General features: G+C 45.4%; 1 pseudogene; it reads left to right on the top strand.

The window, feature by feature from the left end:
- The first annotated feature begins 24,983 nt into the window (after positions 1–24,983).
- LOC148537752 (uncharacterized) lies at positions 24,984–62,121 on the top strand (annotated as a pseudogene).
- Positions 62,122–72,089: the final 9,968 nt, after the last annotated feature.

Genomic DNA, 72,089 nt, shown 5'->3' with positions numbered 1-72,089 from the left:
CTACTGTCACCATACTACTCTGCTACTGATATCTACTGTCACCATACTACTCTGCTACTGCAATATATTGTCACAATACTACTATGCTACTGCTAACTACTGTCACCCTATTACTCAGCTACTGCTATCTACTGTCACCATACTACTCTGCTACTGATATCTACTGTCACCATACGACTCTGCTACTTATATCTACAGTTATCATACGACTCTGCTACTGCTATCTACTGTCACCATAGTACTCTGCTACTGATATCTAAAGTCACCATATTACTCAGCTACTACTATCTACTGTTACCATATTACAAAGCTACTGCTATCTATCTACTGTCACCATACTACTCTGCTACTGATACCTACTGTCACCATACTACTCTGCTACTGCAATATATTGTCACAATACTACTATGCTACTGCTAACTACTGTCACCCTATTACTCTGCTACTGCTATCTACTGTCACCATACTACTCTGCTACTGATACCTACTGTCACCATACTACTCTGGTACTGCAATATATTGTCACAATACTACTATGCTACTGCTAACTACTGTCACCCTATTACTCTGCTACTGCTATCTACTGTCACCATACTACTCTGCTACTGATATCTACTGTCACCATACGACTCTGCTACTTATATCTACAGTTATCATACGACTCTGCTACTGCTATCTACTGTCACCATAGTACTCTGCTACTGCTATCTACTGTCACCATACTACTCTGCTACTGATATCTACTGTCACCATTCTACTCTGCTACTGCTATCTAAAGTCACCATATTACTCAGCTACTACTATCTACTGTCACCATATTACTATGCTACTGCTATCTATCTACTGTCACCATACTACTATGCTACTGATATCTACTGTCACCATAGTACTCTGATACTGATATCTAATTTCACCATATTACTCTGGTACTGCTATCTACTGTCACCATACTACTCTGCTACTGATACCTACGGTCACCATACTACTCTGCTACTGCAATATATTGTCACAATACTACTCTGCTACTGCTAACTACTGTCATCCTATTACTCAGCTACTGCTATCTACTGTCACCATACTACTCTGCTACTGATATCTACTGTCACCATACGACTCTGCTACTTATATCTACAGTTATCATACGACTCTGCTACTGCTATCTACTGTCACCATAGTACTCTGCTACTGCTATCTACTGTCACCATACTACTATACTACTGCTATATACTGTCACCATACTACTCTGCTACTGCTATCTAAAGTCACCATATTACTCAGCTACTACTATCTACTGTCACCATATTACTATGCTACTGCTATCTATCTACTGTTACCATACTACTATGCTACTGATATCTACTGTCACCATACTACTCTGCTACTGCTATCTAATGTCACCATACTACTCTGATACTGATATCTAATTTCACCATATTACTCTGGTACTGCTATCTACTGTCACCATACTACTCTGCTACTGATATGTACTGTCACCATACTACTCTGCTACTGCTATCTACTGTCACCATACTACTCTGCTACTGCTATCTACTGTCACCATATTACTCTGCTACTGCTATCTACTGTCACCATACTAATCTGCTACTGATATCTATCTACTCTCACCATACTACTCTGCTACTGAAATCTACTGTCACCATACTACTCTGCTACTGATATGTACTGTCACCATACTACTCTGCTACTGCTATCTAATGTCACAATACTACTCTGGTACTGATAGCTACAGTCACCATACTACTCTGCTACTGCTGTCTAATATCACCATACTACTCTGCTACTGCTATGTAATGTCACCATACTACTCTGCTACTGCTATCTACTGTCACCATACTACTCTGCTACTGCTATCTACTGTCACCATACTACTCTGCTACTGCTATCTAATGTCACCATACTACTCTGCTACTGCTATCTACTGTCACCATACTACTCTGCTACTGCTATCTAATGTCACCATATTACTCTGCTACTGCTATCTATCTACTCTCACCACACTGTTCTGCTATTGATATATCTACTGTCACCATACTACTCTGCTACTGCTATCTAATGTCACCATACTACTCTGGTACTGCTATCTACTGTCACCATATTACTCTGCTACTGATATCTACTGTCACCATACTACTCTGCTACTACTATCTAATGTCACCATACTACTCTGCTACTGATAGCTACAGTCACCATACTACTCTGCTACTGCTGTCTAATATCACCATACTACTCTGCTACTGCTATGTAATGTCACCATACTACTCTGCTACTGCTATCTACTGTCACCATACTACTCTGCTACTGCTATCTAATGTCACCATACTACTCTGCTACTGCTATCTACTGTCACCATACTACTCTGCTACTGCTATCTAATGTCACCATTAGGGGTGAGCGGGTTCGGATTTCTGAAATCCGAACCCCCCCGAGCCCCCCCGATCCGAGTCCGATCCGAGTTAGGCTCGACTTTTCCCGCCTGACTCGGATTCTGAAATCGAGGCAAAACGTCATCATCCCGCCTTCCGATTCTCGCGGGTTTTGGATCCTATATAAGGTACCCACGTCGGCGCCATTTTCTCACTCGGCTGTGGACAGTGAAGAGGGAGGGTGGGAGTTAGGGCTGTGTAGTGTAGTGTAGTGTAGTGCTGCTGTTGTCCACTACTTCAAAGTCCATAGGGGCTGGCTGTGTTGTGCTGTGCTGCTGTTGTTAATAGGGGCTGTGTCCACTACTTCAAAGTCCATAGGGGCTGGCTGGACTGTGTTGTGCAGTCAGTTCTCCATAGGGGCTGTGTCCACTCCAAAGTCCTGTGCAGTGTCCCAGTCCTAAAGAGGTGCTGTAGTGTTGTCCAGGGGGTGCTCTGTCCATCAGGGGTGCTCCCCCCAAGTGCTAAAAAAATAATATATTTTCTGTGTTTGTGAATTGTGTGCGCAGTAGCCGCACGTGCATCTACAAAGTAGTGCCAAGCGTGCGCCTGTGTCATAAGTAAAGGGCCGGCTGGCTTGACCGTTAAAGGGTGCTGTAACCCCCGAAAGTACACTCCAGTCCAAACCAAAAAAAAATTATTTTCTGTGTTTGTGAATTGTGTGCGCAGTAGCCGCACGTGCATCAACAAAGTAGTGCCAAGCGTGCGCCTGTGTCATAAGTAAAGGGCCGGCTGGCTTGACCGTTAAGGGTGCTGTAACCCCCGAAAGTACACTCCAGTCCAAACCAAAAAAAAAATTATTTTCTGTGTTTGTGAATTGTGTGCGCAGTAGCCGCACGTGCATCAACAAAGTAGTGCCAAGCGTGCGCCTGTGTCATAAGTAAAGGGCCGGCTGGCTTGACCGTTAAAGGGTTCTGTAACCCCCAAAGTACACTCCAAACCAAAAAAATATATATTTTCTGTGTTTGTGACTTGTGTGCACTGTGGCTGCACGTGCATCAACAAAGGAGCAGCGCCAAGCGTGCGCCTGTGTCCCATAAGTAAAGAGCCGGCTGGCTCATTTCTTAAAGGGTGGTGTAACCCACAAAGTGCACTACTCTCCAGCAAAAATAAAAAAATATTTTCTGTGTTTGTGTGCGCTTTAGCCGCACGTATATATATCAATATAACATAAATGGAGGACCAAACTTTCTCTGATAAAAATAAAATAGGGAAAGATCAAGAACCACTTCCTACTAGTGCTGTTGCTGCTGCTGGGAGTTGTTCATCATCCCAGAGAGGAAGTAGGAACATCACTACTTTTACTAAACAATTGACCCTCCAACAGTCCCTAGCGATGAGGATGAAGTACGACAGCAGTCATCCTGAAGCAAAACGTATAACTGAGGCCTTGACTGCTATGTTGGTGTTAGACGTGCGTCCGGTATCCGACATTAGTGCAGTGGGATTTAGACAATTGATGGAGGTAGTGTGTCCTCGGTTCCAAATCCCGTCTAGATTCCACCTGCATCCTCAAAGCAGCAGCGACAAGCGTGCGTCTGTCTGTTAAAGGGTGGTGACACCCTCAAAGTGTGCTACACAAACAATTAAAATATTGTTCTTTTTTTTTCTGTCTTTGTGAAATGTGTGGGCTGTAGCCGCACCTGCATCCTTAAAGCAGCAGCGACAAGCGTGCGTCTGTCTGTTAAAGGGTGGTGACACCCTCAAAGTGTGCTACACAAACAATAAAAATATTCTTCTTTTTTCTGTCTTTGTGAATTGTGTGGGCTGTAGCCGCACCTGCATCCTTAAAGCAGCAGCGACAAGCGTGCATCTGTCTGTTAAAGGGTGGTGACACCCTCAAAGTGTGCTACACAAACAATTAAAATATTGTTCTTTTTTCTGTCTTTGTGAATTGTGTGGGCTGTAGCCGCACTTGCATCCTCAAAGCAGCAGCGACAAGCGTGCGTCTGTCTGTTAGAGGGTGGTGTAACCCTCAAAGTGTGCTCCACAAACAATAAAAATATTCTTTTTTTTTTTCTGTCTTTGTGAATTGTGTGGGCTGTAGCCGCACTTGAATCCTCAAAGCAGCAGCGACAAGCGTGCGTCTGTCTGTTAAAGGATTACATCGGTGACAGCATCCAAGTAGGCATGTCAGACAGTCCGTACCTGTACTGGCAGGAAAAAGAAGCAATTTGGAGGTCCCTGTACAAACTGGCTCTATTTTACCTGAGTTGCCCCCCCTCCAGTGTGTACTCCGAAAGAGTGTTTAGTGCAGCCAGGAACCTTGTTAGCGAAAGGCGTAGGAGGTTGCTTCCACAAAATGTGGAGAAGATGATGTTCATAAAATGAATGATCAACTCTTCCAGGGAGACCAGCCTCCAGAACGTACAGAGGGACCTGTGGTTCCAGCAGGGACGAATTAATACTCTGTGAGGATGAGGATGTACATAACACTGAAGAGGGTGAGGAATCTGTGGATGAGGAGGATGAGGACGACTTCTTGCCTCCGTAGAGCCAGTTTGTGCAGGGACAGATTAATTGCCAGCTTGTTTTGTGGGGGCCCAAATGAACCAATCATTTCAGCCACAGTTGTGTGGCAGACCCTGGCGCTGAAATGATTGGTTTGTTAAAGTGTGCATGTCCTGTTTATACAACATAAGGGTGGGTGGGAGGGCCCAAGGACAATTCCATCTTGCACCTCTTTTTTTTCTTTGCATTATGTACAGTTTGGGGCCTAGTTTTTCAATGCCATCCTGTCTGCCACTGCAGTTTCACGCCTAGATGGGTCACGTGTTTGTGCCGCCCACTCGTGTCGCTTAGCATAGTCATCCAGCTACCTCGGTGCAACCTTTTGGACATAAAAACACTATTGTGAGGTGTGAGGTATTCAGAATAGACTGGAAATGAGTGGAAATTAAGGTTATTGAGGTTAATAATAGCATAGGAGCAGAAAAACCTACAAATTCTGTGATTTTAGCTGTTTTTATGCTTTTTTTCAAAAAAATACAGATCCAAAACACAAAACCCAGAACCCAAAACACGGAAGGGTGGTTTTGGCAAAACCAATCCAGATCCAAAACACGAAGAAAGATCCAGATCCAAAACCAAAACACAAAACACGAAAAGTGGTCGGTGCACACCCCTAGTCACCATATTACTCTGCTACTGCTATCTATCTACTCTCACCACACTGTTCTGCTATTGATATATCTACTGTCACCATACTACTCTGATACTGCTATCTAATGTCACCATACTACTCTGGTACTGCTATCTAATGTCACCATATTACTCTGCTACTGCTATCTATCTACTCTCACCACACTATTCTGCTATTGATATATCTACTGTCACCATATTACTCTGCTACTGATATCTACTGTCGCCGTTCTACTCTGGTACTGCTATCTACTGTCACCATATTACTCTGCTACTGATATCTACTGTCACCATACTACTCTGGTACTGCTATCTACTGTCACCATACTACTATGCTACTGCTATCTACTGTCACCATACTAATCTGCTACTGATATCTACTGTTACCATACTACTCTGCTACTGCCACTTAATGTCACCATACTACTCTGGTACTGCTATCTACTGTCACCATATTACTCTGCTACTACTATCTACTGTCACCACATTACTCTGCTACTGCTATCTATCTACACTCACCACACTACTCTGCTACTGATATCTACTGTCACCATACTACTCTGCTACTGATATCTACTGTCACCATAGTACTCTGCTACTTCTATCTAATGTCACCATACTACTCTGGTACTGTTATCTACTGTCACCATACTACTCTGCTACTGCTATCTAATTTCACCATATTACTCTGGTACTGCTATCTACTGTCACCATACTACTCTGCTTCTGCTATCTACTGTCACCATATTACTTTGCTACTGATATCTACTGTCACCATACTAATCTGATACTGAAATCTACCGTCACCATACTGCTACTGATATGTACTGTCACTATACTACTCTGCTACTGCTTTCTAATGTCACCATACTACTCTGGTACTGCTATCTACTGTCACCATATTACTCTGCTACTGATATCTACTGTCACCATACTACTCTGCTACTACTATCTAATGTCACCATACTACTCTGCTACTGATATCTACAGTCACCATACTACTCTGCTACTGCTGTCTACTGTCACCATACTACTCTGCTACTGCTATCTACTGTCACCATACTACTCTGCTACTGCTATCTAATGTCACCATACTACTCTGCTACTGCTATCTAATGTCACCATATTACTCTGCTACTGCTATCTATCTACTCTCACCACACTATTCTGCTGTTGATATATCTACTGTCACCATACTACTCTGCTACTGCTATCTAATGTCAACATATTACTCTGGTACTGCTATCTAATGTCAACATATTACTCTGCTACTGATATCTACTGTCACCATACTACTCTGCTACTACTATCTAATGTCACCATACTACTCTGCTACTGATATCTACAGTCACCATACTACTCTGCTACTGCTGTCTACTGTCACCATACTACTCTGCTACTGCTATCTACTGTCACCATACTACTCTGCTACTGCTATCTAATGTCACCATACTACTCTGCTACTGTTATCTAATGTCACCATATTACTCTGCTACTGCTATCTATCTACTCTCACCACACTATTCTGCTGTTGATATATTTACTGTCACCATACTACTCTGCTACTGCTGTATCTAATGTCACCATACTACTCTGGTACTGCTATCTAATGTCAACATATTACTCTGCTACTACAATCTATTGTCACCATATTACTCTGCTAATGCTATCTATCTACTCTCACCATACTTCTCTGCTACTGATATTTACTGTCACCATACTACTCTGCTACTGCTATCTATTGTCACCATTCTACTCTGCTACTGCTATCTAATGTCACCTCATTACTCTGCTACTGCTATCTACTGTCACCATACTACTCTGCTACTGATATCTACCATCACCATACTACTCTGCTACTACTATATAATGTCACCATACTACTCTGCCACTGATATCTAAAGTCACCATACTACTCTGCTACTGCTATCAACTGTCACCATACTACAATACTACTGCTATCTACTGTCACCATACTACTCTGCTACTGCTATCTACTGTCACCATACTACTCTGCTACTGCTATCTAATGTCACCATACTACTCTGGTACTGCTATCTACTGTCACCATATTACTCTGCTACTGCTATCTACTGTCACCATACTACTCTGCTACTGATATCTACAGTCAACATACTCTGCTACTGCTATCTACTGTCACCATACTACTCTACTACTGCTGTCTACAGTCACCATACTACTATGCTACTGCTATCTACTGTCACCATACTAATCTGCTAATGATATCTACTGTTACCATACTACTCTGCTACTGTCATTTAATGTCACCATACTACTCTGGTACTGATATCTACTGTCACCATATTACTCTGCTACTACTATCTACTGTCACAATATTACTCTGCTACTACTATCTACTGTCACCACATTACTCTGCTACTGATATCTACTGTCACCATACTACTCTGCTACTGATATCTACTTTCACCATATTACTCTGCTACTGATACTTAATGTCACCATACTACTCTGGTACTGCTATTTACTGTCACCATACTACTCTACTACTGCTGTCTAATTTCACCATATTACTCTGGTACTGCTATCTACTATCACCATACTACTCTGCTACTGCTATCTACAGTCACCATACTACTCTGCTACTGCTATCTAATGTCACCATATTACTCTGCTACTGCTATCTATCTACTCTCACCACACTATTCTGCTATTGATATCTACTGTCACCATACTACTCTGCTACTGATTTCAACTGCCTCCATACTACTCTGCTACTGATATCCCCTGCACCATACTACTCTGCTACTGCTAGCTACTGTAAACATACTACTCTGCTACTGCTATCTAATGTCACCATACTACTCTGCTACTGCTATCTAATGTCACCATACTACTCTGCTACTGCTATCTACTGTCACCATACTACTCTGCTACTGTAATCTAATGTCACCATATTACTCTGCTACTGCTATCTATCTACTCTCACCACACTGTTCTGCTATTGATATATCTACTGTCACCATACTACTCTGCTACTGCTATCTAATGTCACCATACTACTCTGGTACTGCTATCTACTGTCACCATATTACTCTGCTACTGATATCTACTGTCACCATACTACTCTGCTACTATTATCTAATGTCACCATACTACTCTGCTACTGATAGCTACAGTCACCATACTACTCTGCTACTGCTGTCTAATATCACCATACTACTCTGCTACTGCTATGTAATGTCACCATACTACTCTGCTACTGCTATCTACTGTCACCATACTACTCTGCTACTGCTATCTAATGTCACCATACTACTCTGCTACTGCTATCTACTGTCACTATACTACTCTGCTACTGCTATCTAATGTCACCATTAGGGGTGAGCGGGTTCGGATTTCTGAAATCCGAACCCCCCCGAGCCCCCCCGATCCGAGTCCGATCCGAGTCAGGCTCGACTTTTCCCGCCTGACTCGGATTCTGAAATCGAGGCAAAACGTCATCATCCCGCCTTCCGAGTCTCGCGGGTTTTGGATCCTATATAAGGTACCCACGTCGGCGCCATTTTCTCACTCGGCTGTGGACAGTGAAGAGGGAGGGTGGGAGTTAGGGCTGTGTAGTGTAGTGTAGTGTAGTGCTGCTGTTGTCCACTACTTCAAAGTCCATAGGGGCTGGCTGTGTTGTGCTGTGCTGCTGTTGTTAATAGGGGGCTGTGTCCACTACTTCAAAGTCCATAGGGGCTGGCTGGACTGTGTTGTGCAGTCAGTTCTCCATAGGGGCTGTGTCCACTCCAAAGTCCTGTGCAGTGTCCCAGTCCTAAAGAGGTGCTGTAGTGTTGTCCAGGGGGTGCTCTGTCCATCAGGGGTGCTCCCCCCAAGTGCTAAAAAAATAATATATTTTCTGTGTTTGTGAATTGTGTGCGCAGTAGCCGCACGTGCATCTACAAAGTAGTGCCAAGCGTGCGCCTGTGTCATAAGTAAAGGGCCGGCTGGCTTGACCGTTAAAGGGTGCTGTAACCCCCGAAAGTACACTCCAGTCCAAACCAAAAAAAAATTATTTTCTGTGTTTGTGAATTGTGTGCGCAGTAGCCGCACGTGCATCAACAAAGTAGTGCCAAGCGTGCGCCTGTGTCATAAGTAAAGGGCCGGCTGGCTTGACCGTTAAGGGTGCTGTAACCCCCGAAAGTACACTCCAGTCCAAACCAAAAAAAAATTATTTTCTGTGTTTGTGAATTGTGTGCGCAGTAGCCGCACGTGCATCAACAAAGTAGTGCCAAGCGTGCGCCTGTGTCATAAGTAAAGGGCCGGCTGGCTTGACCGTTAAGGGTGCTGTAACCCCCGAAAGTACACTCCAGTCCAAACCAAAAAAAAAATTATTTTCTGTGTTTGTGAATTGTGTGCGCAGTAGCCGCACGTGCATCAACAAAGTAGTGCCAAGCGTGCGCCTGTGTCATAAGTAAAGGGCCGGCTGGCTTGACCGTTAAGGGTGCTGTAACCCCTGAAAGTACACTCCAGTCCAAACCAAAAAAAAAAATTATTTTCTGTGTTTGTGAATTGTGTGCGCAGTAGCCGCACGTGCATCAACAAAGTAGTGCCAAGCGTGCGCCTGTGTCATAAGTAAAGGGCCGGCTGGCTTGACCGTTAAAGGGTTCTGTAACCCCCAAAGTACACTCCAAACCAAAAAAATATATATTTTCTGTGTTTGTGACTTGTGTGCACTGTGGCTGCACGTGCATCAACAAAGGAGCAGCGCCAAGCGTGCGCCTGTGTCCCATAAGTAAAGAGCCGGCTGGCTCATTTCTTAAAGGGTGGTGTAACCCACAAAGTGCACTACTCTCCAGCAAAAATAAAAAAATATTTTCTGTGTTTGTGTGCGCTTTAGCCGCACGTATATATATCAATATAACATAAATGGAGGACCAAACTTTCTCTGATAAAAATAAAATAGGGAAAGATCAAGAACCACTTCCTACTAGTGCTGTTGCTGCTGCTGGGAGTTGTTCATCATCCCAGAGAGGAAGTAGGAACATCACTACTTTTACTAAACAATTGACCCTCCAACAGTCCCTAGCGATGAGGATGAAGTACGACAGCAGTCATCCTGAAGCAAAACGTATAACTGAGGCCTTGACTGCTATGTTGGTGTTAGACGTGCGTCCGGTATCCGACATTAGTGCAGTGGGATTTAGACAATTGATGGAGGTAGTGTGTCCTCGGTTCCAAATCCCGTCTAGATTCCACCTGCATCCTCAAAGCAGCAGCGACAAGCGTGCGTCTGTCTGTTAAAGGGTGGTGACACCCTCAAAGTGTGCTACACAAACAATTAAAATATTGTTCTTTTTTTTTCTGTCTTTGTGAAATGTGTGGGCTGTAGCCGCACCTGCATCCTTAAAGCAGCAGCGACAAGCGTGCGTCTGTCTGTTAAAGGGTGGTGACACCCTCAAAGTGTGCTACACAAACAATAAAAATATTCTTCTTTTTTCTGTCTTTGTGAATTGTGTGGGCTGTAGCCGCACCTGCATCCTTAAAGCAGCAGCGACAAGCGTGCGTCTGTCTGTTAAAGGGTGGTGACACCCTCAAAGTGTGCTACACAAACAATTAAAATATTGTTCTTTTTTCTGTCTTTGTGAATTGTGTGGGCTGTAGCCGCACTTGCATCCTCAAAGCAGCAGCGACAAGCGTGCGTCTGTCTGTTAGAGGGTGGTGTAACCCTCAAAGTGTGCTCCACAAACAATAAAAATATTCTTTTTTTTTTTCTGTCTTTGTGAATTGTGTGGGCTGTAGCCGCACTTGAATCCTCAAAGCAGCAGCGACAAGCGTGCGTCTGTCTGTTAAAGGATTACATCGGTGACAGCATCCAAGTAGGCATGTCAGACAGTCCGTACCTGTACTGGCAGGAAAAAGAAGCAATTTGGAGGTCCCTGTACAAACTGGCTCTATTTTACCTGAGTTGCCCCCCCTCCAGTGTGTACTCCGAAAGAGTGTTTAGTGCAGCCGGGAACCTTGTTAGCGAAAGGCGTAGGAGGTTGCTTCCACAAAATGTGGAGAAGATGATGTTCATAAAATGAATGATCAACTCTTCCAGGGAGACCAGCCTCCAGAACGTACAGAGGGACCTGTGGTTCCAGCAGGGACGAATTAATACTCTGTGAGGATGAGGATGTACATAACACTGAAGAGGGTGAGGAATCTGTGGATGAGGAGGATGAGGACGACTTCTTGCCTCCGTAGAGCCAGTTTGTGCAGGGACAGATTAATTGCCAGCTTGTTTTGTGGGGGCCCAAACGAACCAATCATTTCAGCCACAGTTGTGTGGCAGACCCTAGCGCTGAAATGATTGGTTTGTTAAAGTGTGCATGTCCTGTTTATACAACATAAGGGTGGGTGGGAGGGCCCAAGGACAATTCCATCTTGCACCTCTTTTTTTTCTTTGCATTATGTACAGTTTGGGGCCTAGTTTTTCAATGCCATCCTGTCTGCCACTGCAGTTTCACGCCTAGATGGGTCACGTGTTTGTGCCGCCCACTCGTGTCGCTTAGCATAGTCATCCAGCTACCTCGGTGCAACCTTTTGGACATAAAAACACTATTGTGAGGTGTGAGGTATTCAGAATAGACTGGAAATGAGTGGAAATTAAGGTTATTGAGGTTAATAATAGCATAGGAGCAGAAAAACCTACAAATTCTGTGATTTTAGCTGTTTTTATGCTTTTTTTCAAAAAAATACAGATCCAAAACACAAAACCCAGAACCCAAAACACGGAAGGGTGGTTTTGGCAAAACCAATCCAGATCCAAAACACGAAGAAAGATCCAGATCCAAAACCAAAACACAAAACACGAAAAGTGGCCGGTGCACACCCCTAGTCACCATATTACTCTGCTACAGCTATCTATCTACTCTCACCACACTGTTCTGCTATTGATATATCTACTGTCACCATACTACTCTGCTACTGCTATCTAATGTCACCATACTACTCTGGTACTGCTATCTAATGTCACCATATTACTCTGCTACTGCTATCTATCTACTCTCACCACACTATTCTGCTATTGATATATCTACTGTCACCATATTACTCTGCTACTGATATCTACTGTCGCCGTTCTACTCTGGTACTGCTACCTACTGTCACCATATTACTCTGCTACTGATATCTACTGTCACCATACTACTCTGGTACTGCTATCTACTGTCACCATACTACTATGCTACTGCTATCTACTGTCACCATACTAATCTGCTACTGATATCTACTGTTACCATACTACTCTGCTACTGCCATTTAATGTCACCATACTACTCTGGTACTGCTATCTACTGTCACCATATTACTCTGCTACTACTATCTACTGTCACCACATTACTCTGCTACTGCTATCTATCTACACTCACCACACTACTCTGCTACTGATATCTACTGTCACCATACTACTCTGCTACTGATATCTACTGTCACCATAGTACTCTGCTACTTCTATCTAATGTCACCATACTACTCTGGTACTGTTATCTACTGTCACCATACTACTCTGCTACTGCTATCTAATTTCACCATATTACTCTGGTACTGCTATCTACTGTCACCATACTACTCTGCTTCTGCTATCTACTGTCACCATATTACTTTGCTACTGATATCTACTGTCACCATACTAATCTGATACTGAAATCTACTGTCACCATACTGCTACTGATATGTACTGTCACTATACTACTCTGCTACTGCTTTCTAATGTCACCATACTACTCTGGTACTGCTATCTACTGTCACCATATTACTCTGCTACTGATATCTACTGTCACCATACTACTCTGCTACTACTATCTAATGTCACCATACTACTCTGCTACTGATATCTACAGTCACCATACTACTCTGCTACTGCTGTCTACTGTCACCATACTACTCTGCTACTGCTATCTACTGTCACCATACTACTCTGCTACTGCTATCTAATGTCACCATACTACTCTGCTACTGCTATCTAATGTCACCATATTACTCTGCTACTGCTATCTATCTACTCTCACCACACTATTCTGCTGTTGATATATCTACTGTCACCATACTACTCTGCTACTGCTATCTAATGTCAACATATTACTCTGGTACTGCTATCTAATGTCAACATATTACTCTGCTACTGATATCTACTGTCACCATACTACTCTGCTACTACTATCTAATGTCACCATACTACTCTGCTACTGATATCTACAGTCACCATACTACTCTGCTACTGCTGTCTACTGTCACCATACTACTCTGCTACTGCTATCTACTGTCACCATACTACTCTGCTACTGCTATCTAATGTCACCATACTACTCTGCTACTGCTGTCTAATTTCACCATATTACTCTGGTACTGCTATCTACTATCACCATACTACTCTGCTACTGCTATCTACAGTCACCATACTACTCTGCTACTGCTATCTAATGTCACCATATTACTCTGCTACTGCTATCTATCTACTCTCACCACACTATTCTGCTATTGATATCTACTGTCACCATACTACTCTGCTACTGATTTCAACTGCCTCCATACTACTCTGCTACTGTTATCCTCTGCCACCATACTACTCTGCTACTGCTATCTACTGTCACCATTCTACTCAGCTACTGCTATCTACTGTCACCATACTACTCTGGTACTGCTATCTACTGTCACCATACTACTCTGCTACTGCTATCTAATGTCACCATTCTACTCTGGTACTGCTATCTACTGTCACCGTACTACTCTGCTACTGCTATCTACTGTCACCATATTACTTTGCTACTGCTATCTACTGTCACCATACTACTCTGCTACTTGCTTTCACATGCTACTCTGCTACTACTATCTAATGTCACCATACTACTCTACTACTGCTATCTACTGTCACCATACTACTCTGCTACTGCTATCTACTGTCACCACACCACTATACTACTGCGATCTACTGTCACCATACTACTCTGCTACTGATATCTACTGTCACCATACTACTCTGCTACTGCTATCTAATGTTACCATACTACTCTGGTACTGCCATCTACTGTCACCATATTACTCTGCTACTACAGTCTATTGTCACCATTTTGCTCTGCTACTGCTATCCCTCTTCTCTCACCATACTACTATGCTACTGATATCTACTGTCACCATACTACTATGCTACTGATATCTACTGTCACCATACTACTATGATACTGATATCTACTGTCACCATACTACTCTGCTACTGCTATCTACTGTCACCATACTACTCTGGTACTGCTATCTAATGTTACCATACTACTCTGGTACTGCTATCTACTGTCACCATATTACTCTGCTACTGATATCTACTGTCACCATACTACTCTGGTACTGCTATCTACTGTCACCATATTACTCTGCTACTGGTATCTAATGTCACCATACTACTCTGCTACTGATATCTACTGTCACCATACTACCATACTTGTCTACTTTTGAAAAAGCATTTCTGGGAGATTGTGAAGGTAGCACCTATGAGTGTGGCGGTAAAGTGGACCTGTACTGCTACATCTGAGAGTCGTGTCATAACATTGACTAACATCCAAATGTAAATGAGCCCAAAAGCAGTTAGTAAGATCTATCTGTTGATAAAAACTCAGAAACTTTTCAGAAAATGCATGTAGCCATAGGGATCATTGTGCCTTATAACCAATACAGGGAAATGATACTAATGCTGGGTATACATTGGCTGATATATTGGCCAGTCAATTGATCAGCCAATATATCTGCTGCCCGTCAGCCACTGTGTACAGACGATATGTTTGTGAAAAACATCATTTGCTGACATATCGCATTGGCTATGCTGCACAGCCGATTGACAGATATGTCTGCAGACATATCTGTCCTTCAGCAAGTGTGTACAGGAGGTCTGCAGACAGCCCATACATAGACAGCGGCAGCTGCAGGGAGGGGCACGGACATGCCCATGACCCACCCCCCAGCCAGTGGGACCCGCAGCTGCTTGCTAGATGATGACCGTTTAGTGTGTATGAACGACCATCATCTACAGATATATCTGTCAGGTGTGTACCCACCTTCATGATCCCAATTTAATTTTAATTACATCTGTTTTCCCTTTCATATAACAGCTTCACAATGGGGGTAAAGTGCAATGAGGGAGATTACTAGATTCTTTAGGCAGTCAGGGAGATAGCTACTATTTCAGGGACTCTCCCTGACAATCAGGGAGAGTTGGCAAGTATGCATTGCATACTAAACTACAGAAAAAAGAGGGATTTTCCCTCCAGCACACTGCAGCAATATCAGCAAAAATAATTGAATCCTATATAACAATAGAAATTCAGAGGTATTAGCATCTATACTTTACACTTCACTATCCCCTTTTTTTCCTTTCTTGTGTGATGCCCTGGGGATGGTCCTTGGCTAGATTCTTTTGGGGTTCACTATGCCTTGGACGTGGGATGCCGGTATAGAGGAGCCTTGACGTTGGTCCGACACTTATTCATATATTTGCAAATGTATGTAACTAATACCTCTGAATTTCTATTATTATGTAGGATTCAAGTATTTTTGCTGATATTGCTGCAGTGTGCTGGAGGGAAAATCCCTCTTTTTTCTGTAGTTCAGTGTAAACCCCGCCCTCTACAAGCACCTGTGCAAAGTCATTAAGCTGATGTGAGCGACCACCATACTTTTTGTTTGCAAGAATGCATACTACTCTGCTTCTACAATCTACTGTCACTATACTACTCTGCAGGGCCGGCTCCAGGGGTCTGAGCATTCTGTGCCGGCCCGGTACGCTGCGCCCTGCTATCGCCATAGCACCGCTATCACCATGCTACTCTGCTACTGTTAACTGCTGTCACCATACTACTCTGCTATTGCTATCTGCTGTCACCATACCACACTGTTTCTGCTATCTACTGTCACCATACTTCTCTTCTACTCCTATCTGCTGTCACCATACTACTCTGCAACTGCTACTTGCTTTCACATGCTACTCTGCTACTACTATCTATTGTCACCATACTACTCTGCTACTGCTATCTACTGTCACCATACTTCTCTGCTACTGCTATCTACTGTCACCATGCTACTCTGCTACTGCTATTTACTGTCACCATACTACACTGCTACTGCTATCTAATGTCATCATAGTACTCTGCTACTATTATCGGCTGTTACCATACTACTCTGCTGCTCCTATCTGCTGTCACAATACTACTCTGCTGCTCCTATCTGCTGTCACAATACTACTCTGCTACTATTATCGGCTGTTACCATATTACTCTGCTGCTCCTATCTGCTTTCATATACTACTCTGCTACTACTATCTACTGTCACCATACTACTCTGCTACTGCTATCTAATGTCATCATAGTACTCTGCTACTATTATCGGCTGTTACCATACTACTCTGCTGCTCCTATCTGCTGTCACAATACTACTCTGCTGCTCCTATCTGCTGTCACAATACTACTCTGCTGCTCCTATCTGCTTTCACATACTACTCTGCTACTACTATCTACTGTCACCATACTACTCTGCTACTGCTATCTAATGTCATCATAGTACTCTGCTACTATTATCGGCTGTTACCATACTACTCTACTGCTCCTATCTGCTGTCACAATACTACTCTACTACTATTATCGGCTGTTACCATACTACTCTGCTGCTCCTATCTGCTGTCACAATACTACTCTGCTGCTCCTATCTGCTGTCACAATACTACTCTGCTGCTCCTATCTGCTGTCACAATACTACTCTGCTACTATTATCGGCTGTTACCATACTACTCTGCTGCTCCTATCTACTGTCACAATACAACTTTTCTACTGCTATTTGATGTCACCATACTACTCTTCTACTGTTATCTACTGTAGCCATACTACTCTGCTACTCTTATCTGCTGTTACCATACTAGTCTGCTAATATTATCTGCTGTTACCATACTACTCTGCTACTACTATCTGCTGACACTATACTATTCTGTAAATGCTAACTGCTGTCACCATACTACTCTGCTATTGCTTTTAACATACTACACTGCTACTGCTATCCACTGTCACCATACTTCTCTGCTATTGCTTTTAACATACTGCACTGCTACTGCTATCCACTGTCACCATACTTCTCTGCTACTGCTATCTGTTTTCACATGCTACTCTGCTACTGCTATCTGCTGGCACCATACCACTCTGATACTATTATCTGCTCTTACCATACTATTCTGCTACTATTATCTGCTGTTACCATACCACCCTGCTACTACTATCTGCTGTCACCATACTACTCTTCTACTGTTATCTACTGTAGCCATACTACTCTGCTACTCTTATCTGCTGTTACCATACTAGTCTGCTACTATTATCTGCTGTTACCATACTACTCTGCTACTACTATCTGCTGTCGCCATAGTACTCTGCTACTGCTTTCTGCTTTTAACATACTACTCTGCTACTGCAATCTACTGTCACCATACTTCTCTACAGGGCCGTAACTAGTCTTTTTGGTGCCCTGTGCCAGAAAGAGCATTGGCGAACCCTCATTTTTCAAAGGGACATAATGCACCCAAAAAAGGGGAATGGCCTCATGGAGAATGGCCAGGGAAGAGATAGGGGAGGCCAGGAGATGCTGGGGATGAAATAAGAGGAAGCTACAAGTGAGAATGATAATAAACAGAAATTTGACAGGCCCAAACAGCGCACCCTGATCTGTGGTGACCTGTGCGATGGCACCGGCAGCACTACCCTAGCTACGGCCCTGCTTCTCTGCTACTCCTATCTGCTGTCACCATGCCATTCTGCTACTACTATCTGCTGTCACCATACTACTCTGCTACTGCTATTTACTTTCACATGCTACTTTGCTACTACTATCTACTGTCATCATACTACTCTGTTACTGCTATCTACTGTCACCATACTACTCTGCTACTGCTATTTACTTTCACATGCTACTTTGCTACTACTATCTACTGTCACCATACTACTCTGCTACTGCTATCTACTGTCACCATACTACTCTGCTACTGCTATCTGCTTTCACAAGCTACTTTGCTACTACTATCTGCTGTCATCATACTACTCTGCTACTGTTATCTACTGTCACCATACTACTCTGCTACTGCTATCTGCTGTCACCATACTACTCTTCGACTGCTATCTACTGTCGCCATACTACTCTGCTACTCTTATCTGCTGTTACCATACCACTCTGCTACTACTATCTGCTGTCACCATAGTACTCTGCTACTGCTTTCTGCTTTTGACATAATACACTGCTACTGATATCTACTGTCACCATACTACTCTGCTACTGCTATCTGCTTTCACATGCTACTCTGCTACTACTATATGCTGTCACCATACTACTCTTCTACTGCTATCTACTGTCGCCATACTACTCTGCTACTCTTATCTGTTGTTACCATACTTCTCTGCTACTATTATCTGCTGTTACCGTACTACTCTGCTACTACTATCTGCTGTCACCATACTACTCTTCTACTACTATCTACTGTCGCCATACTACTCTGCTACTCTTATCTGCTTACCATACTACTCTGCTACTACTATCTGCTGTCACCATAGTACTCTGCTACTGCTTTCCGCTTTTAACATACTTCTCTGCTACTGCTATCTACTGTCACCATACTTCACTGTTACTCCTATATGCTGTCACCATGCTACTTTGCTACTGCTATCTGCTGTCACCGTACTACTCTGCTACTGCTATCTGCTTTTACATGCTACTCTGCTACTACTATCTACTGTCACCATACTACTCTGCTACTGCTATCTACTGTCACCATACTACTCTGCTACTACTATCTAATGTCATCATACTACTCTGCTACTATTATCTGCTGTTACCAATCTACTCTGCTATTTCTATCTACTGTCACCATACTACTCTGCTACTGCTATCTGCTTTCACATGCTACTTTGCTACTACTATCTACTGTCACCATACTACTCTGCTATTGCTATCTACTGTCACCATACTACTATGCTACTACTACCTAATGTCATCATACTACTCTGCTACTATTATCTGCTGTTACCAATCTACTCTGTTACTGCTATCTGCTGACACCATACTACTCTGCTACTGCTATCTGCTTTCACATGCTACTCTGCTACTACTATCTACTGTCACCATACTACTCTGCTACTGCTATCTACTGTCATCATACTACACTGCTATTATCTGCTGTTACCAAACTTCTCTTCTACTTCTATCTGCTACTGCTATCTACTGTCACCATACTACTTTGCTACTGCTATCTGATGTCACCGTACTACTCTGCTACTATTTTCACCTGTCACCATACTACTCTGCTACTGCTATCTGATGTCACCTTACTTCTCTGCTACTATTATCTGCTGACACCATACTACTCTGCTACTGCTATCTGCTTTCACATGGTACTCTGCTACTACAATCTACTGTCACCATACTACTCTGCTACTGCTATCTACTGTCATCATACTACTCTACTACTACTATCTAATGTCATCATACTACTCTGCTACTATTATCTGCTGTAACCATACTACTCTGCTACTTCTATCTGCTACTGCTATCTACTGTCACCAAACTACTCTGCTACTGTCATCATGTCACCATACTACTCTGCTACTGCTATCTGATGTCACCTTACTTCTCTGCTACTCCTTTCTGCTGTCACCATACTACTCTGCTACTGCTTTCTGCTTTTAACTTACTACACTGCTACTGCTATTTACTGTCACCATACTTCTCTGCTGCTCCTCTCTGCTGTCACCATGCTACTCTGCTACTGCTATCTGCTGTCACCATACTACTCTGCTACTGCTATCTGCTTTCACATGCTACTCTGCTACTGCTAACACCATACTACTCTGCTACTATTATCTGCTGTAACCATACTACTCTGCTACTTCTATCTGCTACTGCTATCTACTGTCACCAAACTACTCTGCTACTGTCATCATGTCACCATTAGGGATGTGCGCCGGACCATTTTTGCCGGATTTGGATTTGGTTCTAATTCGTCGTCCGGCTTTGGATTTGGATTTGGATTTGCCAAACTGCGGTGACTGGCTTTGGATTTGGATTTGGATTTGGATTTGGATTTTTTTACAAAAATTGACAAAAAAAGCTAAAATCACATAAATTGGTCTTTTTTTTCTTCCTAGAGTATTATTAACCTCAATAACATTAATTTCCAGTCAATTTAGACCATATCACAGCTTATAATATTGTTTTCAACATTATTGGCCAAAGGTTGCAGTGAGCTGACTGGTTACTAAGCGACAAAGCAGCGGCACAACGACACAGACACCACAGTATAAAGCACATCTATGACACATTGCCACACAGCAGTGGCAGAAATGAAAAGTAGTGCACCCACCCAGTGGGGTACGGCCAGCAGAGTCACAGTACTTGTTTACAAAGTGGGCTACGGCCCTAGGAGTCACAGTGCACAATCTTATTAGCATTACACCGCACATAGGGCCTGATTCACATTACACCATAAAGTAGTGTCTCTTATTTATGTTACGACACACAGTAGTGCCCCTTTTACACAATGCCCACAGTAGTGACCCTTTTACACAATGCCCACAGTAGCGGTGTCCCTTACACAATGTCCCCCAGCAGTGGTGCCCCCTATGCAGTCCCCTTAGTAGTACGGTCCACTATGCAGTGCCCCCAGTTGAATGCTCCCCAGTAGTATGCCCCCCATTAGCAGGCCCCCCCAGTAGTATGTCCCCCATTAGCAGGCCCCCCCAGTAGTATGCCCCCCATTAGCATGCCACCCAGTAGTATGCTCCCCCAGTAGTATGGCTCCCCCAGTAGTAGGCTGCCCCAGTAGCAGGCCCCCCCAGTAGTAGGCTGCTACAGTAGTATCCCCCCCTGTAGTATGGGCCCCCCCCTGTAGTATGGCCCCCCTGTAGTAGGCCCCCCCAGTAGTATGGCCCCCCCCAGTAGCAGGCCCCTCAGTAGTATGGCCCCCCAGTAGCAGACCCCCCCCAGTAGTATAGCCCCCCCCAGTAGCAGGCCCCTCTGTAGTATGGCCCCCCCAGTAGTATAGCCCTGCCCAGTAGCAGACCCCCCCCAGTAGTGCAGACCCCCCCAGTAGTATAGCCCCCCCCCAGTAGCAGGCCCCTCTGTAGTATGGCCCCCCAATAGTGCAGATCCCCCCCAGTAGTATGGCCCCCCCAGTAGCAGACCCCCCCCCAGTAGTATAGCCCCCCCCAGTAGCAGGCCCCTCTGTAGTATGGCCCCCCCCAGTAGTATTGCCTCCCCCAGTAGCAGACCCCCCCCAGTAGTGCAGACCCCCCCCAGTAGTATAGCCCCCCCAGTAGCAGGCCCCTCTGTAGTATGGCCCCCCCAGTAGTATAGCCCCCCCCAGTAGCAGACCCCCCCAGTAGTGCAGACCCCCCCCCCCAGTAGCGCCCCCGGACCTTTGACAAGTAAAAAAATAAAAAAAATAAAACTTACCTGTATCCCCGCTCCCGCGCCGTCCGCTCTGTCACACGCTGAGGAGGGAGCCGGAAGACGGAGCTCGTGTGTGAGCTCCAGCCGGCTCCCTCCGTGCAGCAGCCAATGAGAGTCTGTGTGACTCTCATTGGCTGCTGTAACAAACACACAGCTGCCGCTGGCGGCTGTGTGTCTGTGTCTGTGTAGGGCAGAGTGCTATCACTGCGCTCTGCCCTACACGCGAGGAGACCTGATGTCGGATTCTCTAGTGAGAATCCGACATCAGGCGGCCGCCGTTCGGCCCCGAACGGGGATCCGAGTCAGGCGGTGAACACCCGAACAGGGTTCGGGTGGACTCGGATCCCCAATGTTCGGAGCGGTTCGGATTCCACAGAATCCGAACCGCTCATCTCTAGTCACCATACTACTCTGCTACTGCTATCTGATGTCACCTTACTTCTCTGCTACTCCTTTCTGCTGTCACCATGCTACTCTGCTACTGCTATCTGCTGTCACCATACTACTCTGCTACTGCTATCTGCTTTCACATGCTACTCTGCTACTGCTAACACCATACTACTCTGCTACTATTATCTGCTGTTACCACACTACTCTGCTACTGATATCTACTGTCACCATACTACTCTGCTACTGCTATCTACTGTCACCATACTACTCTGCTACTGCTATCTAAAGTCACCATACTACTCTGCTACGGAATTGGTATGAAGTACCGCCGGCCGCATGGTTCGATTCCCGGCAGCGGCAGCCCGATATTAGCAGAGATCCCGGCAGCGGAAGCCCGACAGCGCTGGAAATCCCGATCATGGATAGGTAAGTATTGTCTAACCTAACCTAACCCCCCTAACCCTAACCCTCCTTTACGGGTGCCTAACCCTAATCCCCCCCTCTAAGTGCCTAACCCTAACCACCCCTTCCCCGCTGCCTAAACCTAAGTCCCCCGGGGAGGTGACTGATCCTAAGTCCCCACCCGGGGTGCCTAACCCTAACCCTCCCTCCTCCTAGCCTAGCCCTAACCCTCCCGGGGGGGTGCCTAACCCTAAGTCCCCCCGGCCCTAAACCTAACCTTCCTCCCCGCGGCTGTCCGCTCACGGCGCCTGGCATCACTACGATCGGGATGCCGGACGCAGGTCTCCCGGCGTCGGGGCAATGCCGGGCATCTACATCTAGACGCCCGGAATTTCACCCTTGCTGGGATATGACAATCGGGAAGCCGGCTGCCGGTATTTAGGCAGTCGGCTTCCCGATTGCATACCCTCTGCTACTGTTATCTACTCTGGGCACTGCGGCTGCTGCTGGCTGCACTGCAACAGACATGTTAGACTGTGACATGTCTGCAGTCTCAGCCAGACAGCAACTGATAAGTGCGGAGGCAGTGGCTATGGCTTGTATAATCTGCAAGTAAGTGCAAAGTAAATTAAGGATGTCTCTTTGAGAGATATTCTTCTTATTATGCCAGCAGCCTCAATGCTGCCTCCTCAGGTGCTGGTGCTCTTAGGCAGCTGCCTAAAGCTGCCTAATGGTGGCACCGGCCCTGGGTATGGGCGTAGGGAAGACCGATGAGTGTTTTTCTAACCCCTACCCCAAACCTAACCCTCCCTCCCCGATGCCTATCCTCCCCCCTAGTGCCTAAAGGTGCCTACACACTAGGCAATATTTTACAGGATTCACCCAATTTCAACGCATCGGAACGACAAATCGTGTAGTGTCCCCTCACGATCACAATGCCGCTGTGCGTACCCACTAGTCGTACATAGCAACTTCAGATCTTGCCTGCTGCAGGTAATATCTGGCAATCTCGGACTCAATGTGGAGCAGATCGTACATGTATTTGCACTCACGCTTTATCTCACAAATTATTGTCTATTCTGTCACTTGACTGACATATCCCTGTACACGCCCAGTCTCCATTCTGTGCAGCATCGTGACTTGGATGAAGACGGACGCGATTCCTTCAGCACACCTGATCGTGCAACCTGACCTATTTTTTGGTGAGTATTTATGATGCTAGTGCTGCTGAGCAGCAATGTATATGCAAACCCTGTCCACCAATGAATATCCCTGACCCACTGACCACCAATGTGACCCACCCACTGATCACCTATGTGTATAATGCATGACCCACCCACCCACTGATCACCTATGTGTATAATGCATCACCCACCCACCGATCACCTATGTGTATAATGCATCACCCAACCACCGATCACCTATGTGTATAATGCATCACCCACCCACCGATCACCTATGTGTATAATGCATCACCCACCCACTGATCACCTATGTGTATAATGCATCACCCACCCATTGACCAGGGACCTATGTGTAATGTGTCTTTATATTATATATTTAAATCATATTTTGAATATAATAAATAATTGAATGAATCTAAAAAAAATTATTGAAAAATGCAATCTGTATTAAAATTAACCTTAAAATTAAAACACCATAAGAACATAACCAAACCAAAAACAACTTTCAAAATATTTAAACTATACACAACATTACTATACAACCAAACATATCAACATTAAAAATATTTAAAAATAACCAAACTATGAAAAATAATGATAACATTGTATGCATCCATATTTTATTTATGTTTTTTTTCCCCCTAGCTATGTCTTTGGATAAGGACCGTGAGTTTCTCACCGGCTTCCTGGAGCATTTTGAGGCAAAGGAGTGTCTATGGAGGGTTAGCTGTCGTGACTATTCCAATAAGTCGATAAAACTATTGGCATTGGAGGAATTGGTGGAATATAGTTGTCAATACTGTAGTGATGCATCCGTGAAATGGGTGAGAAATAAATCCAAAATCTCCGTAAAGTCTTTGTCAAAGAACGGAAGAAGGTGGAGGAGTCGAAACATTCAGGAGCGTCCGCTGATAATTTGTATCAGCCCACCCTTTGGTACTACCCTCTTGTTTCCCTTATAATGGACCAAGAACCACAGCGTCAGTCTCTTGTCCTCATTGCCGAGCGAGAGGGAGAAGAGGAGGCAGCTAAAGTTCACAGTGGACCGTCCAAGGCAGGTTTGGTAAGTAGAGACACAGGACCTGATTCAGACCTGCTTGCAAGCGCATAGCACTCGCAAGTGGGTCGATGGTGGGGTACTGCGCACGTGTGGCGCGCGCCGCTTGCATTTGCAAGCCCTGGAGCGAGAGAGGAATTCTCTCACTCCAGGACTCACTACAAAAGGGACGGCTGTCGATGTTGATCTATAGCTCGCCCCGTTTTGAAGGCGGGGAGGCTACACAAACGGAGGCGTTCCTGAAGGAACGCCTGCCGTTTGTGGGAGGCACCACTGACATCACCAGTGATGTCAGTGGGAGAGCTTCCGGCTCTGTTAGAGCAGGAAGCTCTCTGGGGCTTGCGACGGACGAGACCCTACCACAAGGGTTTAGTCGCAAGCCGCGATGGTCGCGGCCATCACCTGGCCACTCGCAAAAGCTGTGGTTGGTCACCCACAGCTTAGCGAGCAGCCAGGAGGCCGAAACAAAAAAAAAAACGCTCTGATTCAGAGCGAGTGCTCTTCAAGAGCGTCCGGCTCTGAATCAGGCCCACAGTGCATACACACCATGTTTTTTTTTTTTTAACAAAACTGCTCCTGTTTTAATGTACCACAAATGTCAACTTAATTGTCATTTATCTCAGACCGTCCTCCTGTCATGGCACTGCACTCTGCTTATTAAAATATGCCATATATTCCTCCCTTACCTGATTGGCCCGTGCAGTCCCTGTGGTTTGTAATGGAGGCGCTGCCACTGATGAAAACTGGGCAATCTCCTTCGGACTGGGTCTTCTGGCATAGCTGTGCCCGATGCCCTTTGTTGGGTTGTTTTGTGCCGTAGAAAGTTATGCAGAACACAGCACACCAACACGACCCAGTCTATCTTGTTAACACGCAGGTTTATGGTGGTGTGGAAAATGCGCAACCAGTTACTCAGAATTCCAAATGCATTTTCCACAATACGGCGTGCCCTAAAAAGCCGATAGTTGCAGAGGCATTGGTCTCTGGTCAAGCCCCTTTGAGCATATGAGGGTTTTGGAGGTGAGCCTCTGGTATAATGCCATCTGTTTGAAGGACCCACCATCTGAAGCACGGCCATTCTTGCCAACATCCACAAAGACAAACTCAAAATGTGCATTCACCACCGCCATGGGAACGATGCTGAAGTACCCCTTGTAGTTATAATAGTAGGCAGGGCCGGCTCTAGGGGTGTTCGACCAGTGCGGTCGCAAAGGAGTGCCACCCATAGAGGGCAAACCCCCCCAACATCCCAATTTCAGCGGGACAGTACTGTCCCGAAGTGGCCCGCGAGTGTTCAAATTGGGAGGTTGAGGACCCTCAACCCCCGCTGCTGTGCGGCGGTGCTGGACCCCCGGAGTGTGAATGGATGCAGCACGCGCATTCGCATGGCATCCATTTCTAATGGGAGAGGGCTGGGGGAAGCCCCCCAGCTTTACCCCCAGCTTGACATTATTTGGAGGCGTAACATGCGGGCATGCCTCCTAATAATGTCACTTGGGGTGTGGCCTATGGTAATGAGGCCACACCCCCAATTAAAGGGCGCATTGTAACGGGCCAGCACAGGGTGCTCAGACCCCTGGAGCTGGAGCCCTGATAGTAGGATCCGCTGTTGACAGGTAGGGTGATGCAGATATGTTTCCCATCGATGTCTCCCCCGCAGTTAGGGAAATTCCAATGCTGTTCAAAGTCTTCAGCGATAGTTTTCCACTCATCGACGGTTGTTGGAAACTAGAAAAAAAAAAGTAAAAATCAGTTAAAACATGAACATTAATATTTTTTCATTTTTTTCATTACAGACTCCAACCCAAGAACTGAAATTGGCATCTACGCCTGATTTGAGCATCATTGGTGACAGTGAGAGGGATGTGTCAATTTCCCCATGGCCACAACCAACCGCACCACCCCCAGCACCTACCGCACCTTCCCAGCGAAAGAGAAAGCGCCCAGGGAGAATCCACCAATGCACGGACCCTGCAGATGATTTTTTACGGCAGGCAGAAGAGATTTTAAAAAGGCACCCTGACCACCTAGATCACCTCACCTCTCATATAAATAGCACCATGCGGCAAATGAGTGTTGAAACCCAAAAAGAATTCCAGCGTCTGGTATATGAGTTGCTCATCAGGGCGCTGCATAATCATTTATATCCATCAACCTATATTGGTGACCCTGTGCCCTGCCCATCTGCCCCAACCACCTCTGTGATGCCCCCATCCCAGTCACAGCCTACTCCCCCATCCACTAAACCGACCACCGCAAGCCGTGCTATATATAGTGCCCTTTTAGAAGCAGAGGAGGATATTCCTGGGTTTTACGACATCTAAAAAATTTTTGTTGTTGTTGCCTGCAGGATCACCAAATTTTAGCTTTCCAAGTTGTTACTCTATGTTATACGGTGGTGACGCCGCCGATTGGACATGATCAATACACACATGACACAAGGACAGATTGTTGGAAGCCGGGGCCACAATATGTACTTGTGCCATGTGTTTATTGGCCTATTCAATCCAGCGTCTGACCCACCGTATACCATAGAGCAGCCTAGCTATTGGGACTGCTAAAATTTGGTGATAATGCAATTTTTTTACATTATAATATAAAGGCATATAGGAGACTTTAAAAAAAAAAATGTGCAAAGTTATTTATTCCATGTTTGGAAATATGCAAATGTTATACTGTAGTCATATAGACAGTTTCATTACCCGCCATAGCAATGTTTTAAAGTGATTATACAGTAGTTTTCTACATTTAAAAATAAAATAAAAAATTCTTTCACAAGACATAAATATGTAGTGTGCTTTTTCTTACCGTACTGGTACTGCAGCACTTTGACAATAGCATTGCAGGTCTCCGGGATGATGACGCCAGAGCCGTAACTAGACTTTTTGGTGCCCTGTGCCAGAAGTAGCATTGGCACCCCCTCCATTTTCCCCAAACTTCAGGTCTACCAGTGACCTTCCTATAGCCAGGTATTTCAGGGTAGCCACCAGCCTCTGCTCAGCAGGGATTGCCCTCTGCAGCTTAGTATCCTGCTTCCGGATATGGGGGTCACCAGACGCAGCAACTCCTGTAAGGTGTCATCATCCATGCACAGGAAGTTGCGATAGTCGTCCGGATTGTTCTCCCGAATCTCCATCAGCAGAGACATATGAGAGAGAGTATCCCTCTGCAGCAGCCACTCTTTGGTCCAGCATGCTCTCCTCCTTTGCTGGGTCCTCTCCTTCAACACCTTAACTCCAGCATAGGCGACCAGAACTCTATACCGATATGGATCCATCAGCACAGAAAGCAGGATAGTGTTATGGATAGGGTGGTTAATCGGACAAGAGTTGCGGAGGACTGCTGCCAGTTAACTAGTTGTGGCCAAGTGTAGAATATGCAATTCAGCCTGTGCACTGTAGGAGCAGCCTTGAGGGTTGGTTGTGGCCTTTATAGTCGTGGCCAAGGGACTGGTGACATGAAGCAGCCTTGGGGTCTGTTGGAGCAGGCCTGGAGGCTGATTGTGGCCTTTATAGTCGTGGTCAAGGGACTGTGGATGTGGAGCAGCCTTGGGGCTGTTAGAGCAGGGTTGGAGGCTGCTACCAGTGCTGCCAGGATGACACTGGCGACGATGTGCTTAATAGCGCACCTGGAACGCAGAGTTGCTACCAGTGCCGCCGGGATGACACTGGTGACGGTGTGCTTAATAGCGCACCTGGAACACAGAGCTGCTACCAGTGTCGCCGGGATGACACTGGCGACGGTGTGCTAGGTTGTGCTCCTGGAACGCAGAGTAGCTACCAATGCCGCCGGGATAACACTGGCGACGGTGGGCTTAATAGCGCACCTGGAACGCAGAGCTGCTACCAGTGCCACCGGGATGACACTGATCACCAGGTGATGACATGTGCTTCTGGGGTAAGAAGCGCTCCGTGCTGCCCAGATGGTACAAGCAGCACGTGTGGATGAGATGCAGGTGGAGCCGCCTGGTAGGAATAAATGGCCCAAACAAAACACAGCTAGACTGTTTCAGGAACTCAAACTGACATGCAGGAGACGGGAACCGGAAGTTCTATCACCGGCATGGAGTTCTGGGCTAACTGGAATTTAACAGAGACAGAGTCCTATCAAAGCAAGTCTCCCTTAATGACAGACTACAGTGCACCTGGGCTGTGTCCCCTCAGGAGAGTCAATTAGTGCACCTGACACTGCACACAGAAGACAGTAATTAGTGTAGTGTCTCAGTAGTAACAAAGGCTGGAACTCCAAGCAATATGATCTACTTAACTGCAGATCCTAACAGATAAGGGCCCTCATTCAGAGCCGTACGCTCTGAGCAGAGCGTACGCTCTGAATGAGGGCCGGGCTCCATTTTCATGGAGCGTCCTCCTGGACGCTCGTATAGCTGTGGGTCACCACCCACAGGCTATACGAGCGTGCATTGTGATGGTCGCGATGGTCGAGACCATCGCGACCATCGAATTTGCGAGCCGGAGCCTGCGGTTGAGGTTTTCAACCGCAAGCTCCGGAGTGATTTTGGCTCTATCAGAGCCAAAATCACTCCCACTGACATCACTAGTGATGTCAGTGGGCCGGCTTCTGACGGGAGGCGTTCCCGTGGGAACGCCCCCGTCAGGGAGGCACGCCCCCGGCACGCCCACCAAAGGGGGCGTGCTGTCAATCAACATTGACAGCACGCCCCCTTTGATCGGACACAACGAGCGAAGGACTTTCCTTCGCTCGTCGCGTCTGGCGCATGCGCACGATGGAGCTCCCTCCATCGTGCGCATGCTCAGTCCATAACATCGACCCACTTGCGAGCGGACAGCCGCTCGCGAGTGGGTCTGAATCAGGCCCAAGGTGCATACACACACAACAATTTTTTGAACGATTATCATTAAATGATATCGTTTAACGATAATCGTTTGAAAAAATCGTTCACTTACTGAGTCAAACGATGAATGATTATTGTTCATGCGCGTTCACGTTTGTAGTTTGTAGTTTGTAATTCAGTCAGACTTGTCAACTCAACGATTTTCATTAAGTTAATATGCAAAAATCGTTTGTAGTTCATAAAAATCGTTCATTACATTTAAATGAACATAGTAAATGAACAACTTTAGTAAACGATTTTAGTTCATTTTTTCAAGGTAGAAAATCTTTTACTAAAATCGTTCATTAACTAAATCGTTGTGTGTGTATGCAGCTTCAGAATGCAACAAAAACACACTTTGTTGAGCCAGGCAAAACAAAGCAGAGCACAATAGCAATGTACAGAGGCCCTGATTCAGACCCGGACGCAAGTGGCCGTTCGCTCGTCCGCCGTACGAGCGAAAAAATTTTAATTCAAGCGCTCGCACGTATGTTTGCTCGCAGCTAATCTTCCGCCCCATAGTCTCCCAACCCCTCCTCTAGCTAGCGAACGTTCAAAATAGCGACCGTCCGTCTCCTCTTTGGTTGCAGGGAACGCTCGCACAAGTCAATTCCGGAAGTGGCCCTGTCAGTTTTCGATTGCCTGCTCTTTCATTCAGCAAACATACTTGAATCGATCAATGGCAATCACTATATTAATTACCTTAATTGTTATTCACATGTTTGCAATCGGTTGTTTTTTTTTATTATTGTTAGTGTGTGTCATTGCTTCCGCAGAATACGTACGGTTGGACCAAGAGGATGGTTGTTCAAAATTAAAAGTTTGTTTGAATGCTACTGTTGTTTTGCGTTTTTTTTATAGGCCGATTTTTCAAATTTTGTTTTAATATTTAAATTAGCTTACGCATGTCACTGCATCAAGCCTATCATAACTCACATTATATTTGTGAGGGTGTAGGTCACATGACTCATACAATAACCAATAGAATAGTTTCTGTTAATTTACAAAGTACATTATCCAATCAAAATTTTTCTAGGACCTTTATTAAAACTGTTTTGTGTTAAAAAAATCATTGCCATCATGAGAGCCTCAGCTTTTTGTAGGCGTGAGCTCCTGGTCCTCACTGAGGTGATGGACCAGAGAATCACCGAGCATCCGCCCCCCATCACCAACCTCCGCAAGCGTATGGCCTACGCGGAGGTGCGCCGCCGCCTGCGTTCCATCGGCTATCGACGAAATATCGGGCAACTGGAATGCAGGTGGTCGGATCTGAGGCACAGATCCCCACGCCTGTTGGCCAATTTGCGTCTTCAGATACATCAAAGTAAGTGTTTTTTTCCCCTAAAATTTAGGCATACCTGCGTGTGCATGTTTCCCGTCTAGCCCTGTTTCTTTATTTTGGACCTACCTGCGTGTGCATGTTTCCTGTCTAGCCCTGTTTCTTTATTTTGGACCTACCTGCGTGTGCATGTTTACAGTATAGCCCTGTTTCTTTATTTTGGACCTACCTGCATGTGCATGTTTACCGTCTAGCCCTGTTTCTTTATTTTGGACCTACCTGCGTGTGCATGTTTCCCCTCTAGCCCTGCTTCTTTATTTTGGACCTACCTGCATGTGCATGTTTACAGTATAGCCCTTTTTTTGGGGGGGGGTGTAAAATTTTTAAAATAAAAATTAAAAATGTAATAATAAATATTTTTCAACATCATTTAGGGGCTGAGCGCAGACTCCAATGGTGCAGATGTCGGGCTCGTCCCCTATCCCCCACTCCCACCCAAACATCCTCTGCCCACTCTTCCCCAAATTCCCCCTCCACCCCAGACCTGGCCGACCGTGAGTGCCCTCCCTCTCCTCACATTCCCATCCCTCCAGCTTCACCCTCCCCTCCATCCCCCCTCTCTTTTCCTCACCCTCAACTTCCTCCCAAATAACCCCTCCTCCATCCGTGATGCACTGGCCCACCTCTGATGAGGATGATTTCGGGGCTCCAGGCCCAGTCAGCATTTTGTCCGGTATGTTTCCCTTTTAAACTATGGTTGTTTTTTCATTATTTTGTTTTTGGTTGATGTTGTCCTTTTGCCTGTGCAGTTCAAAATTGTAAAGTATTTCTAATGTTTTTTATATATATCTTTGTGAAACAATGTCCAGGATGTTTTCCCCTTATACATATGACACATGTCCAAACACTCATACTTGTGCCTTTCTTGTTTACGGTACCAACAAATGTCGTATTTTTGCATAGTTGTAACTCTAGTTTTTTATTTTATTTATTTTTTGACCATTTTTTTTCAACAATCTTTTCGTTTGGCATTCATTTTGTTTTGGACATGTTTTTTTTCTTCTTTTTTTGTATAGTCTGTTTTTTGTGTGGTTTTTTAACATCTAAATTAAGGTGTCATTTTAGTAATTCGCACATTTTTTTAACCCACAGAGGACCAGAGGCGTAACGCTGAAATTTCTGCGGGCTTGCAGATTCTGAGGGGCCATGTCGTTGCCATGCTTGTGGCCTTGGACCATATTTTGGCTCTCCTGCGCCACTAATTTTTTTTATTTGGCCCAAAAAATGTTAAAAAAAATAAAATTTATTTTGATTTATTTACGTCTCATTCCTTGTCTGTAAATCTTAGATTGTAGAACCTTACATAAGTCTACTATTTTACCATGAGTTTTTAAGTAATGTAAATTTGAGTGTAGAAAGCTCAAGTAAGTATGTAAGCTGGCACATTAAACACCTAACAATCCCAATAGGTTTGTAGAATTAACGGCAAAAATAGTTTTTTCTTTTTTGGGGGTAATGTAAAAATTAAACCAAACCTGCTTAGGCCTAGATTAGAAAACATACTGATTCACCATAATACCTTTGGTGTTTGTTTTTAGCCACAAAGCAGGGTAAAAAAGTTTACAATTTAAGAAATTACAGGATTAGCCATTAAGCAAGTTTGCATTTTTTGGACCAGGTTACACTTGCTTGTAATTTACCAAGGAAATGTTTGTTTAACGTAAACCAAAAATTTAATGCACACAAATAATAAACACCAAGTGAATTGTCACAATCAATTCACACATTGAAAACACACACAAAAGTCCAAAAAACCCCAAAAACCCCAAAATCATCTAAAAAATCTGTTTGAAGAAGTGGCATGCCAACATGAATCCACAAATGAGGAGAAGAAATCATTGTTCCCGAAGTTATATCCAATGTGTCCACATGAAGTCATTTTTGTTGATCAGGTAGTATGCATCGTTTTTTATGGTCATTGTATGGAATAAAACAAAAACAAAAGCAAAAAAAAGTTAAAAGTGTACATTAAAATATTACATCTCTACATTGTGTCAATTAAAGTAATTTCTGGGAATAATTACCTAAAAAATCGTGCAACAATGTCATCGCGTATGGCCCCCCCCACATACTGACCTCCGACCAACCTCGGGGGGGCCATCCTCAGGCAAGGCAACCTCTGGCTGCATTGGGACACCACTCCTTATGGCGATGTTGTGAAATGTCCCACACAGGACCACAATTTTCGAAACCATAGCCGGCAAATACATGAGGTTGCTACCAGAGCAGTGGAGGCATCTGAATCTGCCTTTTAAAAGGCCGATACAGCACTCCACCACCTGCCTGGTGGCTGTAAGTGCGGAATTATACTGACTTTGTGGCCCTGGTGTGGGAACCAAATAAGGAGTGAGCAGCCAGGGCGTGCAAGGGTAACCACTGTCTCCTGTGAAAATATAAAAAATAACATCAGGACCATTGGGTACCAAGCTTTGTATTGTTTTCAACAGAAGGTGTCAACTTACCCAGAAGCCATGCATCACCAGCTTGTAGGTTGTTTAATTTGTGCCAAAGCCCTGATTGCCGGATGACGAAGGAATCATGTGCACTGCCTGGGAATTTGGCATTCAGGGACAGGATCTGGAGGGAAGCATCACATATCACCATTACATTCAGTGAATGAAAGTGCTTTCGGTTCCTACATATTGCCTCCAGACTTGCTGGAGGCTGAAGTGGTATGTGAGTACCATCCACAACCCCTATGATGTGTGGGAAGCCAGCAATTTGGTAAAAATTAGCCTTCACCACATTAAGGGAACCCATATCCAATGGCATTTTAACAAAATGATGGAGGTGTTTAAAAAGTGCATCCATCACTGCCCTCAGGATCCTTGAAAAGTAGGATTGGGATATTCCTGCCACTATTCCCACAGTGGTTTGAAAGGATCCTGAGGCACAAAAATGTAACACCAACATTAATTGCGTAAGTAGTGGTATTGCTGTAGGACTGTCAGTTTGCCGTTCAAGATCACTCTCTATTAATGAGAGAGTGTCTATGATGATTTGTTGCGGAAGATGGTAGCACCTTAACACCTCATCATCTGGAATTCCAAAAAGGGTGACACGTGTTCTATATATCTGGGGCCTTGCACGCCTACGAGGCCTCCGCCTGGGACGAAGTTGAGGTTGGTCGGGTTCTGGAACCATGGCCAATATAATACGACCAACATCAACCTGAAATGTTAAGCCAGGTAGTTATTTTTTTTGAGAAATGTGTTAAGAAAAATATACTTATCTTTGCAAATAAACCAAAAGATTCTTACAGGCCTGGGTCGTGTCATGTGAAAATCAACCTACATTTCCAAAGTAGAAAAAAAATATTAGATTTATGTAATAAACTCGGATTTCAAACAAATATAGTTTAAGAAAATTTAGAGAAGGAAGCACATATTACTTCGCAAAATGTTACGCTACATTTAGAGTTAACACAGGATTTTACACAGAAGAAGCACATATTATTTCGCAAAATGGTATGCTACATTTAGAGTTAACACAGGATTTTACACAGGAAGCACATATTACTTCGCAAAATGGTATGCTACATTTAGAGTTAACACAGGATTTTACACAGAAGAAGCACATATTACTTTGCAAAACATATGCTAAGACCAACACATGCAATTTGTTAAGTAATAAAACCAAAAACACTTACCAAAAACAGACAAATATCCCAAAGTTAGAAAAGGTCACTTGGGTTCCAGCCAAAATAACTGTTTAAATAAAAAAAAAAAAAAAAAAACACAATTTAAGAATAAAAATGGTTTAGGGAATTATTGAAATACTTACTCAAAAATATAAATCAAAATAGCAGAATAAAAACGCAAAAATGCTAACTTAAACAAAGAAAGTAATAAAAAAACGCTCTGTCAAAAACAAAAAAAACACTCCTTCACGAACCAACAACCAAATAACCAACCACTACTCCGAAATACCTCCAACAATCCAAAAATGCCACCTCGAATGGAGTCACACTAAGCCATAAATAGTCTTTATTTTCCCGCTCAAATTAAGGGCGGACAATAGGAGCGCACAATGAATGATGCGGACAAATAATGATGACGCATGTATAAAAACGTCACTGAAATCCCAAATGGGTCTGCTGTAGTGAGTCCAAAATGACTACAGAGCAGCAAGGTACTGGCCAAGAGGCGCCAGGTAAGTATTTGTATTTTTGGTGGAAAATGATTGTTTAACAATAATTTTGTAAACATTTTAAATTACAAATGTTATTGTCTTTTTAAAAAAAAGGTGTTGAGGATGCCATGGAAGAGGCTGCTGGGCCTAGTCGGCCAACAAAGCAAAAAAAAAAAAGGCAGCCACAATTCACAAGGAAGGAGATGGAGGTTTTGGTGCAAATGTGCAATGACACCCTGCCACAGGCACCAAGGAATATGGGTGCTAGCCAGAGATGGAAATGTGGGACGACATAGCCAGTGCTGTCAATGCGGTGAGTGAGTTGGAACGTTCAACCCGGGAGGTCAAACGCCGGTACGTAAAAACTACATTCGACTAAAAATTGTTTACAGGTCAAAATACTGCAGTAATAATGCCAACTTTTTAAACAACAGATGGAGCGACTTCAAATATCGCCTGAAACAAAAACTTGCTGATAGGGCTAGGCATGCAAGGGGGACAGGTGGGGGTCCCACCCCTGTGTCACTTGAGCTCACGGATTTGGAGGAGCTGGCACAGGGGTGTGTGCAGGATGAGGAGGTGTTTGGCGTGTCGAACATGGATACCGACATGCCAGACTTTGCGGCTCCTCATGTTGACCCAGGTAAATGTTGTAATGTTAACAACTCTGAAATGTGTTTTGTAAAATATCTAGATTATAATTTTACTCTTTTCTCTTTTTTCTCACAGAGACACAGGCGGATGAGTCTGCTCCAGAGGTGAGCTTTGGCAGCAGAATTTCTTCTGGATCTGCAGGAGAGGAAGCAGTAGATCCGGCTGGGGACCCTGTGGAAGACAGTCCAGGGCCTTCCCCCTCGCAGGCAGTGGCCCTCCTCAGTGATCTCAATATTAAAACGGATCAGCAGACCGAGATTCTGCTGAGGATGGACGCCAGTCTGCTACGGGTGGTGGATGCCCTGGAGGAAATGCTGCGGCCAACGTGTGAATTGCCAGTGCCCTGGAGCAGCTCGTTCCCCAGCACATGTTGGAGCTGGCCTCCCTTCCTGCTGGAACATCAGGACCCTCCACCTCTGGCACAACAACAGCCATCCCTCCAAATGTGCCTAGCCCTATGCCTAGTCCAGAGGCCACAACATCTGCCTCTGGACAGGCCAGGCAAAGGACCTCCCGGACCCGTTCTGGCTCACTCCAACCCCCGGACAAACGGCCTAAAAGGCGATGACAGCACTGGCTAATTTCCCCACAATCCATCTCTGTGTTTGTCCCATATTCCTTAATGCCCAAAACCTCCCTCTCCTTTCTTGTGAATTGTTTTTAATTTTTGTATTTGTTTGTGTTTCAAATGCCACTTATTTTATGTGTGTGGCAAAACAAAAAAATTTTGTTTATTTACGTTGTTAAAAATTTGATTCAGAAAAAAAAAAAAAACATTTAATAAAATTCAGTTTAAAATCTGCTCAATTCTATTGTTGATTTATTACAAAACTGATTAAAAGGTAATCCCTCAAACAAAATTACAAACAATACAACGGAAATAGAAAAAAAAATTTATTTTTCAAAAAATCAAGGGTTAAAAAAAATATATGATTTTTTAAAAACACTTAGAAAAAAAAAGGACGATTGGTTTCTTTGCCCAAAAAATATTAGCAAAAAAATAAAACATGCGCACAATATTGTTTAACTAAAACAAAAAAAATTTACAAATATTTCAAAATACAACAAAATAAAATAAAAATTGTTTGCTAATTGATTGTATTAGGCCGAAATTAGCAGCTGAGTAGTTCACCTGCGTTCGGTTTTCAGCTACTAATAAAGGTCTATTTGCGAAACACCTTACAAGCAGTTTAGCAATTAAAAGATGATTGTTTCTGTGGCCTCAATTGATAAATCAACACTCCATCGATGAGCCCAGGGAAGGACGAAGAGACCATCGTCATTGCGGTAGACTATACCAGACCACAAGCTGAGCGAGCAGTCTTAATGAAAATTGGATCAGACGGTGACGTATCACTTGTTCCGTTCACATTGGCCGCTCGCATCAGATAATTTATGTACGCCCAAAAAACGCCTCGACACGCCTGCGTTTTCCCATCTCCACCCCCGTCACCGCCCCAAAACGGACAGTTCTGTCAATCACATTTGACATGTCACTTCCTGTTCGCTGTTCAACGACCGACTGAAAAAATGATCGCAATCAGCCGTACGCTCATGCGCACTGTTACACCGATGCATGCGTGGTTGTACAACATCGGCTGACTACGAACGAGCGGCCGCTTACGAGCGGCTCTGAATGAGGGCCAGAGTTCAGCAGGTATACACCAAGCCTCACTAGTCACAGAGCAGAAGTGCACAGACCTAAAATGGCTCCTTCTTTATATACCCCTAGTTAAGCCCGTCCATTATGTAAATGTAGTTGAAATCTTGCAGATAATCATGAGGTGTTTGGTATGCTAACGATTTATCGTGCACGATCTCACGATTTGGACATCGGACACGATGCATGATAGATCGTGAGATCGTGGGTAAAATTGGACACTTTTTACACCAAATCATGTCCAGGACTGCCAAGGAGCTGCCGGGGAGAGTTCAAGGGAAATCGGACATGATATTGCATCGTGAACACATCGCTTAGTGTGTAGGCACCTTAAGCCTACCCTCCCCCTCCCCGCACCCTAAACCTAACCTCCTTCCTGCACCCTAAACCTAACCTCCCCCTAGTGCCTAAACCTAAAGTCCCCCTCCCAGCACCCTAAACCTAACACCCCCTCCCCAGTGCCTACCTTTAACCCTCCCCTTAGTGCCTAACCCTAGCTTCCCCCAAACATACTTACCTTCGGGACGCCGGTGGTCGCAGCGGCGTAGGTTCATCCCAGATGCCAGGAGGCAAGTTATAATTTGGTGCCCCCCCCGTCACAGCCGCTGACATTGTAATGTAGCATTTTGCATGCAGATATACCCGCAGTTGCACATAGAATATAGACATGTCGCATATAATTTTAATCAGAGGCTGCTTGTGTGTCCTATTCGCATTGCTGTGCAAATAAGACACATTTGAGGGGAAATATTTGCCGAGTCACTCTGCGCTCACACGTTATGTGTAATGCGACTTGTAGCGCACGAAGGATAGATGTATGGGGGACACATTTGTATACATTAGTCACAGATAAGATAGTGACCTGTACGGTGAAATTAGCATGAGGGTGCGCCAGGACTGCTGCATGGGTCTGATGCTAGGGCTGCCGCCAGGGACTAGTGCAACGGAGAGTGGTGGGTGAGGGGGGCGCTGGATGTGTCATACTGACATAAGAAGCTGCTGAGGAGCAGAGACACCAATGACTAGGGACAGGCCATAGATAGACGGAGATGGCAGCTGATGGTATGACACAGAGCTCTCCACTAGTGTAAGTTAGCATCTCAGGTGCCAGGAAGAGGTGCCATGTATTAGGCGGCCATGACTGTACACTCTGGGTACATAGTTACAGCCCTAAGTGAGGTGAATATATTGTGGCCAATGGAGGAGGTGCCCCTTTAGTTCTGGTGCCTCCATTGTCTCCCATAGTTCTGTCTCTGGGTGGTCGGGATACTGGTGCCGGGATCCCGACTACATCCCCTGGGTATACCAGTAAATGCAGTTACCTATGGGAGGGATGATCAAAGACTGCAAATAAAGTAAGTAATGAAGGAAGAGTACATATCGCTTGAGTGGCTAATGGTTTCATAAACTTTTATTCAAAGTTTAATATTTTACACCATTTATTTATTTACAGTTATTTATATAGAGCACACATATTCTTTAGCATTTTACAGAGAATATTTGGCCATTCACATCAGTACCTGTCCCAGTAGAGCTTGCAACCTATATTCCCTACCACAAGTATATATATATATATATATATATATATATATATATACACACTAAGGTTCATTTTTGTAAGGAGCCAATTAACCTACCAGTATATTACTGGATTGTCTGAGAAAACCCATGCAGCACGCGAAAAATATACAAACTCTAAACAGTTAAGGCCCCCACACATCAGAACGATATCGTTCCAACAAGCCAACTAGCTGGCTGGTTGGAATGATAATCGTCCTGTGTGTGGGAGCAAACGATAGTCAGCCGTTTGCTCCCACATGCTGAAAAACGGCCACAAACAGTCGTTCCAACTAGTTGGTGAAAATTAAACATGTTTGATTTTCACCAACTATCGTTCTAGTGTAGTTCCCCCCGACTGAGCATTAAGTAGGCGGACACTGGCCGTCAGTGCCTGCCTACTTCTTCACCTGTTAGCAGCAGCGGCTGAGCGTGAGCGTAGGAGAGGATCAGCGACAGTGCTGCTGCAGCAGCTGTACCAGTCTCGTACCAGTCTGCAGGGGTGTCTACTTCACTCAGTAGGACCAACCCCCCCCTTCCCTGCAGCAGCACAAATCTTCTTCACTGCTCACACCTCCTCCCCACGCGATCACCACCCGCAGATGCACCTCCACTGTCCCTACACCCACCCATGCGATCACCCCCAAGAGCATTTACACCATCATCATGTGCATCAAGGAAGTGCACAACTACCAACCCGCTCTTCGCCCCGGCTGTCTCAACCGGTGCACACTACCAGGTCTCTGCCCTTCGGCGCACAGAGTCCTTCGGCCGCAAGGGAAATGAAGGAAGCTGGGTTCCGCAGTCTCCCCCGGGTGACCGTGATCACACTCCTTCCTCCCCGCGGTCACACTCAAACCCGCAATCACACTCTTGCCACCCCCCCCGCCGCGATCACACTCTTCCCACCCCCTCTGGTATCACACTCTTGACACCCCCCGCCCGCGATCACACTCTTCCCACCCCCTCCCCCGCGATCACACTCTTCCCACCCACCCCCGCGATTACACTCTAACCCCCCCGCGATCACACTCTTCCCACCCCTCACGATCACACTTCACCCCCCCTCCTTAATCACACCTGCCCCCCTCGCGATCACACTTTGCCCTGCGGCCCCTCCCCCGTTGACCCTCGACTCCCCCAACCCCCCTTCCCCTCCCCCCAGTACAAGCAGGGCTCCAACCCAGTATAGGTGGTGATCTAGACTACTCCCTCCCCCCTTCCCACAAGCAGCAAACAACTCCTGGCCTGGTTTATGTGCCCTATCCTCACCCACCTCCCCTCCTGATGGCACCTGGACGGATGAGCCTATTTCATCTTTTAGTATAGAACTAGCAGCTGACGTGTTGGGCTAGTGGTTACAGTGCAGGTAAGTTGATGCATGGGTCCAGGGTTCAAACCCAGGGATAAACTATTTAAATATTTTATATTTATAGTATTCATATTTTTTTTATAGATGAAACCATTTTCCAGGGAATGAGTGAGGGGAAAGCTGGGGTCAGAGATGGGGAATGAGTTGATTACCCAATGTGTCCCCACTGTACTGCCTGTCAACCTGTGCGCCCGTGTAATCCCTGGCCCTGACACCCTCTTCCTGACAAGGTGCGCACCCATAGAATCCTGACCCCTATGATGCTCTGTGCCCATATAGTACCCGACTCCTCTCCCGTCACCTTGTGCGCCCATATAGTACCCGACTCCTCTCCTGTCACCCTGTGCGCCCATATAGTACCCGACTCCTCTCCCGTCATCCTGTGTCCATATAGTACCCGACTCCACTCCCCTGTCACCCTGTGTGCCCATATAGTACCCGTCTTCTCTCCCCTGTCACCCTGTGCGCCCATATAGTACCCGACTCCCATCACCCTGTGTGCCCATTAAGTACCCGACTCCTCTCCCGTCACCCTGTGTCCATATAGTACATGACTCCTCTCTCCTGTCACCCTGTGTGCCCATATAGTAGTACCCATCTTCTCTCCGCTGTCACCCTGTGAGCCCATATAGTACCCGACTCCCCTGTCACCCTGTGTGCCCATATAGTACCCGACTCCTCTCCCGTCACCCTGTGCGCCCATATAGTACCCGATTCCTCTCCTGTCACCCTGTGCGCCCATATAGTACCCGACTCCTCTCCCCTGTCACCCTGTGTGCCCATATAGTACCCGTCTTCTCTCCCCTGTCACCCTGTGTGCCCATATAGTACCCGACTCCCCTGTCACCCTGTGTGCCCATATAGTACCTGTCACCACCTAACGTCACCTGGGCACACATGGCACTCTCTCCTGTTACCCTGTGGGCCTGATTCAGAGACAGGTGCAATGGCAATTTTTACGCAGATTCAGCGATTGTTTGCTATTGCGCATGTGCGAACGCAGCACTGCACACACGCAGCTATTGCAACGATATCACGCACGCACACAGGGACCATGCACAAATTGAGTGACGTAGTCAGCATTTTGGGATGGAAAGGGGGGGGGGGGTGGTTAGAAAAACGCTGTTTCATGTGCATGCATAGATTAACTATTTTGATCTCCTGTGCAGCATGAGACCTCTCATTGGGGTAGATGTATTTATAGCGGCACTTACCGTGCTGCTATAACGCTTCTTTACCGAGGCGAAGCAGGAAGCACTACCAATGTAAGAACATCTCATCGGCCGGAGAGGGGGAGCGTTAACTCCCCCCTCCGGCGCTACCCGCTAGAGACCACAGTGCATCAGCCTAGTGCTGACGCGCTGTGTCTCAATCCCGACCGGCTCCACTGAGCATGCGCAGGATCTCGCAAGTATCGCGAGATCCCCACATGCAGCCTGGAGCTGGCAGCCGCCGCAGCAGGGACAGACAGCTACAGCGGGCTGAACGGTCAGGTGATCTGACCGTTCGTACATGGCCCAGGCTATCGGCGCTGCTATCTTGTAGATTGCAGCGCTGATAATGACAGAGGCACATATCGCCCCTGTCATTTACCGCCCAAACCCCCTATCATACATCGGTGAGAAGCGGTATCAGCGCACATATCGTGCGCTGATACCGCTTCTGGGCTGCATACATCTCCCTCAGTGTGTCAGAAGAGCTGCAGTGTTTGTGGCTGGTCAGACTTGACCTACACGCTGCGTGACTGCCCGATGTGCATCGATGTTTACACTGTCGTATGGATATGAGAAGGCAGCATTGGACGTACCTATGCTGGGGTATGCTTTGGAAGGCATTACAAATTTTAGCAGCTGTGATCCGTGCGAGTATCAGTTGCGTTTGCATTGCCGTCCATCTCTGAATCAAACTCATATAGCGCCTTGATACCCTGTATGGCCATATATTGTCACCACACCTCTCCCTTCCAACCCTTGTTTTATACAGTTACACATTTTTTTATGATGTATGTATATTAGTATATAATATATATATATTATATATATATATATAAATATAATTTTATATATATATATATATATAAAATGCATACGTGTATATATTACCATAATTTTTATAACTGTATAAATGTATGGGTTTGTAATTTTTTACTGAATTAGACCCAAATGGCAATTATTTACATATAATAAACAAAAATTACAAATTTGGGAGCAAATATTAGCCAGTTATGGGGTTAACAGGGCCCTCTAGGCCCCCACACATCAGAACGATATCGTTCCAACCAGCCAACTAGCTGGCTGGTTGGAATGATAATCGTCCTGTGTGTGGGAGCAAACGATAGTCAGCCGTTTGCTCCCACACGCTGAAAACCGGCCACAAACAGTCGTTCCAACTAGTTGGTGAAATTCAAACATATTTGATTTTCACCAGCTAACGTTCTAGTGTAGGGGGATAGTTCCCCCCGACTGAGCGATAAGTAGGCGGACACTGGCCGGCAGTGTCCACCTACTTTTATCACACTCACCTTTTAGCAGAAGAGGGTCCTGTCTCCCTTGTCTTCAGTTCCATAGGGTCCTCCGTCATCAGAGCCGGGTCCTGTGTGTCTAGTTCCGGCAGCAGCTCAGTCCTCAGCAGCGGGTCCCGTGTTTTCAGCACCGGACTTGTCAGGAGGTGCAGGAGCCGGCTGGAACATGTAGCAGCAGCGGTGGATCGAAGTGGGTAGCACACCTCTCCGCAGCACCTTCAGTCTCCCCTGCCAGCCCGTTATCAACTCCCCCGCGATCACACTCCATTGACCCCCTCAGTATAAGTGATACTGACCACCGACCCTCCCCAAGTACAAGACGCACTGACCTCCCCACCCCAGTACGAGTGGCACTGACCCCTGACCTCCCCTAGAGGCTGCACCGCTGCTCTTGGTACCTCACCGCCCCAATCCTCCGATGCATGGATGAAGCCAGTGCGCGTCGGACCTTCCTCCTGCCACTTCTGTGACACTTGCCGAGGTGCTGCCCGACCGACTTCCGATCCCTGTAGTACAGCCAGTGGGGTGCTGTGGATGGCCTCCCTCTTCAGGTTGTTGGACCTGCTGCCCGTTGGTACCATATTGTGTGTGTGTATATTATATATATCCGTATATATAGAGATCGATCTATATATATATATATTAGGGGTGAGCGGGTTCGGATTTCTGAAATCCGAACCCCCCCGAGCCCCCCCGATCCGAGTCCGATCCGAATCAGGCTCGACTTTTCCCGCCTGACTCGGATCTGAAATCGAGGCAAAACGTCATCATCCCGCCTTCCGAGTCTCGCGGGTTTTGGATCCTATATAAGGTACCCACGTCGGCGCCATTTTCTCACTCGGCTGTGGACAGTGAAGAGGGAGGGTGGGAGTTAGGGCTGTGTAGTGTAGTGTAGTGTAGTGCTGCTGTTGTCCACTACTTCAAAGTCCATAGGGGCTGGCTGTGTTGTGCTGTGCTGCTGTTGTTAATAGGGGCTGTGTCCACTACTTCAAAGTCCATAGGGGCTGGCTGGACTGTGTTGTGCAGTCAGTTCTCCATAGGGGCTGTGTCCACTCCAAAGTCCTGTGCAGTGTCCCAGTCCTAAAGGAGTGCTGCAGTGTTGTCCAGGGGGTGCTCTGTCCATCAGGGGTGCTCCCCCCAAGTGCTAAAAAAATAATATATTTTCTGTGTTTGTGAATTGTGTGCGCAGTAGCCGCACGTGCATCAACAAAATAGTGCCAAGCGTGCGCCTGTGTCATAAGTAAAGGGCCGGCTGGCTTGACCGTTAAGGGTGCTGTAACCCCCGAAAGTACACTCCAGTCCAAACCAAAAAAAAAATTATTTTCTGTGTTTGTGAATTGTGTGCGCAGTAGCCGCACGTGCATCAACAAAGTAGTGCCAAGCGTGCGCCTGTGTCATAAGTAAAGGGCCGGCTGGCTTGACCGTTAAGGGTGCTGTAACCCCCGAAAGTACACTCCAGTCCAAACCAAAAAAAAAATTATTTTCTGTGTTTGTGAATTGTGTGCGCAGTAGCCGCACGTGCATCAACAAAGTAGTGCCAAGCGTGCGCCTGTGTCATAAGTAAAGGGCCGGCTGGCTTGACCGTTAAGGGTGCTGTAACCCCCGAAAGTACACTCCAGTCCAAACCAAAAAAAAAATTATTTTCTGTGTTTGTGAATTGTGTGCGCAGTAGCCGCACGTGCATCAACAAAGTAGTGCCAAGCGTGCGCCTGTGTCATAAGTAAAGGGCCGGCTGGCTTGACCGTTAAGGGTGCTGTAACCCCCGAAAGTACACTCCAGTCCAAACCAAAAAAAAAATTATTTTCTGTGTTTGTGAATTGTGTGCGCAGTAGCCGCACGTGCATCAACAAAGTAGTGCCAAGCGTGCGCCTGTGTCATAAGTAAAGGGCCGGCTGGCTTGACCGTTAAGGGTGCTGTAACCCCCGAAAGTACACTCCAGTCCAAACCAAAAAAAAAATTATTTTCTGTGTTTGTGAATTGTGTGCGCAGTAGCCGCACGTGCATCAACAAAGTAGTGCCAAGCGTGCGCCTGTGTCATAAGTAAAGGGCCGGCTGGCTTGACCGTTAAGGGTGCTGTAACCCCCGAAAGTACACTCCAGTCCAAACCAAAAAAAAAATTATTTTCTGTGTTTGTGAATTGTGTGCGCAGTAGCCGCACGTGCATCAACAAAATAGTGCCAAGCGTGCGCCTGTGTCATAAGTAAAGGGCCGGCTGGCTTGACCGTTAAGGGTGCTGTAACCCCCGAAAGTACACTCCAGTCCAAACCAAAAAAAAAATTATTTTCTGTGTTTGTGAATTGTGTGCGCAGTAGCCGCACGTGCATCAACAAAGTAGTGCCAAGCGTGCGCCTGTGTCATAAGTAAAGGGCCGGCTGGCTTGACCGTTAAGGGTGCTGTAACCCCCGAAAGTACACTCCAGTCCAAACCAAAAAAAAAAATATTTTCTGTGTTTGTGAATTGTGTGCGCAGTAGCCGCACGTGCATCAACAAAGTAGTGCCAAGCGTGCGCCTGTGTCATAAGTAAAGGGCCGGCTGGCTTGACCGTTAAGGGTGCTGTAACCCCCGAAAGTACACTCCAGTCCAAACCAAAAAAAAAATTATTTTCTGTGTTTGTGAATTGTGTGCGCAGTAGCCGCACGTGCATCAACAAAGTAGTGCCAAGCGTGCGCCTGTGTCATAAGTAAAGGGCCGGCTGGCTTGACCGTTAAGGGTGCTGTAACCCCCGAAAGTACACTCCAGTCCAAACCAAAAAAAAAATTATTTTCTGTGTTTGTGAATTGTGTGCACTGTGGCTGCACGTGCATCAACAAAGGAGCAGCGCCAAGCGTGCGCCTGTGTCCCATAAGTAAAGAGCCGGCTGGCTAATTTCTTAAAGGGTGGTGTAACCCACAAAGTGCACTACTCTCCAGCAAAAATAAAATAATATTTTCTGTGTTTGTGTGCGCTTTAGCCGCACGTATATATATCAATATAACATAAATGGAGGACCAAACTTTCTCCGATAAAAATAAAATAGGGAAAGATCAGGAACCACTTCCTCCTAGTGCTGTTGCTGCTGCTGGGAGTTGTTCATCATCCCAGAGAGGAAGTAGGAACATCACTACTTTTACTAAACAATTGACCCTCCAACAGTCCCTAGCAATGAGGATGAAGTACGACAGCAGTCATCCTGAAGCAAAACGTATAACTGAGGCCTTGACTGCTATGTTGGTGTTAGACGTGCGTCCGGTATCCGACATTAGTGCAGTGGGATTTAGACAATTGATGGAGGTAGTGTGTCCTCGGTTCCAAATCCCGTCTAGATTCCACCTGCATCCTCAAAGCAGCAGCGACAAGCGTGCGTCTGTCTGTTAAAGGGTGGTGACACCCTCAAAGTGTGCTACACAAACAATTAAAATATTGTTCTTTTTTTTTCTGTCTTTGTGAATTGTGTGGGCTGTAGCCACACCTGCATCCTTAAAGCAGCAGCGACAAGCGTGCGTCTGTCTGTTAAAGGGTGGTGACACCCTCAAAGTGTACTACACAGACAATTAAAATATTGTTCTTTTTTTTTTGGTCTTTGTGAAATGTGTGGGCTGTAGCCGCACCTGCATCCTTAAAGCAGCAGCGACAAGCGTGCGTCTGTCTGTTAAAGGGTGGTGACACCCTCAAAGTGTGCTACACAAACAATTAAAATATTGTTCTTTTTTTTTTGGTCTTTGTGAAATGTGTGGGCTGTAGCCGCACCTGCATCCTTAAAGCAGCAGCAACAAGCGTGCGTCTGTCTGTTAAAGGGTGGTGTAACTCTCAAAGTGCTCCAAAAAATAAAAAACTATTTTTTTAATGTGTTTGTGACTTGTGTGCGATGTAGCCGCACCTGCATCCTTAAAGCAGCAGCGACAAGCGTGCGTCTGTCTGTTAAAGGGTGGTGACACCCTCAAAGTGTGCTACACAAACAATAAAAATATTCTTCTTTTTTCTGTCTATGTGAATTGTGTGGGCTGTAGCCGCACCTGCATCCTTAAAGCAGCAGCGACAAGCGTGCGTCTGTCTGTTAAAGGGTGGTGACACCCTCAAAGTGTTCTACACAAACAATTAAAATATTGTTATTTTTTTTTTGGTCTTTGTGAAATGTGTGGGCTGTAGCCGCACCTGCATCCTTAAAGCAGCAGCGACAAGCGTGCGTCTGTCTGTTAAAGGGTGGTGACACCTCAAAGTGTTCTACACAAACAATTAAAATAATCTTCTTCTTTTTTCTGTCTTTGTGAATTGTGTGGGCTGTAGCCGCACTTGCATCCTCAAAGCAGCAGCGACAAGCGTGCGTCTGTCTGTTAAAGGGTGGTGTAACCCTCAAAGTGTGCTCCACAAACAATAAAAATATTCTTTTTTTTTTCTGTCTTTGTGAATTGTGTGGGCTGTAGCCGCACTTGAATCCTCAAAGCAGCAGCGACAAGCGTGCGTCTGTCTGTTAAAGGATTACATCGGTGACAGCATCCAAGTAGGCATGTCAGACAGTCCGTACCTGTACTGGCAGGAAAAAGAAGCAATTTGGAGGTCCCTGTACAAACTGGCTCTATTTTACCTGAGTTGCCCCCCCTCCAGTGTGTACTCCGAAAGAGTGTTTAGTGCAGCCGGGAACCTTGTCAGCGAAAGGCGTAGGAGGTTGCTTCCACAAAATGTGGAGAAGATGATGTTCATAAAATGAATTATCAACTCTTCCAGGGAGACCAGCCTCCAGAACGTACAGAGGGACCTGTGGTTCCAGCAGGGACGAATTAATACTCTGTGAGGATGAGGATGTACACACTGAAGAGGGTGAGGAATCAGTGGATGAGGAGGATGAGGATGACATCTTGCCTCCGTAGAGCCAGTTTGTGCAGGGACAGATAAATTGCCAGCTTGTTTTGTGGGGGCCCAAACGAACCAATCATTTCAGCCACAGTTGTGTGGCAGACCCTGGCGCTGAAATGATTGGTTTGTTAAAGTGTGCATGTCCTGTTTATACAACATAAGGGTGGGTGGGAGGGCCCAAGGACAATTCCATCTTGCACCTCTTTTTTTTCTTTGCATTATGTACAGTTTGGGGCCTAGTTTTTCAATGCCATCCTGTCTGCCACTGCAGTTTCACGCCTAGATGGGTCACGTGTTTGTGCCGCCCACTTGTGTCGCTTAGCATAGTCATCCAGCTACCTCGGTGCAACCTTTTGGACATAAAAACACTATTGTGAGGTGTGAGGTATTCAGAATAGACTGGAAATGAGTGGAAATTAAGGTTATTGAGGTTAATAATAGCATAGGAGCAGAAAAACCTACAAATTCTGTGATTTTAGCTGTTTTTATGCTTTTTTTCAAAAAAATACAGATCCAAAACACAAAACCCAGAACCCAAAACACGCAAGGGTGGTTTTGGCAAAACCAATCCAGATCCAAAACACGAAGAAAGATCCAGATCCAAAACCAAAACACAAAACACGAAAAGTGGCCGGTGCACACCCCTAATATATATATATATATATATATATATATATATATATATATGGATCAGAATGGGATTGAAATGCCGGTAGCTGAAATCCTGACCCCTATGATGCTCTGTGCCCATATAGTACCCGACTCCTCTCCCGTCACCTTGTGCGCCCATATAGTACCCGACTCCTCTCCTGTCACCCTGTGCGCCCATATAGTACCCGACTCCTCTCCCGTCATCCTGTGTCCATATAGTACCCGACTCCACTCCCCTGTCACCCTGTGTGCCCATATAGTACCCGTCTTCTCTCCCCTGTCACCCTGTGCGCCCATATAGTACCCGACTCCCATCACCCTGTGTGCCCATATAGTACCCGACTCCTCTCCCGTCACCCTGTGTCCATATAGTACATGACTCCTCTCTCCTGTCACCCTGTGTGCCCATATAGTAGTACCCATCTTCTCTCCGCTGTCACCCTGTGCGCCCATATAGTACCCGACTCCCCTGTCACCCTGTGTGCTCATATAGTACCCGACTCCTCTCCCGTCACCCTGTGCGCCCATATAGTACCCGATTCCTCTCCTGTCACCCTGTGCGCCCATATAGTACCCGACTCCTCTCCCCTGTCACCCTGTGTGCCCATATAGTACCCGTCTTCTCTCCCCTGTCACCCTGTGCGCCCATATAGTACCCGACTCCCCTGTCATCCTGTGTGCCCATATAGTACCTGTCACCACCTAACGTCACCTGGGCACACATGGCACTCTCTCCTGTTACCCTGTGGGCCTGATTCAGAGACAGGTGCAATGGCAATTTTTACGCAGATTCAGCGATTGTTTGCTATTGCGCATGTGCGAACGCAGCACTGCACACACGCAGCTATTGCAACGATATCACGCACGCACAGGGACCATGCACAAATTGAGTGACGTAGTCAGCATTTTGGGATGGAAAGGGGGGGGGGTGGTTAGAAAAACGCTGTTTCATGTGCATGCATAGATTAACTATTTTGATCTCCTGTGCAGCATGAGACCTCTCATTGGGGTAGATGTATTTATAGCGGTACTTACCGTGCTGCTATAATGCTTCTTTACCGAGGCGAAGCAGGAAGCACTACCAATGTAAGAACATCTCATCGGCCGGAGAGGGGGAGCGTTAACTCCCCCCTCCGGCGCTACCCGCTAGAGACCACAGTGCGTCAGCCTAGTGCTGACGCGCTGTGTCTCAATCCCGACCGGCTCCACTGAGCATGCGCAGGATCTTGCAAGTATCGCGAGATCCCCACATGCAGCCTGGAGCTGGCAGCCGCCGCAGCAGGGACAGACAGCTACAGCGGGCTGAACGGTCAGGTGATCTGACCGTTCGTACATGGCCCAGGCTATCGGCGCTGCTATCTTGTAGATTGCAGCGCTGATAATGACAGAGGCACATATCGCCCCTGTCATTTACCGCCCAAACCCCCTATCATACATCGGTGAGAAGCGGTATCAGCGCACATATCGTGCGCTGATACCGCTTCTGGGCTTCATACATCTCCCTCAGTGTGTCAGAAGAGCTGCAGTGTTTGTGGCTGGTCAGACTTGACCTACACGCTGCGTGACTGCCCGATGTGCATCGATGTTTACACTGTCGTATGGATATGAGAAGGCAGCATTGGACGTACCTATGCTAGGGTATGCTTTGGAAGGCATTACAAATTTTAGCAGCTGTGATCCGTGTATCAGTTGCGTTTGCATTGCCGTCCATCTCTGAATCAAACTCATATAGCGCCTTGATACCCTGTATGGCCATATATTGTCACCACACCTCTCCCTTCCAACCCTTGTTTTATACAGTTACACATTTTTTTATGATGTATGTATATTAGTATATAATATATATATATTATATATATATATATAAATATAATTTTATATATATATATATATATATATATATATATATAAAATGCATACGTGTATATATTACCATAATTTTTATAACTGTATAAATGTATGGGTTTGTAATTTTTTACTGAATTAGACCCAAATGGCAATTATTTACATATAATAAACAAAAATTACAAATTTGGGAGCAAATATTAGCCAGTTATGGGGTTAACAGGGCCCTCTAGGCCCCCACACATCAGAACGATATCGTTCCAACCAGCCAACTAGCTGGCTGGTTGGAATGATAATCGTCCTGTGTGTGGGAGCAAACGATAGTCAGCCGTTTGCTCCCACACGCTGAAAACCGGCCACAAACAGTCATTCCAACTAGTTGGTGAAATTCAAACATATTTGATTTTCACCAGCTAACGTTCTAGTGTAGGGGGATAGTTCCCCCCGACTGAGCGATAAGTAGGCGGACACTGGCCGGCAGTGTCCACCTACTTTTATCACACTCACCTTTTAGCAGAAGAGGGTCCTGTCTCCCTTGTCTTCAGTTCCATAGGGTCCTCCGTCATCAGAGCCGGGTCCCGTGTGTCTAGTTCCGGCAGCAGCTCAGTCCTCAGCAGCGGGTCCCGTGTTTTCAGCACCGGACTTGTCAGGAGGTGCAGGAGCCGGCTGGAACATGTAACAGCAGCGGTGGATCGAGGTGGGTAGCACACCTCTCCGCAGCACCTTCAGTCTCCCCTGCCAGCCCGTTATCAACTCCCCCGCGATCACACTCCATCGACCCCCTCAGTATAAGTGATACTGACCACCGACCCTCCCCAAGTACAAGACGCACTGACCTCCCCACCCCAGTACAAGTGGCACTGACCCCTGACCTCCCCTAGAGGCTGCACCGCTGCTCTTGGTACCTCACCGCCCCAATCCTCCGATGCATGGATGAAGCCAGTGCGCGTCGGACCTTCCTCCTGCCACTTCTGTGACACTTGCCGAGGTGCTGCCCGACCGACTTCCGATCCCTGTAGTACAGCCAGTGGGGTGCTGTGGATGGCCTCCCTCTTCAGGTTGTTGGACCTGCTGCCCGTTGGTACCATATTGTGTGTGTGTATATTATATATATCCGTATATATAGAGATCGATCTATATATATATATATATATATATATATATATATATATGGATCAGAATGGGATTGAAATGCCGGTAGCTGAAATCCCGGCAGCAGATGCCCGATGGAGGAGATCCCGACTGGGGTAGGTAAGTATACTAACCCTCCCCCTAACTCTCCCTTACGGGTGTCTAACCCTAACCTCCCCCACTAGTGCCTAACCCTAACCCCCCCCCCCCCACGGATGCATAAACTTAACCCCCCACCCTGCACCCTAACCCTCTCGGGAGGGTGCCTAGCCCTAATCTTGCCTGGGATGGTGCCTACCCTAACCTTGAGTAACCTTTGCGGAGGGCTCGTGTCTCAGCCAATGAACGCTCAGCGGCAGGGTTTCCATGGTGAAATCCCGCCACTAAGCTCTCATTCGGGAACTACCATTCCTAAAGAACGGTACTTTAGTTTGTGGCTCCGCGATTTCTGGAATGCCTAGTTTGGAACGAAGAGGACCAAACTTCGCCTAGAAGACAGGTGAGTGAGTTTTTCTTTAACAGGTCCCCTATGGATACCCTACTGGATAAGTGGACCGATGCTACAGGGATACATAGGTGAGTATGTGTACATGTGTGTGCATGTGTGTGTACATGTGAGTGCATGTATGTTTAATAAACTTATACTTTGTGCTTATTTTAATATTGCTTTTGCAGTGGAACTACAGGTACGAGCGGGGCTCGTAATGACCCGAATGCTGGTACTTGTGGTTCTCCAAGTACCAGCATGCTGAGGAGGCTTGCTGGGACCTGCAGTTCCACAGCAAAAGACAAATTTAGTTCATCTATTTTTTACACACACTATACACAATCAACCCGGCACCCACCGCCCAGGGGTACTGGGGATAGCCCCGGACTATCAGCTTGTGCCTGGGGTGCCCTGGAGAGGGGAACCCCTTTATTGGGGGGGTCCCCAGCTCCCCAGGGATCCCTAGCCTGGGCTGACTAGCGGTCAGGGTTAATGCTTTGGCTGGGTGGCCCGGTGAAAGGGCTCCCCTGGCTGTGGCATTAGCCCCTCACTAGAAAAAGTGCGGTGCTGGTTCTGGATAATACAAGGGGACTCTACTCATTTTTCCCCTTATATTTCCAGAACCAGGACCGGATCAGAGCCCAGTGCTGGTTGCACAGAATACGGGGGACCCCTACGTTGTTTATCCACCGTATTTTGCGCAACCAGCACTGGGTCACTAAAGCACGGGGGCTGGTTGTTATTTTGGGGGAGGGGTCACGCCATTTTTTTTTTTTTTTTTTACAGGTCTTCATTTTTTTAAACAGCAGCACAGACGGGTCTAACTGTTCCCATCCGTGCATCTGTGTTTTTTTTTCACAGACAGATACATCCCTGATGCAAGCATCTGTTTGCTATCCTGCATGATCTAAAGATTGACAAATCTTTAGATCGTGCACGATAGATTTTGTGACACATCGTGCAGCTTTTACTGCACATCGTGTCCTGGAGTGCCGGGGAAAGTTCAAGGGAAATCGGACACGATATCGGATCGTAACCACATCGCCTAGTGTGTAGGCACCTTAAGTCCCCCCGGTGGTTCCTAAACCTAACCCCCCCATCCCCGGTCTAAGTGTTGTACTTAACCGGCAGGAGGGCGATCGGTCCGGTGTCGGGATTAACATAGGCATCAGAATTTTGACGCCTATGTTAAATCCCTTGCCGGGATTCCGCAGTTGGAATTGAGAACGCTGGTCTCTTAATTTCATTCCTATGGATCATATGTATGTGTAGCCCATTTAGTAATGATCGTACTTGCAATGCGATCTGGACACCATATTAGAGCCCATGATCGCATTGCAGGATACGATCATACTGCCTGGATGTATGAAGTACCACCTGCAGAGACAGCGGTCACTTCACCAGGGCTGCCATCAGAAATTGTGGGGCCCGGGACTGGCAAAATAGGCAGGGCCCCTCCATGTTTCTGCAACTCCTACCATACAGTGTCTTTCCAGTTTCAGTGAGCCACTCTTCTGTCTCCCCAGCTGCCCCCCCCTTCTGTATCTCTCCAGCCAGCCCCCCTTCTCTGTCTCCATATTGGCCCCTTTTTGCTGTGTCTTCAGCCAGCCCACCTTTTGTCTCTCCAGCCCCTTGGTCTTGTAGCTCTAAAACCTACTCCTCATGCGACGCGCTCCTCCCTTTCAGAGGTGCGGTGTGATGGGTGGGGATGTGGACAGGTGGCAAAGTGGGCGGGCAGTGGGATTGCAGGGGCAAATGCAGGATTTGCAAGAGGGGGTTTCCTATTTATATATATTTATTTTATTTATATATGCGTATATCTAAGCAATAACTTGGCTGTATGTATATATATATATATATATATATATATATATATAGATGTGTGTGTGTGTGTGTGTATGTGCATATATATAATATATAGATTGCATCACTCATGGGTACTTTCAGGCAAGACTTCAAACTGCAAACAGTGTCTTTGTCCAAAGTTTCATTCCATCTGGACTTTTAGCAACAATGGGCCTGATTCAGACCCACTCGCAAGCGGCTGTCCGCTCGCAAGTGGGTCGATGGTGTGCACTGCGCATGCGCACGACGGCGGGAGCTCCGTTGTGTCTGATCAAAGGGGGCGTGCTGTCGGTGTTGATTGACAGCACGCCCCCTTTGGTGGGCGTGCCGGGGGCGTGCCTCCCAGACGGGGGCGTTCCCAAGGGAACGCCTACCGTCAGAAGCCGGCCCACTGACATCTCTAGTGATGTCAGTGGGAGTGATTTTGGCTCTGATAGAGCCAAAATCACTCCGGGCCTTGCAGTTGAGAACCGCAGGCTCCGGCTCGCAGTGGCGATGGTCGCGATGGCCAAGACCATCACGGCCATCGACCTGCACGCTCATATAGGCTGTGGGTGGTGACCCACAGCTATACGAGCATCCAGGAGGACGCTCCATAATTATGGAGGACGGCCCTCATTCAGAGCGTGCGCTCTGCTCAGAGCGTCCGGCTCTGAATGAGGGCCAATGTTCTTAATGAAAATCTGGATGGACTGAAATGGTGATTGTACCTGTGAATGATGCCGTAGAGATATACTGTATGTATATATAATGTGCATTTACAGTATAGATATATATATTTATACATACTGCCCAGATATTGTCAGATATATATATATATATATATATATATAGGGGTGTGCACCGGCCACTTTTCGTGTTTTGTGTTTTGGTTTTGGATCTGGATCTTTCTTCGTGTTTTGGATCTGGATTGGTTTTGCCAAAACCACCCTTCCGTGTTTTGGGTTCTGGGTTTTGTGTTTTGGATGTGTATTTTTTTGAAAAAAAGTATAAAAACAGCTTAAATCACAGAATTTGTGGGTTTTTCTGCTCCTATGCAATTATTAACCTCAATAACCTTCATTTCCAGTCTATTCTGAACACCTCACACCTCACAATATTGTATTTATGGCCAAAAGATTGCACCGAGGTAGCTGGATGACTATGCTAAGCGACACGAGTGGGCGGCACAAACACGTGGCCCATCTAGGAGTGACACTGCAGTGGCAGACAGGATGGCAGTTTGAAAAACTAGGCCCCAAACAGTACATACTGCAAAGAAAAAAAAGAGGTGCAAGATGGAATTGTCCTTGGGCCCCCCCACCCACCCTTATGTTGTATAAATAGGACATGCACACTTTAACAAACCAATCATTTCAGCGCCAGGGTCTGCCACACAACTGTGGCTGAAATGATTGGTTCGTTTGGGCCCCCACAAAACAAGCTGGCAATTAATGTGTCCCTGCACAAACTGGCTCTACGGAGCCTTGGATAAAACAGGAAAAAGGGATTTAGGTGTCCCTGGACTGCTTACGGTCTTAGCCAAAGTTTCTGAACTTGACAGTAACTTGTTATGAACGCGCTGCAGGTCCCGTGTAAGGGAGGATGTTCGTAGGTGGTTAACATCCCAACCCCTACTTATTTCACCTTTACATATGGTACATATGGCAAGACAGTTGTTGTCCGGATTTGGATAGAAATATTGCCACACCAAAGAGGTGGAATGTTTGGTCTTCTGCCCAGGCATGACCGTGATGGGCTTTTTCATCACACGGACAACAACTGTCTCCCCCGGAGCCTGATTTAAACAAACCACATCACCATCAGAATCCTCCTCGCCAACTTCCTCCTCAGTGCCAGCTACACCAGTATCCTCATCCTGTTGTACTTCAACAGTGACATCTTCAATTTGCATATCAGCAAGTGGACTGTGGGTGCTCCTTTCAGCACTTGCAGGAGGCGTGCAAATGGTGGAAAGAGCCACCTCTTCCCGTCCAGTGCTGGGAAGGTCAGGCATAGCAACCGCCACCACACTTGGACTCTCCTTGGGGATTTGTGATATCTTCTTAGAACGCACAGTTCTTCGCTGTGCTTTTGCCAGCTTAACTCGTTTGATTTTTTTAGTGGGAGGAGGGCTTCCATCGTCATGTGAAGCTGAACCACTAGTCATGAACATAGGGAAAGACCTTAGCCGTTCCTTACCACTCCGTGTCGTAAATGGCATATTGGCAAGTTTATGTTTCTCTTCAGATGATTTAAATGTTTTTTCAAGGTCATTTTCCTGAACTTTGCCATTTGGGATTGTATGTGCCCTCTATTATGACATTGGGCATCGGCCTTGGCAGACGACGTTGATGGCATGTTATCGTCTATGTCATGACTATTGGCAGCAGCTTCAGCACTAGGAGGAAGTGGTTCTTGATCTTTCTCTATTTTATTTTTATCGGAGAAAGTTTGGTCCTCCATTTATGTTATATCGATTTGATATATACGTGCAGCTAAGGCGCACACAAACACAGAAAATATTTTTTTATTTTTGCTAGAGAGTAGTGCACTTTGTGGGTTACACCACCCTTTAAGACATGAGCCAGCAAAACGTCATCATCCCGCCTTCCGAGTCTCGCGGGTTTTGGATCCTATATAAGGTACCCGCGTCGGCGCCATTTTCTCACTCGGCTGTGGACAGTGAAGAGGGAGGGTGGGAGTTAGGGCTGTGTAGTGTAGTGTAGTGTAGTGCTGCTGTTGTCCACTACTTCAAAGTCCATAGGGGCTGGCTGTGTTGTGCTGTGCTGCTGTTGTTAATAGGGGCTGTGTCCACTACTTCAAAGTCCATAGGGGCTGGCTGGACTGTGTTGTGCAGTCAGTTCTCCATAGGGGCTGTGTCCACTCCAAAGTCCTGTGCAGTGTCCCAGTCCTAAAGGAGTGCTGTAGTGTTGTCCAGGGGGTGCTCTGTCCATCAGGGGTGCTCCCCCCAAGTGCTAAAAAAATAATATATTTTCTGTGTTTGTGAATTGTGTGCGCAGTAGCCGCACGTGCATCAACAAAGTAGTGCCAAGCGTGCGCCTGTGTCATAAGTAAAGGGCCGGCTGGCTTGACCGTTAAGGGTGCTGTAACCCCCGAGAGTACACTCCAGTCCAAACCAAAAAAAAAATTATTTTCTGTGTTTGTGAATTGTGTGCGCAGTAGCCGCACGTGCATCAACAAAGTAGTGCCAAGCGTGCGCCTGTGTCATAAGTAAAGGGCCGGCTGGCTTGACCGTTAAGGGTGCTGTAACCCCCGAAAGTACACTCCAGTCCAAACCAAAAAAAAAATTATTTTCTGTGTTTGTGAATTGTGTGCACTGTGGCTGCACGTGCATCAACAAAGGAGCAGCGCCAAGCGTGCGCCTGTGTCCCATAAGTAAAGAGCCGGCTGGCTCATTTCTTAAAGGGTGGTGTAACCCACAAAGTGCACTACTCTCCAGCAAAAATAAAAAAATATTTTCTGTGTTTGTGTGCGCTTTAGCCGCACGTATATATATCAATATAACATAAATGGAGGACCAAACTTTCTCCGATAAAAATAAAATAGAGAAAGATCAAGAACCACTTCCTCCTAGTGCTGTTGCTGCTGCTGGGAGTTGTTCATCATCCCAGAGAGGAAGTAGGAACATCACTACTTTTACTAAACAATTGACCCTCCAACAGTCCCTAGCGATGAGGATGAAGTACGACAGCAGTCATCCTGAAGCAAAACGTATAACTGAGGCCTTGACTGCTATGTTGGTGTTAGACGTGCGTCCGGTATCCGACATTAGTGCAGTGGGATTTAGACAATTGATGGAGGTAGTGTGTCCTCGGTTCCAAATCCCGTCTAGATTCCACCTGCACCCTCAAAGCAGCAGCGACAAGCGTGCGTCTGTCTGTTAAAGGGTGGTGACACCCTCAAAGTGTGCTACACAAACAATTAAAATATTGTTCTTTTTTTTTCTGTCTTTGTGAATTGTGTGGGCTGTAGCCGCACCTGCATCCTTAAAGCAGCAGCGACAAGCGTGCGTCTGTCTGTTAAAGGGTGGTGACACCCTCAAAGTGTGCTACACAAACAATTAAAATATTGTTCTTTTTTCTGTCTTTGTGAATTGTGTGGGCTGTAGCCGCACCTGCATCCTTAAAGCAGCAGCGACAAGCGTGCGTCTGTCTGTTAAAGGGTGGTGTAACTCTCAAACAATAAAAATATTCTTCTTCTTTTTTCTGTCTATGTGAATTGTGTGGGCTGTAGCCACACCTGCATCCTTAAAGCAGCAGCGACAAGCGTGCGTCTGTCTGTTAAAGGGTGGTGACACCCTCAAAGTGTTCTACACAAACAATTAAAATATTGTTCTTTTTTTTTCGGTCTTTGTGAAATGTGTGGGCTGTAGCCGCACCTGCATCCTTAAAGCAGCAGCGACAAGCGTGCGTCTGTCTGTTAAAGGGTGGTGACACCCTCAAAGTGTGCTACACAAACAATTAAAATATTGTTCTTTTTTCTGTCTTTGTGAATTGTGTGGGCTGTAGCCGCACCTGCATCCTTAAAGCAGCAGCGACAAGCGTGCGTCTGTCTGTTAAAGGGTGGTGACACCCTCAAAGTGTGCTACACAAACAATTAAAATATTGTTCTTTTTTTTTTGGTCTTTGTGAAATGTGTGGGCTGTAGCCGCACCTGCATCCTTAAAGCAGCAGCGACAAGCGTGCGTCTGTCTGTTAAAGGGTGGTGACACCCTCAAAGTGTTCTACACAAACAATTAAAATATTGTTCTTTTTTTTTCGGTCTTTGTGAAATGTGTGGGCTGTAGCCGCACCTGCATCCTTAAAGCAGCAGCGACAAGCGTGCGTCTGTCTGTTAAAGGGTGGTGTAACTCTCAAAGTGCTCCAAAAAATAAAAAACTATTTTTTTAATGTGTTTGTGACTTGTGTGCGATGTAGCCGCACCTGCATCCTTAAAGCAGCAGCGACAAGCGTGCGTCTGTCTGTTAAAGGGTGGTGACACCCTCAAAGTGTGCTACACAAACAATAAAAATATTCTTCTTCTTTTTTCTGTCTATGTGAATTGTGTGGGCTGTAGCCACACCTGCATCCTTAAAGCAGCAGCGACAAGCGTGCGTCTGTCTAATAAAGGGTGGTGACACCCTCAAAGTGTTCTACACAAACAATTAAAATATTGTTCTTTTTTTTTCGGTCTTTGTGAAATGTGTGGGCTGTAGCCGCACCTGCATCCTTAAAGCAGCAGCGACAAGCGTGCGTCTGTCTGTTAAAGGGTGGTGTAACTCTCAAAGTGTTCCAAAAAATAAAAAACTATTTTTTTAATGTGTTTGTGACTTGTGTGCGATGTAGCCACACTTGCATCCTCAAAGCAGCAGCGACAAGCGTGCGTCTGTCTGTTAAAGGGTGGTGACACCCTCAAAGTGTGCTACACAAACAATTAAAATATTGTTCTTTTTTTTTTGGTCTTTGTGAAATGTGTGGGCTGTAGCCGCACCTGCATCCTTAAAGCAGCAGCGACAAGCGTGCGTCTGTCTGTTAAAGGGTGGTGACACCCTCAAAGTGTGCTACACAAACAATAAAAATATTCTTCTTCTTTTTTCTGTCTATGTGAATTGTGTGGGCTGTAGCCGCACCTGCATCCTTAAAGCAGCAGCGACAAGCGTGCGTCTGTCTGTTAAAGGGTGGTGACACCCTCAAAGTGTGCTACACAAACAATAAAAATATTCTTCTTCTTTTTTCTGTCTATGTGAATTGTGTGGGCTGTAGCCGCACCTGCATCCTTAAAGCAGCAGCGACAAGCGTGCGTCTGTCTGTTAAAGGGTGGTGACACCCTCAAAGTGTGCTACACAAACAATTAAAATATTCTTCTTCTTTTTTCTGTCTATGTGAATTGTGTGGGCTGTAGCCGCACCTGCATCCTTAAAGCAGCAGCGACAAGCGTGCGTCTGTCTGTTAAAGGGTGGTGACACCCTCAAAGTGTGCTACACAAACAATAAAAATATTCTTCTTCTTTTTTCTGTCTATGTGAATTGTGTGGGCTGTAGCCGCACCTGCATCCTTAAAGCAGCAGCGACAAGCGTGCGCCTGTCTGTTAAAGGGTGGTGACACCTCAAAGTGTTCTACACAAACAATTAAAATATTGTTCTTTTTTTTTCGGTCTTTGTGAAATGTGTGGGCTGTAGCCGCACCTGCATCCTTAAAGCAGCAGTGACAAGCGTGCGTCTGTCTGTTAAAGGGTGGTGACACCTCAAAGTGTTCTACACAAACAATTAAAATATTCTTCTTCTTTTTTCTGTCTTTGTGAATTGTGTGGGCTGTAGCCGCACTTGCATCCTCAAAGCAGCAGCGACAAGCGTGCGTCTGTCTGTTAAAGGATTACATCGGTGACAGCATCCAAGTAGGCATGTCAGACAGTCCGTACCTGTACTGGCAGGAAAAAGAAGCAATTTGGAGGTCCCTGTACAAACTGGCTCTATTTTACCTGAGTTGCCCCCCCTCCAGTGTGTACTCCGAAAGAGTGTTTAGTGCAGCCGGGAACCTTGTCAGCGAAAGGCGTAGGAGGTTGCTTCCACAAAATGTGGAGAAGATGATGTTCATAAAATGAATTATCAACTCTTCCAGGGGGACCAGCCTCCAGAACGTACAGAGGGACCTGTGGTTCCAGCAGGGACGAATTAATACTCTGTGAGGATGAGGATGTACACACTGAAGAGGGTGAGGAATCGGTGGATGAGGAGGATGAGGATGACATCTTGCCTCCGTAGAGCCAGTTTGTGCAGGGACAGATAAATTGCCAGCTTGTTTTGTGGGGGCCCAAACGAACCAATCATTTCAGCCACAGTTGTGTGGCAGACCCTGGCGCTGAAATGATTGGTTTGTTAAAGTGTGCATGTCCTGTTTATACAACATAAGGGTGGGTGGGAGGGCCCAAGGACAATTCCATCTTGCACCTCTTTTTTTTCTTTGCATTATGTACAGTTTGGGGCCTAGTTTTTCAATGCCATCCTGTCTGCCACTGCAGTTTCACGCCTAGATGGGTCACGTGTTTGTGCCGCCCACTTGTGTCGCTTAGCATAGTCATCCAGCTACCTCGGTGCAACCTTTTGGACATAAAAACACTATTGTGAGGTGTGAGGTATTCAGAATAGACTGGAAATGAGTGGAAATTAAGGTTATTGAGGTTAATAATAGCATAGGAGCAGAAAAACCTACAAATTCTGTGATTTTAGCTGTTTTTATGCTTTTTTTCAAAAAAATACAGATCCAAAACACAAAACCCAGAACCCAAAACACGCAAGGGTGGTTTTGGCAAAACCAATCCAGATCCAAAACACGAAGAAAGATCCAGATCCAAAACCAAAACACAAAACACGAAAAGTGGCCGGTGCACACCCCTAGTTTTAATATTTCAGTTTCCGTCTTCGGTGGAGGAGTGGCAAATAATCGCTAAAGAATTTGAACGAAGATGGCATTTTCCAAATTGTGGTGGGTTAATAGACGGTAAACATGTTCGTATAACTCCCCCTGGCAAAAGTGGATCCTTATTTTACAATTATAAAGGCTTCTTTAGTATTGTAATGATGGCAATAGTTGATGCCAACAATGAATTTATTTACGTTGATGTGGGCAAGAATGGGAGGTCGTCTGATGGTGGGTCTTTCCGGCAGACAGTTTTCTATGACAGACTAATGTCAAATAAATTAAAATTGCCTTCATCATCACTATGTAAATACGGACTAAATTTTGTGTTCGTGGCAGATGAGGCCTTTGCTTTGAGTGACCACCTCATGAAACCATTCCCCCAGAGGGGATTAACCAAAGAAAAAAGAATTTATAATTACAGGCTGTCAAGAGTCAGACGCACCGTTGAAAATGCCTTTGGGATTTTGGCAAACAGGTTCCGTATTTTCCACACTGCCATTAACTTACGCATAGACAAAATAGATTGGATCGTACTTGCATGTTGTGCTCTTCACAATATGCTTAGATGAAAAAACTTAGGACAACAGCCAGCGGTGTATTCACAGCCAGATGAATCACAAACTCCTGATTGTAGCAATGTGTTCACTTCTGTGAACAGAGAACGAATTCCATCATCTGGTGTTGGAAGTGCAAAGGAAATTAGAGAGCATTACGTCTCCTATTTCAATGGTTCTGGAGCTGTTCCATGGCAGGAATCATGTATGTAAACAGTTCTACATTTGCCATTGACCTCTTTCTGTATTTCAATAAATTATACTATGTATGCTTCACAGTTTTGTTTTATTTCCTGTAATAAATATAACACAAAATGTACATGCACGGTATACTAACCCAGTGGATATTTCCAAATGAATCCTCCACCAGGATAAACTTGCGGTGAAGGTGCATTGGGTACTGTAGCTAACACTACCGTCAGGAGGCTATTGAATGTTGTTTCAGTATGCCAGTATTAAGTATCAGAAAATTGCATAGCATATATCAATATCTATCATTTATTTAATTTAACTAATGAATATGTATGGCAAAAGTAAAGACAAAACAAAATTAATTTAGTTTTTTCTTCAGTTTTATGTAGAAAACAAAGATTATAACTATATAATATACATACATTATGTATTCATTAACCTTTACCAGGCAAAAGAGTGTGTCTGGAGCAAAGAATTCCAACTGAGCCATTGAAAAAAGACAATGAGACAAATACTTTGGTACACTACAGAACAAAAAAAGGGATGTCAACATTAACCTGCTTAAAGGAACTGATGCCCAATGTATTGACGGTATGCAAAATAAGCTCAACAAGCTCTAGAAACATTGAGCAAATAACATATAGTAGCCATCACTATGTCTGACTGACCATTCTTCCACAAAATAGGAAAAACAACAAAATAAACAATTTTAAAAAACGCCCCCCCCCCAAAAATTAAGCTTTATAAAAAACATCGTCACCATGAAGAGTGGCATTAGCACTCTGCAAAGCATTTGAAACTACGCTGGCTGAGGTACTTTGGAAGGGAGGTGTTGGTGTTTGGCTCCGCGAATCATAATAGGGGAAGGGATTTGATAGAGGAGGATTTTGTACAGGGGGCAACGCGGTTATATGTTGTGGGATAGGGACAATGCCAGAGGCAGATTGGATGGACTTTTGTATTGGATCTATGGCGATGGCACTTGTCATTTTCAAATCGCTTTGATAGGCATGTACCATCGCCATATAAACAATACGTTTAAAAGGCAGTACCTGTTCAGGTGGAAGGCACAGTATTTCACTGGCAATATTTTGCCCAAAGATTGTATTTGAATCAGGGGGATTCCGAATCAACTCCTCTGCTTGTTTTAAAAAACACTCACTACGTGAAATAGCACAGGTGGATGCCTTGGAAGACATCTTCTTCTTCTTTGCTGGAGCTTCAGACGGCTTCGTCATAGCCACAAATTCCACCTCTGTGTGCTCACTGGACAGAGGTTCACAGGCAACATGTGCAGTCATGACCTTAATAGTAAATAAAAAAAAAATCAATTAAAAAAAAAAAAAAGAGAAAATAAAAATAAAAAAATACCTTAGCCGGACTGTCCATTTCCTGTGCGACCACATCAGGGGAATGTGGCTCCAGGGTACATCTGGACTTATTCTTTTGCTCTTTTTCCAATGTGAACAGGAGCAAATCGTAATACCACAGTGAAGGCTTTTTTATGTCATCGACCCCTGCTCCAGATCGTTTAGCTTCAATATACTTATTGTGTTCCTTCTTGAATACCGTCCGTAGATTCTGGATACGGTCCTTCACCCATTCAATATCCACTTCAATATCAAGTTCTTCACTATACTTCATAATGTCCTCCAGTGCCTTATTTTTTTTCACCCGATTGGAGTAATCTTTAGACCCAATCTTCCAGAGGCACTCGTTTGACTGGTAAAGGTCAATGAATCCAGTCCAGAAAGTTTTATTTTTTGATCCAGACATTTCTGAAAAAAATTCAAAATTGGGACCCAGTTAATAATCCCCTTCGACTGTCCACCCCAGTACTTTATCCCCACATGCAACCTGTCACCCTAGTGCAATATCCCCACATGCAACATGTCCCCCTAGTGCATTATCCCCACATGCAGCATGTCCCCCTAGTGCATTATCCCCACATGCAGCATGTCCCCCTAGTGCATTATCCCCACATGCAGCATGTCCCCCTAGTGCAATATCCCCACATGCAGCATGTCCCCCTAGTGCATTATCCCCACATGCAGCATGTCCCCCTAGTGCAATATCCCCACATGCAGCATGTCCCCCTAGTGCATTATCCCCACATGCAGCATGTCCCCCTAGTGCATTATCCCCACATGCAGCATGTCCCCCTAGTGCATTATCCCCACATGCAGCATGTCCCCCTAGTGCAATATCCCCACATGCAGCATGTCCCCCTAGTGCATTATCCCCACATGCAGCATGTCCCCCTAGTGCAATATCCCCACATGCAACATGTCCCCCTAGTGCAATATCCCCACATGCAGCATGTCCCCCTAGTGCAATATCCCCACATGCAGCATGTCCCCCTAGTGCATTATCCCCACATGCAGCATGTCCCTCCCCCTAGTGCAATATCCCCACATGCAGCATGTCCCCCTAGTGCATTATCCCCACATGCAGCATGTCCCCCTAGTGCATTATCCCCACATCATGCAACATGTCCCCCTAGTGCATTATCCCCACATGCAGCAGGTCCCCCTAGTGCATTATCCCCACATGCAACATGTCCCCCTAGTGCAATATCCCCACATGCAGCATGTCCCCCTAGTGCATTATCCCCACATGCAGCATGTCCCTCTAGTGCAATATCCCCACATGCAGCATGCCCCCCTAGTGCATTATCCCCACATGCAGCATGTCCCTCCCCCTAGTGCAATATCCCCACATGCAGCATGTCCCCCTAGTGCATTATCCCCACATGCAGCATGTCCCCCTAGTGCATTATCCCCACATCATGCAACATGTCCCCCTAGTGCATTATCCCCACATGCAGCAGGTCCCCCTAGTAATGTTTGCAAGAAGACACCCGGAAAATAGGCCAAACGAAAGCACCTTAAACATTGGTGGACAGTGGGGTCTTTTTTACTTACCTCTGGTAACTTTATGACAGAGCATATAAATATTTCCTGCTTCCAGTGTTCAGCTCTACCAGCTCTGCAAAGAAAACAAGATGGAGGAAAGGGAGTTTCCTGGGAGTGGCAATAAACCAAAAACATAATTTATCGTTTTCTAAAATACACACCGATATGAATGAAATACACAACGATATCATTCAAATTGGCCTGCATGTACTGGCGATAAACGACACAGATAAACGACAAACGGGAGCGCGCAATATCGTGATCAGTCATCGTTTTTGCAAAAAAACACCCGATTTTTAAACGATTGAACGATAACAATATCTTTATCGTTAAATTGGTCACAAAAGCGCCCAGTGTGTATGCACCTTTAGGGCCATGGTGGGAATTGAACCCAAGACCTCAGTGCTGTAAGGCATTAGTGTTAACTAGTGTTACTCTGAATAAAACTGAAGCACATTTCATATTCCTGGTTATTGTGCAAAACCTCAAATAATTGTATAACATTTCTAATAAGGTTACACATAAAAATAATTGTATAAGATTTCTAATAATGTTACACATAAAAATAATTGTATAAGATTTCTAATAATGTTACAAATAGATATTTTAGGAGGCTACATTTTAATATTCACAAAAATCTACATGACAGGATTAAAGGCCCCCATACATCAGAGATTGATTGCAGCAATTGTGCAATTTGCAATCGATTGTGTATAAATATCTTTCCCTTTTTCAATCAATTGCAGATTGCAGAATTGCCAATCGATTGAAAAAGGGAAAGATTTTTAAACACAATCGATTGCAAATTGCACGATTGCTGCAATCAATCTCTGATGTATGGGGGCCTTAAGATGAAAAATAATTATTGTCATACTTACACTCAGTGGTCACCTAATTAGATACACCTGTGCACCTCCTGCTTGTAAATGCAAATCAGCCAAGCATGTGGCAGCAACTAAATGCATAAAAGCATGCAGACATTGCCAAAAGGTTCAGTAGTTTTTCAGAACAAATGGCAGAATGAAGTAGAAGCGTGATCTATATGGCTTTAACCGTAAAATCATTGTCGGTGACAAAAGGGACAGTTTAAATATCTCAGAAACTGCAGATCTTCTGGGACTTTCACATCCAATGGTCTCTAGAGCTTACAAACAATAAATAGCAGCAGTTCTGTGGGCAAAAACGCCTTGTTAATGAGAGAGCTCAGAGGAGAATTTCCAGACTGGTTCAAGCTGACGGGAAAGTGACAGTTACAATTACAATCATTGGCTACAACCATGGTATGCAGAAGAGCATCTCTGAATACATAGCACATTAAGGGGTCTAGTTACTAAGCAGTGTTGGGAGACAGAGTGAAAAGTGATAAATGTCCCAGCCAATCCTAAATGCCATGTCACAGGCTGTGTTTGAAAAATGACAGTTGAGAGCTGATTGGCTGGCACCTTATCACTTTTCACTCTCTCCTAACACTGCTTAGTAAATAGACCCCTAAGGCCCTTATTTACTACATTCTGCATTACATTTAGTGTGATATTTTTGCCTAAATTCGCTTGGGAATTTAGGAAATATCACAAGAATGTATTAAAAATCAGTTGATAAAGCGTTGTACCTGTGAATCCCCTCCACACATTTCTCATTGTATTTTTTGTGTAAGTGAAGTAAGAAGGTGTCCATGCATGCCCCGCCGGCACAACCCCCCCTGTAACCGCAATGGCCCCCCACTCCCCCACTCCCCTCCATTCTGCTTACACTTACCTCGGTGAATGGTGCTCCGATGAGGTCCTCTGGTGCTCCAGTCAGCTGGCCGGGATCACAATGCAGGAGCCTGGAGAACAGCTGACTGAAGCACCAGAGGACCTCACCAAAGCATCGATCACCAATCCCTGGATGCAAGTGTTTGTTTATTTTACTTTTTTTTTAAGTGATTAAGACTGATCACAGGGGTCGACATCCAGCTCTGCTCTGCCTGTCAAAGCATGGTAGGAGTCGGGGTACCTGGGGAAAGTCCTAATAACGCCAAATGAAGATGGCGTAATTATCACAGGGCTTTCCCACTTATTTTTTTACAATTTATTTTTAGTACATTTCAGGCATATCACATTTCCCACATTTGCTTACTAAAAATATGTATTGAAGGGATTGGAGTAATTTTTCACAAAAACTACTCAAATTGCGCTTTAATACATTTATGTGATACTAAGACAATGTGAAAAGGGTGCTTTTTCACATTTTTTTAAGTAAAAATAATATTGATATATAGAGCCCTTAACCTTGAAGATGATGGACTACAGCATCAGAAGACCACACCAGAAGATCTATGAGCATAAATTTTCTGTCACTATACTTCTCATTTTCCTCTATGAGGAGCTCTGTGGTGCACCTAGGTAGCAAGTGTGAACTGTGAATGTGCCTATCTGTTTGTTTCTTTCTTTCTATCTATCTATCTATCTATCTATCTATAAATCTATCTATAAATCTATCTTAAAAATTCACCAAATGTAAATTATTTTCAGTTTATGAACAAAACTAAAGAATACAATTGTTTATTATAATATGCTAAACCATATCTAGTGCAGCCATATTTGGTCCAAAGTATACTACCCTTCAGCCATATCTGGTGCCATCTATAGAACAATGGCCCTGATTCAGAGCCACTCGTAAGCGGCAGCTCGTTCGCTCTGAGCGATGTTTGGTCAACTGCGCATGCGTACGGATCGTTATACGCATGCGCGAACCAGTCAGTGCGGGCGAAATTCATGTGCTCGCAAAATAGCGAATGCCTGACAATTTGAGTGACAGAAAGAGGCGTATGTGGGTAGTAACAGGGGAAGGTACTTGAAAACGGGGAGTGGAAATCAGAACGCAGGCGTGCTTAAAGGTCAAAACGGGCGTTTTATGGGTGTGCATAATTAAAACAGCAGCGTCATTGACCACGTCACTGGGGTATTTTATAGCCAGAACTGCTCGCAAAGTTGTGGTAGCAAAAACCGACCACAAGAATAGCGAGCAGTTCATACCCTGTTCGATGTACTCGATTAATCTAATAAATAGCGGACATGACGTAGGATGCGAGCGGCCAGGGGGCGAAGTTTCCCAAAAAACGACCGCAAGTTTTGTACGCTCGTTCAGACCTAGAGGCGTGAACAGACCGCAAACAGCGAACGGTTCATTTGAATAGCCACCACTATTTTCAGGACGAGCGAGCGCTAATTGCGTCCGGCTCTGAATCAGGCCCAATGACCCTCTTTGGTGTCAGCAATTAAGCTGACTACATTTGGTGCTCATTATATAAATATCATGAATGTATTTACTGGGTTTAGTATGATCTGTAAACATTTATAATGTTCACCATCATCATCTAGTCTACAGCATGTCAACAGAGTACATGTCATCATACACGATGTGGGCTTGGCCATGTTGATCTAATACCTGGAAAACACTGCTGGCTGCCACTTGGGGGAAACTCCCTCAGAAGCTGACTTCATCCAATATAAATACATCCTTCATCTTACAATAGCATATTTTCCCTTGCCAAGCAAAGCTACTTTACATCTCTAATATTCCCTCTGTCTTTCAATCCCCAATACCTGTACCTAACTTCCACTCTCTTCTCTGCCCTCTTACCCCTCTTCCCCTCCACCTACATCAAAGACAAAACTGACACCATGTAACAAGATATCCTGTCTTGCCAAATCCCTCAAACCTTGCCCTACACCAATCCACCCTTAAGCTGGGCACACACCAGAAAGATATATCTGCAGCAGTCTCCTATGCCTGTGGGGGGAGAGATCAAGCTGATCATGCCCCCCACTGATTATGCCCCGGGCTGAGGATGCTCACAGCACCCAAGTCGCCAGCGCGCAGCGTGGCACTGCAAAGTTTTTTTTAAGCTAAGGGGGCGTGGCCACGCCACCCGTGATTAGACCATGCCCCTTTTACCCGGGCCCGGCGCGGCTCTTGGCAGGCCTGACCGTCCGTACACATACACTCAGCATGATGAACAAATATATTTGCTGATATATCTGCCATCGGCTGTGCAGCAAAGCTCATATCACTGGTACACACTGGCCGATGCACACACAATATATTGGCCCAATATATCTGTCAGTGTGTACCCAGCATTAGACCATTTTGCCCAGTAACATGATGAAGTCTATGCACCAGGGCCGGATTATAGGAGGCAGAAGGGTGGCAGAGCGCCCTCACATATTTGATGCTCAGGAAGGGTGTGTTCACAAAAATGCATCTTTTTAAGACATGCATGTAAACCAGGCAGGGCCGGATTATAGGAGGGGCGAGTGGGGCGGTCGTCCAGGGGCCCCCACACCTTGGGGGCCCCCACGCTGACAAGAATAATGACTGGAACCTGGCCAGCTTCTGGTCCCGGCAGCATCACAGCAGTGACAGTCTCACTGCCTCTGAGATTCACCCGACAGTGGCTGTATGGAAGCCCCGCCCCCTTGTTGACAATGCCGTGATTCGCGGGTGCACGCGTAGGGGGCGTGGCTTAATGCAGTGAAGTGCCTGCCCCATCAAAATGGTTGATGGGTTGCCTGTTGCAGCTGCAAGAGGTTAGTGTGTGAGCTCCCTTCCTCCATCTCTCTCTCCCCCTCTGTCCCCTCCTTCCTCTCTCTCCCTTCCTCTGTCTCTCCCCCTCTTCCTCTATTTCCCTCTTTGTCTCCCTCCCCATCTCTCTGTCTCACTCCAACCCCCACTCCCATTCTCCTTCCTTCCCTCCCTCTCTCTCTCTTCCTTATCTCTCCCACTCCCTCTCTCTCTCCCTCCTTATCTATCTTATCTATCTATCTATATAATATATATATATCCCCACTCTAAATCCTGCGTTTTACCTTTTTTTATGGGGCCCCCACAACTTAGTTGCCTCGGGGCCCCCACAATCCTTAATCCGGCCCTGCTCTGCACTCAACTTTTCACCCTGCAATCTGCCCCCTCATAACTAGTCCCTCACAACTTCTCTGCTCCCTCTGCCCCACTGCATCAATAATAAATTAGTTACTATGTAATACTGCACTATGTAGTATACTCATACATTAAGTAAAAAGTGATCAATTCTCTTTAAACCATACAATTTTTTGCCCTTTAGAGCAAAAAAAAATCAAAAAGAGAAATCTGTATATTCACACGAATACAATCATAGTGTGACAGTTCTGATTTATTATACTTAGTAAGCTCACTATATAAAACATTAGAAACTGGTTTCACCAGTACTTCCTCTGAAATGTATTTTAAAAGAATGTTATCATTGTTATCACCTGTAATCTCTAGATAGGGTCATTGTTTAATCATCCATAGGCATTCTCCAAAGTTTCTCCTTTTGCTTATAAGGATTTACCAGTGAAGCAATCTTCTTTCAACATTGTCTACCGTATATCAAGCACTCTTTCAACACTCTATATGCCAAGGACGTTGCTAGGTTTGGAACAACACAGAGTTGGTACTGGCAACATTTGACAAAAGTAGAAAGGGCTGATAATAGACCATTGTTGGATCCTAACATATATGGAGTCACAGGTAGTACTGTATGTGGCAGAGGATACACAATGCAAGTGGGCTGGAGAAAGCCATGCATGGAAGATGGATATCCTGGATGTGGGACCCCGATTATGTAATGTTTGAGGACCTGGTTATAATTAGGCTATTAGACCCAAATGTGCATTATTCTATTATTAGTATTGTATCATACCACCTAACATTTCCAATAAATATTATTATTATCCCACCAAAATAGGGACCATTTTGGGGTATGAAGTTTTGTATAGCTGTTCTTGTATAAGACAGCAATATCTGTTATAGATCTGCTGTTCAAAAGTTGTGACTTAGGGGGAGATGTATCAAACTTCATGAAGTGGACAAGTGGAACCAATCAGCTTTTAGCTATCATTTATCTAGTACATTCTATAAAATGATAGCTACCAGCTGATTGGTTGCTATGGAAAACTCTTCCACTTGTTCTCTTTTGGAGGTTTGATACATCTCCTCCTTAGTGTTGCCAAATATGTTAGAGAGGATATTAATTGACATGGCAAATACATGAGCCCAAATACAAGAGTAAGTGTGTCTTTATATAAGATATCAGACAGTCCAAATGTGATCACACAAGAACTGCTGGGAGATATACCTAAGCATAGCATGTATTACATTGTAAGATCTGTAATGATAATTCCAGACAATAGTGCAGTGCCCCCTTTGAAGTATATAATACATGTGAGCCACAACTACTATGAAAAGCTGGGTACACACTGACAAATATATTGGCCGATCAATTGATTGGCCAATATATCTGGTGCCCGTCGGCCAGTGTGTACCAGCGATATGTCTGTGAACGATGTCGTTCACAAAATATTGCATCGGCTGTGCTGCAGAGCAGATGACAGCTATATCTGTCCATCGGGCAGTTTGTACGGGCGTTACACATGCAGCAGAGGCCACGGGGAAAGTGGCGGGACACACCCCCGGCCAGCGGGATCTACAGCCAGAGACAGATGATGGTTGTTCAGTGTGTATGAACGACCATCATCTGCAGATGGGGGTGTTAGGGTTAGGCACCCCCGTGGGGAGGTAGGTTATGGTTAGGCACCCTCCCGGGGGACTTAGGTTTAGGCTGTGGGGAAGGGGGGGTTAGATTTAGGCACTTAGAGGGGGGTTAGGGTTAGGCACTTGGGGGGGTGGTTAGGGTTAGGGGGTAGAATTAGGTTAGTTAGTACTTACCTTAGGACGATCAGGATTTCCTCCTCTGTCGGGCTGCCGCTGACTGGATTTGAGCCATGCGGCCGGCGGTAAATCATCCTGATTCCGATACCTCTCCCCTGGGAGAAAGACACCACACAGAAAAAATGTAGCTTGCACAAATAAGACATTACATTAAAATACACAAGGAAAACAAACACAATAACAAAAAACTACAGCACAAATCCACAAGACAGTAATAAAATAAAACAAACCACCAATCCACCTATAAGTCACCCATTGTTTGAATCAGACACTATGTTAATTCACTCACTTAACTAACCACATGGACACCTATGTGGAATTGAAAGAGGACACACCCGAAAT

The sequence above is a fragment of the Taudactylus pleione genome, unplaced genomic scaffold (assembly GCF_031769625.1).
Source record: "Taudactylus pleione unplaced genomic scaffold, aTauple2 ptg000044l, whole genome shotgun sequence".
Classification (NCBI taxonomy): domain Eukaryota; kingdom Metazoa; phylum Chordata; class Amphibia; order Anura; family Myobatrachidae; genus Taudactylus; species Taudactylus pleione.
The sequence above is the reverse complement of the archived record's forward strand: the minus strand, read 5'-3'. Positions and strand labels throughout refer to the sequence as shown.